Source organism: Rhinatrema bivittatum, chromosome 5 (genome assembly GCF_901001135.1).
Source record: "Rhinatrema bivittatum chromosome 5, aRhiBiv1.1, whole genome shotgun sequence".
NCBI classification, from domain to species: domain Eukaryota; kingdom Metazoa; phylum Chordata; class Amphibia; order Gymnophiona; family Rhinatrematidae; genus Rhinatrema; species Rhinatrema bivittatum.
In genome coordinates, this window is record NC_042619.1 from 244,218,853 (window position 1) to 244,290,941 (window position 72,089).

The 72,089-nt window shown below is 44.1% G+C and overlaps 1 protein-coding gene across 6 annotated transcripts; it reads right to left on the reverse strand.

The window, feature by feature from the left end:
* Positions 1–1,357: 1,357 nt before the first annotated feature.
* LOC115092612 (acetylserotonin O-methyltransferase-like) lies at positions 1,358–60,060 on the reverse strand. 6 transcript variants are annotated; one of them, XM_029603645.1, is made up of 8 exons: positions 59,640–60,060; positions 50,985–51,159; positions 48,868–48,997; positions 40,156–40,224; positions 36,329–36,447; positions 34,651–34,791; positions 18,490–18,612; positions 1,358–2,098 (listed from the first exon to the last, which is right to left on the reverse strand). In XM_029603645.1, the coding sequence occupies exons 1-8, from the start codon at positions 59,640–59,642 to the stop codon at positions 1,887–1,889; spliced, it is 972 nt and encodes a 323-aa protein (XP_029459505.1). In that variant the 5' UTR covers positions 59,643–60,060; the 3' UTR covers positions 1,358–1,886. The 6 variants fall into 6 exon arrangements, with proteins under 6 accessions (XP_029459505.1, XP_029459507.1, XP_029459504.1 ...); XM_029603647.1 differs by lacking the exon at positions 59,640–60,060 and adding an exon at positions 52,899–53,039; XM_029603644.1 differs by lacking the exon at positions 59,640–60,060 and adding an exon at positions 52,002–52,082.
* Positions 60,061–72,089: the final 12,029 nt, after the last annotated feature.

Genomic DNA, 72,089 nt, shown 5'->3' on the forward strand with positions numbered 1-72,089 from the left:
AACTTACTTGCATGAAGGACATTTCCAATTTTACCAATTTATTTATTTATTTATTTAAAAACTTTTCTATACCGTCGCTAAGTTATATACCATTGCAACGGTTTACAAATAGGCACATAGACTAAGGTAAGTAAATGTAGGATATCGTACATTCTAACAGGTGCCAATAAAGTTCGGTTACAATTTCATAAATAAAATCATTATTTGAGTAATGTTGGTCAAGTCCAGGTATATTATTGAGTTACTATCGCTTTGAAATATTACTTCTTAAATGTAGGATTGAGTAAATTCATTCTCATCTGCATTACCCTGTACTTTCATCCACCAGTTTGACCAGTCAATCTCGAGGTTATTCAGACCACTCTGGTTCTTCAGTCTGCATTCCCCCCTATTTGCCCAGAACCCTCACCCAATAGTTTTTGGCCTAAAAAGAGATTTATGCAGATTTCCACCTCATCAAGAGAAGAAATAAATACATGCGACTAACAGCGATTAGAGAAGGTTGGGAAGCACTGAACTACAGAACCTGAAAAAGCCGGCTTCACCTTTTCCTGCTATGTGATTGGGTCACTACACAACATATGACCTAAGTTCCTGCAGTTCTTGCAGAATATTATTTATTTATTTATTTATTTATTATTTTTATATACCGTTTTCGATTTTACATATCACATCGGTTTACATTTAAACAAAATTTGCAGGAACTCATGCGTTACCTTTGTCAAATACATTAAACATTTAAATATGAGGATTGTTAACAAGGGATATAAAAGAACATGGGGAATGGCTAACACTACGGGATGCACGAAGGGGTGCACAAAGGGGAGTGCCCCTTTGTCGCACCCCTTCCGCGCGTGACGCCTGGTGTTCTGGCACCATTTAATGCCCGACACAGTCCTCAGTGACATCAGAGGGGGTGGGTCTCCCAATCAAGGATCACACACCACCCCTCCCTCTCAGTTCCAGATGGATTCTTTCACCTTTTTTTTTCTTTCTTTCTGTCTTTCTCATCACTGTTAGTTATTTCAGGGAGCCCGGTGGTGATGGTGTGTGGCATCCCTGTGCGCAGGCACCCGGTGTTCTGGCACCGTTTAACGTTTATTATAAGAACAGAATGAAGACAGATAAAGAAAACTTCAGACTGCAGAAGAGTCACATACACACAGATGTAAACCAGTTGATAAAGGGAAGATGCATGCAGAAACAAGATGGTGCAGACTGATGCACTCCACATATAGGAACCTGGAGAAGAAGCTACCAGCAAAATACATAAATTATGACCAGCACAGAGGCTCCATAGATCATCACAGAAAGATCAGAGACCCCACAATACAGTAAAATGCAAACTATAAGTAAATTCAGACTTTAAAGTAATTTATTATTATGAAAAGACAACATTGTTTGCTCATTAGCATATTTTGCCTAAAAAATTCTCAAAGAGAAGTTACAGGTATTTCAGCAGTATTGGTATGCCTCTTAAAAAAACACTGTGATAGACAGAATTGGCAAATTGATTGTCATAGTAAATTGTTGATGGAATATTTGACCTGTAATCTTCTATAAATAAAATCTTGATTTAAAATAGACAAGCCTGTTCCTTTAACATCCTGATGCCATCTGGATAATAGAGACATGTATTATTTGATTTTAACAAGTTAACTCAAACCAAAAATAATAGTTAGATGATAACATTTTTATAATTCCTAAATACCTGCCTCTCTTGCAGCAAAATTAACAAATGCATTTCAATAATATATAATTTGTACAAACAGTGAATTTTCTGAATTGTTATTGACAAGTACAAAATGATGGGCATTATTTTGAATGACTTTGCTAGTTAATGTCCTCTTACAGATACAGCAGAAGAGTAAATGAATAACAGAGATCTATTTCCTTCCTAATATTGCATTAAAGATCTTCCCAGTTGTCCTGACCTGAATGTCCTTAAACCCCACTGCTGTAAGGAGTTTGTTGAACTCAGCTGGAGTCCATTCCTTCCCTTCTAAAAGTACCAGCATGTTCAGAGATTGTAGCTGGGAAGTCACAGGTCCACTTCTGTCTTCATTCAAAAGTTCTTCCACCAAAAGGACAGCACCACCTCATTTGATTAGGACACAGAAAGCATATTTACTTTAGATAACATGACTTTTTTCAATTATGTGTTTGATAACTTGCACATTTACAAAAACTGTGTTCTAGAACTATTGTACTTCTAACATTAATCAAATCATTAAGCTCAAGCTAATCATAACTAAGTACTGGGACCCGTGCTTTTCAATATATTTATAAATAATCTGGAAAGGAATATGACGAGTGAGGTTATCAAATTTGCAGAATGATACAAAATTATTCAGAGTAGTTAAATCACAAGCGGATTGTGATAAATTGCAGGAAGACCTTGTGAGACAGTAAAATTGGGCATCCAAATGGCAGATGAAATTTAATGTGGATAAGTGTTGCGGTCCCAGTCGCGGCAGCCACGACTAGGCCATTATCTCCTTGGTCCCGGCCCATCTCCGAGGGTCTGCGGCCTGTTTCGCGGCATCCTCGCGGGGGGGGGACACCGCCGAGAAGCCCTTCCTGGACGCCTTCTCCCTAGGCGTGCGCGCGCTCGCAATCCGCACTTACGAATGCCGTTTCCCGCCACTGGAAGCTCCACCCTATCCACGACGTCAGACACCGCGGCCTATGTAAGGCCGCCGCAGAGCCCAGGACCTTGCCTTGCAACAGGGTTCCTTGCGGTTCTCAGTTGCTCCGTGCCCGCAGTGTGCTATTGCGTTAGCAGCTCCGTTCCTGCCTGAGACTTGTTTCACTCCGTGCCCAAGTCGTGCTTCTGTCTGGCTTGCTTGCAATAACCTGTTCTGCTTCAGTTCCAGCTTGGTTCCAGCAGCCAGTCCTGCTTCAGCTCCTGTCTGGTTCCAGAAGCCACACCTGCTTCAGTTCCTGCTTGCTTCAGTCCAAGCCTGCTTCAGTTCCTGCCTGACTCCTGATCCCTGCCTGCCTGCTCCAGCTCCAGCCTCCGTGATCACCTAAGTCCCAGCGGCCGTGCTCCTACGGGCTCCTCCCGGGGGAGTACCGGCTTTCAGGGTTAAGCTCACGTCCGGCTCCTGCCTGGTATCTGCCTCCCGACCTGTCACTCACCAGAGACTATAGTACACTTCTCCCCAGTCTTTCACAGGTCGGCCCAAAGGTCCAATAAACAGTTCTCTCACAATAGATTGCAAGGCCATGGTCTCGGCCGAGGTACCAGGATCCCAGGACCTTCCTGGGTTGGCTCTGCAGCTACAACAACAACAACAATACCTGGATGTCCTGGCCGGATCTGTTGGGCAATTAGCTGCCCGAATGGATGCCCATGATACCCGTTCTTCGCCTGCTGTGGGTTCGAGCCCCGAGGATGCAGCCTCATCCGTGACTCAGCTGCCGCCACCTGCTCGCTACTAGGGATGTGAATCGTTTTAGGACGATTAAAATTATCGTCCGATAATTTTAATATCGTCTTAAACCGTTATGGAACACAATACAATACAGATTCTAACGATTTATCGTTATAAATCGTTAGAATCGTGAGCCGGCACACTAAAACCCCCTAAAACCCACCCCCGACCCTTTAAATTAAATCCCCCACCCTCCCGAACCCCCCCCAAATAACTTAAATAACCTGCGGGTCCAGCGGCGGTCCGGAACGGCAGCGGTCCGGAACGGGCTCCTGCTCCTGCATCTTGTCGTCTTCGGCCGGCGCCATTTTCCAAAATGGCGCCGAAAAATGGCGGCGGCCATAGACGAAAAAGATTGGACGGCAGGAGGTCCTTCCGGACCCCCGCTGGACTTTTGGCAAGTCTCGTGGGGGTCAGGAGGCCCCCCACAAGCTGGCCAAAAGTTCCTGGAGGTCCAGCGGGGGTCAGGGAGCGATTTCCCGCCGCGAATCGTTTTCGTACGGAAAATGGCGCCAGGCAGGAGATCGACTGCAGGAGGTCGTTCAGCGAGGGTTCCGGCGCCTCGCTGAACGACCTCCTGCAGTCGATCTCCTGCCGGCGCCATTTTCCGTACGAAAACGATTCGCGGCGGGAAATCGCTCCCTGACCCCCGCTGGACCTCCAGGAACTTTTGGCCAGCTTGTGGGGGGCCTCCTGACCCCCACGAGACTTGCCAAAAGTCCAGCGGGGGTCCGGAAGGACCTCCTGCCGTCCAATCTTTTTCGTCTATGGCCGCCGCCATTTTTCGGCGCCATTTTGGAAAATGGCGCCGGCCGAAGACGACAAGATGCAGGAGCAGGAGCCCGTTCCGGACCGCTGCCGTTCCGGACCGCCGCTGGACCCGCAGGTTATTTAAGTTATTTGGGGGGGGTTCGGGAGGGTGGGGGATTTAATTTAAAGGGTCGGGGGTGGGTTTTTAGGGGGTTTTAATGTGCCGGTTTTTCGATTTTTCGATTTTTTCCATTTTTTAACGATTTTTCACGATTTTTCACGATATTTTACCCCCCCAAACGGCAACAATACGATTCCCTCCCCCTCCCAGCCGAAATCGATCGTTAAGACGATCGAGGACACGATTCACATCCCTACTCGCTACGCTGGAGATGCTAGGATCTGCCGTGGGTTCTTGAACCCGTGTTTCGTGCGCTTCTCGCAATTGCCCCGGCAGTTTCCCACGGACTCCATTAAAGTAGAGTACATTCTCTCCCTGCTCGATGGAAAGGCACTGGTGTGGGCCTCCCCCCCTGTGGGAGTGTAACGACTCCTCCTTGGACGACTTGCAGCAGTTTTTCACCAACTTTCGCCAAGTCTTTGACGAGCCCGCCCGCCAGGCCTCAGCCACTTCAGATTTCCTACAGCTTTGCCAAGGATCCCGTTCCCTGGTGGATTATGCCATGGATTTCAGAACTCTCGCTCAGGAAGTAGGTTGGCAGGACGATAGCCTTAAAGCCATCTTCTTGGAAGGGTTGTCAGGGCGCATCAAGGACGAGATTGCCGCCCAGGATCTCCCGGAAGATCTTAATGCCCTCATTAACATGGCTGCCTGCATCTATCGCCGCCTGCAACAGCGAGCACGAGAGTTATGCACGACAAAGCACAGTCCTGCCCGCAGTTCCTCACGCCCACTGCCTTCACCCAGGCCTGCCCGTCCTCAGGTTTCTGCCTCTGAACCCATGCAGATGGGATGTGCCCCGCTCTCCCCTGAGGAGAGACAATGCCGCCGCTCGATGGGCTTGTGCCTGTACTGCAGTCAGAAAGGCCATTTCTTGGCACACTGCAGGAGCGTGCAGAAAACTCCAGAACCTAAGAAGTTGGGAGGAGCTCTTCCTAGGTTGTGCCACAGCTCCTCAGAGTATGATACCCATTACCTTGGAATTTCCTGGAGGGTCCTTGGAAACCCTTGCCTTCCTGGATTCTGGAGCCGGAGGTAATTTTATCCAGCAAGACTTGGTCTCTCAACTACAGATTCCTATGCAGAGATGAGAAGTTCCACCTCCATTCAGGGAACGCTCCCTCCAGGTCGCATATTGACCGCCACGACTCCCATCACAGTCCGCACCAGGGCGATCCACTCAGAGGAGATAGCCTTCCTGATTCTCGAAAAGGCTGTCCACCCCTTGGTGCTGGGGCTGCCATGGCTCCAAAAGCAATCGCCTGTGATCCAGTGATAGCCTGTGACTCCACTTAGTGATCTGCAAATCACTAAGTAGAGTCCCTATTGCATCTCCCATTGTATGAAGGTTCCCAAACCTCCAGCACTTCTGCTTTTGCACTCCACCCTCAGGCCTCCAGTGCCATACGAGGACTTTACGGATGTCTTCTCGAAGACTAAAGCAGAGATTCTTCTGCAGCATCACCCATATGACTGCGCCATTGACTTATTGCCTGGATCTATGCCACCTCGGGGTAGGGTGTACCCCTTGTCCCTGCCCGAGACATGGGCCATGTCTGAGTACATCACTGAGGATTTGGTGAAAGGATTCATTCGCCCGTCAAAGTCGCCCGCCGGGCCGAGATTCTTTTTTGTCAGCAAAAAGGATGGCTCCCTGAGGCTCTGTATCGACTACCGTGGGCTCAACACAATTACCAAACGGGACCGCTACCCTCTCCTGTTGATTCCAGAACTCCTGGATCAGCTCCAGGGCACCAGAGTCTTTACTAAGTTAGATCTACACGGGGTCTACAACTTAGAATCCATCCCGGGGACGAATGGAAGACCGCGTTCAATACACGGGATGGGCATTACGAATACCTCGTAATGCTCTTTGGCCTTTGTAACGCCCCAGCGGTCTTCCAAAACCTGATGAACGAGGTGCTATGGGATTTGCTCAACGTCTGTGTGATCGTCTACCTCGACGATGTCCTGATCTACTCTCGTGACCTGCCTACGCACCGCAAGCATGTACGCCAGGTGCTCCAAATTCTCAGGGAACACAGCTTATATGCTAAGCTTGAGAAATGCAGCTTTGAAAAGACTTCCTTGCAATTCCTGGGATGTATTGTTTCGGCTGACGGCTTCCAGATGGATCCGGAGAAAGTCGCTACAATTAGGAACTGGCCGCAGCCAAGGGGTCTCAAGGCGTTGCAACGTTTCCTCGGCTTTGCTAACTTTTATTGGCATTTTATTCCCAGCTATTCTCGCATAGTGGCTCCTCTGACTGCGCTCACCCGGAAGGGAGCCAATGCGGTGGACTGGCCTGCCCAAGCCAGCCAAGCCTTCGAAGAGTTAAAAAGAGCCTTCTTACAAGACACATGCCTCCGCCATCCTGATCCCAGTCGGCCATTCATGGTTGAGGTTGATGCCTCGAATGTAGCGGTTGGAGCGGTGCTGAGCCAGCACTCTGATACTGGACAGCTTCTCCCGTGTTCCTTTTACTCCTGGAGATTCTCCCCGGCTGAGAGTCGGCGTCAAAGAGTCGACAACAAAGAACTGCTCACCATGAAGCTCACCCTGGAAGAATGGAGGCAGTGGTTGGAGGGAGCCAATCACCCCTTCACCATTTACACGGATCATAAAAATCTCTCTTTCCTCCGCCAAGCCCAGCGCTTGAACCTGAGACAAGCCCTGTGGTCTTTGTTTTTTGACCGATTTGACTTCACTCTGCGATATCGCCCTGGCTCAAAAAATGTGCGAGCAGATGCCCTGTCACGGTCCACCGAGATTGAGGAAACCCCTGAGATGCCCCAGTATATTTTGGATCCCAGGAAAGTGTGTGTCGCCGCCACCTCCATGTCTTCCGAAGAAAAGACCGCAGTCCCACGCCACTCTCGAAGGGCCGTGCTGGCATGGGCCCACGAATCCCTCACTGAATGGCATGCGGGTCATACCGGTACGCTAGAGCTCCTCAACTGGTACTATTGGTGGCCAACAGTAAGACAAGATATTCATCTCTTCGTCGACTCCTGCCCCACCTGTGCACTGCAAAAACCGCTTGGTGGGAAACATAGAGGGTTGTTACACCCCTTGCCTATCCCGGTGGAGCCCTGGACGCACCTCTCCACTGACTTTGTGGTGGACCTCCCAGCATCAAATGGGAACACGGTCATCTGGGTTGTTGTGGACCAGTTCTCCAAAATGGCACATTTTGTTCCCCTGTCGAAATTGCCTTCAGCGCCCGACTTGGCTAATTTATTTGTTCACCATGTGTTCTGACTTCATGGTCTTCCCCAGGACATCATATCAGACCAAGGACCACAATTCACTGCCCGCTACTGGAGGGCATTATGTAAACGCTTCAAGGTCCAGTTGAGTCTCTCGTCAGCCTTTCACCCTCAGAGTAACGGGCAGACTGAACGTACAAACCGGAATCTGAAGAGCTTCCTGCGCTCCTTTGTAAATGAAAGACAAGAAGATTGGGCCAAACTTCTCCCATGGGCGGAATTTTCTTACAACAATCACACACACTCCGCTACAGGAAGTTCTCCCTTCTTAGCTGTTTATGGGAAGCAACTTTGGCCACCCTTGCCTTCGCCTGAACCCAGCGCACTGCCAGCAGTGCAACTCTCTGCCCGCCAGCTACTTGTCCTCTGGACGTCTATCCAAAAGAAGATGCAAAGAGCCACCCTTGCTGCCAAAAGATGGGCCGACAGCCACCGGCAGCCAGCACCAGTCTACCTCTCAGGGGATCGTGTTTGGCTGAGTACAAAGAATCTACCACTTCGGATTTCTCCCGCAAACTCGCCCCCAGATTCTGTGGACCATTCCGCATTGCTGAGCGCGTAGGAGTTGTCTCCTATCGCTTGCGCTTACCCTCCTCGATGCATGTGCACAATGTCTTCCATGTGTCGCTTTTGAAGCCTTTCATCCTCTCCAGGTACCATCCCCGAGCTCCCAAATCTGGAGATCCTTCCGTGCCAGGAGACACCACCTACCAAGTCCGGGAGGTTCGTGATGTCAGATTCCATCAACGTCGCTGGGAGTACCTCATCGCCTGGGAGGGTTGTGGATCTGAGGAAAACACATGGGAGCCAACCCGCAATATTCTTGATAAGGACTTATTAAAGCCTTTCATTAGGACCACCCAGGTAAACCCGGGCCTGCTAAGAGGGGGAGTAGGAGGAGGGGTACTGTTGCGGTCCCAGTCACAGTAGCCGCGACTAAGCCCTTACCTCCTTGGTCCTGGCCCATCTCCGAGGGTCTGCGGCCTGTTTCGCAGCATCCCTATGGGGGGGACGCCACCGAGAAGCCCTGCCTGGACGCCTTCTCCCTAGGCACGCGTCGCAATCCACACTTATGAAGGCTGTTTCCTGCCACTGGAAGCTCCGCCCTGTCCACGACATCAGACACCGCGGCCTATGCAAGGCCGCTGCGGAGCCCAGGACTTTGCCTTGCAACAGGGTTCCTTGCGGTTCTCAGTTGCTCCGTGCCCCGGAGTGTGCTATTGCGTTAGTAGCTCCGTTCCTGCCTGAGACTTGTTTCACTCCGTGCCCAAGTTGTGCTTCTGTCTGGCTTGGTTGCAATAACCTGTTCTGCTTCAGTTGGGATGGGAGAACGAGAGAGATGTGGATCAACAGTGGACCAATCTAAAAGGAGCAATCACCAAGGCAACTGCTCTATATGTTAGAAATGTAAAGAAAAGCAAAAGAAAATTGAAACCTATCTGGTTCTCAAAGGAGGTGGCTGACAAAATTAAAGCTAAAAGGATAGCATTCAAGAAATATAAAAGATCCCAAAGGAAGGAGCACAAAGAAGAATATTTGTATCAACTGAGGGAGACAAAGAAATTAATCAAGTTGGCAAAAAGTCAAGCAGAAGAGAGGATTGCCAAGGAGATAAAAAATGGTGACAAAACATTTTTCAGATACATCAGCGAAAAGAGAAAGGTCCAAAGTGGTATAGTGAAATTGAAAGGTGGTAATGATCAATGTGTGGAGAGAGACGAAGAAATGGCAGAAATATTAAACGAATACTTCAGCTCTGTGTTCACTAAAGAAGACCCTGGAGAAGGACCATCTCTACACAACAAGAAACTGGAGGGAAGTGGAATGGATGAAAATCCTTTTACAGTAGAAAATGTGTGGGAAGAGCTAAAGAACCTGAAAGTGGACAAAGCCATGGGGCCTGATGGGATTCACCCAAGGATATTGAGGGAGCTCAGAGATGTTCTGGCAGCTCCGCTGTGTGACCTGTTCAATAGATCCCTAGAAACGGGAGTGGTGCCGAGTGATTGGAGAAGAGCGGTGGTGGTCCCACTTCACAAGAGTGGGAACAGGGAGGAGGCTGGCAACTACAGACCGGTTAGCCTCACTTCGGTGGTGGGAAAAGTAATGGAGTCACTGCTGAAAGAGAGAATAGTGAACTATCTACAGTCCGGAGAATTGATGGACCAGAGGCAACATGGATTCACCAGGGGAAGATCCTGTCAGACAAATCTGATTAACTTTTTTGACTGGGTAACCAAGGAATTGGATCGAGGAAGAGCGCTTGATATCATATACTTGGATTTCAGCAAAGCTTTTGATACTGTTCCGCACAGGAGACTGGTGAATAAAACGAGAAGCTTAGGAGTGAGGGCCGAGGTGGTGACCTGGATTGCAAATTGGCTGAAGGACAGAAGACAATGTGTGATGGTAAATGGAACCTTCTCTGAAGAGAGAGCGGTTTTAAGTGGTGTACCGCAAGGATCGGTATTGGGACCAGTCCTGTTCAATATCTTTGTGAGCGACATTGCGGACGGGATAGAAGGTAAGGTTTGTCTTTTTGCGGATGACACGAAGATCAGCAACAGAGTGGACACGCCGGAAGGAGTGGAGAGAATGAGACGGGATCTAAAGAAACTGGAAGAGTGGTCGAAGATATGGCAGCTCAGATTCAATGCCAAGAAGTGCAAAGTCATGCATATGGGGAGTGGAAATCCGAATGAACTGTATTCGATGGGGGGGGGAAAGCTGATGTGCACGGAGCAGGAGAGGGACCTTGGGGTGATAGTGTCTAATGATATGAAGTCTGCGAATCAATGCGACAAGGCGATAGCAAAAGCCAGAAGAATGCTGGGCTGCATAGAGAGAGGAATATCGAGTAAGAAAAGGGAAGTAATTATTCCCTTGTACAGGTCCTTGGTGAGGCCTCACCTGGAGTACTGTGTTCAGTTCTGGAGACCGTATCTACAAAAAGACAAAGACAAGATGGAAGCGGTACAGAGAAGGGCGACCAGGAAGGTGGAGGATCTTCATCGCATGACATACGAGGAGAGATTGAAGAATCTAAATATGTACACCCTGGAGGAAAGGAGGAGCAGAGGTGATATGATACAGACTTTCAGATACTTGAAAGGTTTTAATGATCCAAAGACAACGACAAACCTGTTCCGTAGGAAAAAAATCAGCAGAACCAGGGGTCACGATTTGAAGCTCCAGGGAGGAAGATTCAGAACCAATGTCAGGAAGTATTTCTTCACGGAGAGGGTGGTGGACGCCTGGAATGCCCTTCCGGAGGATGTGGTGAAGACCAGAACTGTGAAGGACTTCAAAGGGGCGTGGGATAAACACTGTGGATCCATAAAGTCAAGAGGCCGCCAATGAAGAGTGGGTGACTCGCCAGAATGACGGCTACTGCCTGGAGACAATACCCTTATTCAATAAACATACACATGCTTACTGTGACTCCAACATCGCTCTAAGCTTCAACAGCAAGAGGAAATGTGGAAAAATGGATTTACACTCACAAAGAGGGGAGTAGCTGGCTTGTTACGGCGGTTACTACCCCAAACCAAATAAGCCTGATGCTTCACCTTCAATGCATATACAGCATAGTTCTCTGCTTCAACGGCAGGGGAGAAGAAAAAAGGGTTCACACTCACAAAGCGGGGAGTAGCTGGCTTGTTACGGCGGTTACTACCCCAAACCAAATGTGTCTGATACTTCACTTTCGATGCATATCCAGCATGGCTCTCTGCTTCAACGGCATGGGAGAAGACTGATACATCACGCATTTCCAGCATAGCTCCCTGCTTCAACAGCAGGGGAGAAGAAAAACAACCAATAAGGACTGTATAACATAGTCTGGGTAAAACAAATAAGCATGGGTGTAGCTTGCTTATTGCGGCGGTTACTACCCCTACTACCCCTAACTAATCAAGCTAGATATTTCAATGGTGGGGGTGGAAGGGAAATAGAACCAAGAGCTAAGAGAAACAGATAAGTATGAGAGAAAAAAATGTGTGAAGCTTGCTGGGCAGACTGGATGGGCCGTTTGGTCTTCTTTTGCCGTCATTTCTATGTTTCTATGTTTCTATGGTTCCAGCAGCCAGTCCTGCTTCAGCTCCTGTCTGGTTCCAGTAGCCAGTCCTACTTCAGCTCCTGTCTGGTTCCAGTAGCCAGTCCTGCTTCCAATCCTGTCTGGTTCCAATAGCCAGTCCTGCTTCCAATCCTGTCTGGTTCCAGCAGTCAGTCCTGCTTCAGTTCCTGCTTGCTTCAGTCCAAGCCTGCTTCATTTCCTGCCTGACTCCTGATCCCTGCCTGCCTGCTCCAGCTCCATCCTCCGTGATCACCTAAGTCCCAGCGGCCGTGCTCCTACAGGCTCCTCCCGGGGGAGTACCGGCTTCCAGGGTGAAGCTCATGTCTGGCTCCTGCCTGGTATCCGCCTCCTGACCTGTCACTCACCAGTGACTATAGTACACCCCTCCCCAGTCTCTCACAGGTTGGCCCAAGGGTCCACTAAACAGTTCTCTCACAACAGATAAGTGCAATGTTAGGTTCCATATTAGGAGCTACCATCCAAGAAAAAGATCTAGGCATCATAGTGGATATTCTGGATAATACTTTGAAATCGTCGGTTCAGTGTGCTGCAACAGTCAAAAAAGCAAACAGAATGTTGGGAATTATTAGAAAGGGAAATGTCATAATGCCTCTATATCGCTCCATGGTGAGACCGCACCTTGAATACTGTGTACTATTCTGGTAGCCGCATCTCAAAAAAGATATAGCTGTGATGGAAAAGATACAGAGAAGGGCGAACAAAATGATAAAGGGGATGGAACAGCTCCCCTATGAGGAAAGACTAAAGAGGTTAGGACTTTTCAGCTTGGAGAAGAGACGGCTGAGGAAGGATATGATAGAGGTCTTTAAAATCATGAGAGGTCTAGAATGGGTAAATGTGAATCAGTTATTTACTCTTTCAGATAACAGAGGACTAGGGGGCACTCCATGAAGTTAGCAAGTAGCACATTTAAGACTAATTGGAGAAAATTATTTTTCTCTCAATGCACAATTAAGCTCTGGAATTTGTTGCCAGAGGATGTGGTTAGTGCAGTTACGGGCTGATACAGTAAAAGTCGCGGGAGAGCGGGTGAACGCCCTCTCTCCTGGCGCGCACAGGCCACTCTCCTGTGCACGCGATTCTATATTCAAATGAGGGCCTGCGGCAAAAAGAGGCGCTAGGGACCGTAGCAGGTCCCTAGCGCCTCTTTTTGGACTGGAGCGGTGGCTGTCAGCGGCTTTGACAGCTGACGCTCAATTTTGCCAGCATCAGTTCTCAAACTCGCTGACAGCCACGGGTTTGGAAATCGGACGCCGGCAAAATTGAGCATCCGGTTTTCAACCCGCGAGCCGTGGGCCGATTTAAATTTTTTTTTAAACTTTTTTTAACTTTCAGGACCTCCAACTTAATATTGCCATGATATTAAGCCGGAGGGTGCACAGAAAAGCAGTTTTTACTGCTTTTCTGTGCACTTTCCTGGTGCCCGGAGAAATTAACGCCTACCTTTGGGTAGGCACTAATTTCTGAAAGTAAAATGTGTCGCTTGGCTGCACATTTTACTTTCTGAATTACATGGGAATATCTAATAGGGCCATCAACATGCATTTGCATGTTGTGGGTGCTATTAGGTTCGGGGTGGTCGGACGTGCATTTTCGACGTGCTATTACCCCTTACTGAACAAGGGGTAAAGCTAGCACGTCGAAAATGCGCGTCCAATCACGGGTTAACAGTGGGCTCCGCCAGAGCGCACTTTACTGTATAGGCCTGTTAGTGTAGCTGGGTTCAAAAAAGGTTTGGATAAGTTCTTGGAGGAGAAACCCATTAACTGCTATTAATAAAGTTGACTTAGGGAATGGCTGTTGTGCACCCCATCCACATCTGGCCCGCGCATGGGCCTGCTCACCTTTCTGGCTCCTCTGCAGGTTCTGGATCGGCCTCCCCAGTGGCAGCTGTGAGCTTCTCCAGGCCTCGGCATCCTGCGGTGGCGGTCGCCGGGCCTTCCACTGCACGCTAGGCTTCACGCTGGAGTTCGGCATTCCTCGTGGCATTGGCCACGCCCCTACGCATGCTCGCACGGACCGCCCGGCCTCTTGTAGGGCCAGGAGCGGGCCCTAGCTCATCGGCGCGTCCTGATTGAAGGAGATATTTAAGGAAGTTCCTGCCTGCACTTCCTTGCCTTGGCAATCGGGTCAGATTTGTTCTTGTGCTAGATTGTCACTGTGTGCTAAAGCTTTGTTCCAGTCTCGTTCCAGTCTTGTTCCAGCTTCGTTCCAGGATCCTACTGTTCCAGCTTTGTTCCTGCACCCTTCTGTTCCTGCATCCGTCTGTCCCAGTGTTAGTCTGTCCGTCTCCTCAGGTAGTACCTTCTCTGGTACTGACCTCAGCTTGTTCCTGACTACTCTGCCTCCTGCCTGCCTTCTGACCTTGGCTTGTTCATTGACTCCTGACCTCGGCTTGCCTGAGACCTCATCTGACTTCCGGTACCTGACCTCTGCCTGTTTGACCACTCCTCAGACTGACCTTTGGATTTGACCACTGCCTGATTGACTACGTCCTGATTCTGGTTCTGTCCCTTGCCTTGTCATCGCCTACTCTGTACTGTTCTTCTTTGTTCCATCTGACTTCCAGTCTCGAACCTGACCGCACTCCTTCATTGTCCGTGGGCACGCCAGTCTACCATCTCTCCCAGAGTCCCTGCGAGACCCACCTTAGTCCAAGTGGCCCAGGTCCCTACGGGCTCCACCCGGGGGGACCACGGGCTTCCAATTGTGAAGCTCATCCTAGCCTCTGTCCAGTGCTCCACCCCCTGGGGGCAGGTGCCTCCTGGTCCCTACCAGGAGCTTGTTCTCTCCTGCTCCAGGACAAGGGTCCACCCCCGAGGGCAACAACGGTCTCTGTTTTTACTGATGTATCAGAGGTGGCACCTGCTGCGAAGAGGAGACTGAGGGCAGCCCCAGCCTCAGGGGAGATCCCAGAGGGAGCGGCTCCATGCTGCGAATGGCAGCAGTGATGGCATCAGCCCAGGCTGCAAAGAAACAATGGCGGCCTCTGGACTGCACAGATGCACAGTGGCAAGGCCTGCCATGCAGGGGTGGTATCGCGGCCTTCAGGCCGAAGCAAACCCCCAATGAGGGCATCCCAGAGCCAGGGCAAGATGGCAGCCTCCTGTCCCAAGACGATATTTTAAATTGTCAAAAAACGATTCACATCCCTAAAGATTTAGAGGCAGATTTTCAGAGCCCTGCTCGCCTAAATCCACCTAAATCCGGGCGGATTTAGGCGAGCAGGGCCCTGCGCGCCGGTGCGCCTATGTTCAATAGGCCTACCGGCGCGCGCAGGCCCCGGGACTCGCGTAAGTCCTGGGGTTTGGTGAGGGGGGCGTGTCGGGGGCGGGCCCGGTCGGCGCGGCGTTTTGGGGGCGTGTCGGCAGCGTTTTGGGGGCGGGCCCGGGGCGTGGTTACAGCCCGGGGCGGTCCAGGGGCGTGGCCGCACCCTCCGTATCCGCTCCCAGGTCGCGTCCCGGCGCGCTAGCGGCCCGCTGGCGCGCGGGGATTTACTTCTCCCTCCAGGAGGCGTAAATCCCCCGACAAAGGTAAGTGGGGGGTTTAGACAGGGCTGGGCGGGTGGGTTAGGTAGGGGAAGGGAGGGGATGGTGAGGGGAGGGCAAAAGAAAGTTCCCTCCGCTCCGGAGCGGCTTCGGAGGGAACGGAGGTAGGCTGTGCGGCTTGGCGCGCGCCGGCTATACGGAATCGATAGCCTTCCATGCGCCGATCCCGGATTTTAGCGGCTACGCGCGTATCTACTAAAATCCAGCGTACTTTTGTTTGCGCCTGGAGCGCCAACAAAAGTACGCCAAATCGCGCTATTTGAAAATCTACCCCTTTGTGTTAGAGCTGTAAATTTACTTCTTGTCCCCCTTCCATTTATTAGTTTAGATTTATTCATGTTATGATCACTATTGCCAAGTTACCCCCCCTACCATTACCTCTCTCACCAAATCCTGCATTCCACTAAGAATTAAATCTAAAATAGCTCCCTCTCTTGTTGGTTCCTGAACCAATTGCTCCAGGAAGCAGTGATTTATTACATCCAGGAACTTTATGTCTCTAGCAAGTCCTGATGTTACATTTACCCAGTCAATACTGGGGTAATTGAAATCTCCCATTATTTATTTATTTAAAACTTTTATATACCGGCATTCGTAAGCATACATCATACCGGTTCACATTGTAACTAGAAGGCTGAAATTACAATCAACGGGGAGGGGAAACCGGGAGGAGTATACATAGAGCAGGAAGGTAGGAAATAAAGCAATTAACAAGAGGGGCAGTCTATTTACAGGTATATACAGGAGGCTTAAGCAGGTTACTTACAGGGGTCTATATACAAAGGTACAGGGTGGGTGAAGGATGGGAGGGGGGGTGGAGAAGATTAGTCTGGGTAGGCTTGTTGGAAGAGCCATGTCTTAAGTTTTTTTCTGAATTTGGAGTAGCAAGGCTCAAGCCTGAGCGAGGTGGGGAGGGCGTTCCAATGTTTGGGTCCTGCAATGGATAGTGCACGAACCCTTGTAGTGGAGAGGTGGGCTTTTTTTAATGGGGGAATAGATAGAGTACCTTTATTGATAGATCGAATGGGTCGATCAGAGCGTATGGGACAGAAGGGTTCGTCAAGCCAGTTAGAGTTGTGCGAGTGGATGGATTTGTGTACTATAGTAAGGATTTTAAAGAGGATGCGGGATGCGATAGGGAGCCAGTGGAGTTCTTTAAGTATAGGGGTGATGTGATCTGCTTTCCGTGAGTTGGTGATAACCCTGGCAATGGCATTTTGGAACATCTGTAAGGGTTTGATAGTGGATGAGGGTAGGCTGAGGAGGAGGGCGTTACAATAATCGAGCTTTGAGGAGAGGGTAGCTTGGACGACAGTGCGGAAATCGTGATAGTGGAGGAGGGGTCTGAGTTTCTTCAGGATACTGAGTTTGAAGAAACCTTCTTTGAGGATGGCGCTGATCTGTTTTTTTAGGTTAAGTTGCTGATCGAGAATTACCCCAAGGTCTCGTACAGTGGGTTGGGACATTGTGGAGTCGAATGCTGGGTCATTGGAGATAAGGGGTTTAGGAGGGAGGTGAGGAGAAATGAGGAGCAGCTCTGTTTTGGAGGAGTTTAGGGCGAGGTGGATGTTGGTGAGGAAGTCACTGCCAAATTGGTTTGCTTCCCCGATTTCTCTTAGCATTTCATCATCTGTCTGACCATTTTGTCCATGTGGACGGTAGTATACTCCTATCTATACTCTTACCCAACACACATGGGATTTCTACCCATATAGATTCTACTGAGCCTCTCTGTATTTAGGGGATAATTTTTAAAAGGAGTTTCACACCCAAATGTAAATACATTTGTAGCAGTTTTCAAAAGCCATTTATTTGAGTAATGTGCACTTACGTGAGCAAATCCTATGAACAATTCAATGAAATATTGTAGCAATTTTCAAAAGTCCACTTACTCAAGTAAAGTGCATATACTTAAGTAATACCCAGTTTTACTTGAGTAAATGCTTTTTAAAATTAGGCCCTTAAAGTTCTGGATTGTTGCACTCCAAATAGAAGACATCCTTTCAATAGCCCATGCAGGAAATTGACTCAAAACATTATCCACTTCCTATTGGAGTAGCCTAGTGGTTAGAGTAGAGGGGTACAAACCACTGTTGCTCCTTGTGTCCTTGGGCAAGTCACTTTACCCTCCATTGCCTCAGCTACAATCTTACAGCTAGATTCATCAAAAAGTGTTACTAACGCACTGATAACAAAAAGGGATGTTGCCTTAAACTTAGTAGAGAGAGAGAGAGAGAGAGAGAGAGAGAGAGAACTGACCTATAAGGCCCTCATAGTAGTTAAGTATTTATATTTCGATAGGAGGGCCCTCTAATAGGTCAAGGTGATATGAGGTGTTAGTGGTGGTTTAGGGTTTAGGGGCCAGTTTCTCATGTAGAGTGAGACGTATGAACAGCACAGTACACCTTGGTGAAGGTTTGGCATCATTTGGAGTGAGGAAAATCTGAAAAAGATAAAATTTCAACTATGTTCTCTCATCAACAAGCTAGGGTGAGAGAAAACAGTAGAAATGTCATCTGTTTGAGACTTTTCCTCACTCCAAATGATGTCAAATCTTCACCTAGGTGTACTGTGCTGTTCGTATGTCTCACTTTGTGAGAAATTGACCCCCTAAACCCTAAACCACCACTAACTCCTCACCTCACCTCAATCTATTAGTTGGCCCTCCTATAGAGATATAAAATAAATAGGTATTCACAGTGAGGCTCTCTCTCTCTTGCTCTCTCTCTCTCTCTCTCTCCAGAAATGGCCAAATGCAATTCCAAAAAGTTCTCATGAATTGCATTATGGCCATATCAAACAGCCTAACACCAGGAAAAAAGGTGTAGTTATTTCTGGTGTTAAAACCATGTGTTATGCTATCACATGGTGCAATAAAACCCTCATTTAACTAAATCCCACCCAAACTCCTCCCTATTCCTGCCTCTCCAAAACATCTGCATTCACACCTTGCATTATGGCATTAACGTGTTATTGTGTGAATTAAAGCCATAACACATTTTGATGAATGACTCAGTTAGATTGTAAGGCCCCTGGGGATAGGGAAATACCTACAGTACCTGAATACTTAGAAGTGCTGAAAAGTGGAATATAAAAATCTAAATAAATAAATATTGGTGAGGAAAAATTATTCATGAATCAGCATAAATTGCTCCACCTTTCAAAATTCACAGGGTACAGGAATTATTTTCAAGGGTCAAAGGCATACCTGGTTTACAAGCCTTGTAAACTTTTTCAAGGAGATGTAAGCCCTTTCTTTTTGTCCAGTTATTTATAATCCTAGACAAAATGTACAAGTCAGCTTCTGGAATTGAATCTTCAAAAAAGTCTCCTGCAACATAGAAGTAAATATGAATTGTGCAGGCCTTCAAGTTTTGTAAATGCTAGGTGGAACTAGATGGCCATTTTTGAAGGGAAAAGCTGGAAGTTAATAGGATATTTATTTATTTTAACAATTACCTGCTTTTTCATAAACAAGCCCAATGCTGGTGGGGGGACAAATAATAAAATGGAACATCCACAATCAAGAATATATTTTTTTATATAAAAATACACAAAAATGAAAAGACTAAAACTGACCGACATCAACATATGAAAAGTTCAAATAAAATAAACAATAACTCTATCACAGATAATACTATTACATTTATAATAATAAAACAACTAATAGCAAAAGCAACATCAGCAATATGAATAGTTAGAGCATAAAATACTAAATGTAAGGAGGATAATATTCAAAGGCATTTCCTCAGATAAAATTGTGCATTACCCAGGAAAACAGCCTTTTAGAAAATTGGCCACCTGATATGCAGGTAACCTTACTTGTGTATGTCTTGTATAATTGTAAGTTTACCTGGACCGAGCAGAGGCATTTCCGGGGGCAGAGATAGGAAGGAGTTTGGACCTATGTGCATATATTTACATTTTCAAAAGTATACATTGAAATTTCCCTCAAAGGTTTTCTGCATGCAGATTAGCCTGTGTAATTTTTGCGGGTAGCTGTAGTGAGATAATTTTCAAATTGAACATACAAGGTGCTTTAAGTTCACTTTGAAAATTGGTGTAACTTATGCATCTCTTTGCCAGCTTTCTTATGCAGGCTGTTACAAAATGACCTCCATTATGCTAAGATCATAAAATGCTAAACATATTAAAGTCCATATTCAGCAGGCTTACCCAGATAACCTTAGCCAAATATTCAGTGGAATGTATCTTCTGCTGAATATACTCAGCTAATGTTACCAGGATAGAGTTATCTGGATAACTTTGTCGCTCGCTGGCTTACTGAATATTTGAAAAAAAAAAACAACTTGCATGCCCTAATGGCCTGATCTCTCCCACATTTCCTAAAGTTGTAAACCAAACGCTGGGGCAGTAGAACCCAAGCCCCCTCCCAACCCCCTCAGAAGTTTCAAAAATAAAGGTGGCTGCGGAGGCCCAAGCCTTTCTTCCGCTTCTTAAAAACTTGTGGTATCTCCCAAATTATCCCTGTACCCCGGCAGGGTTCCCTTCCATGGGAAGAGTAAGTGCGGGAAGATACATAAACCCGCTTTGAAACTTCAGGCTACAAAGTACCTATAAGAACTGTTATAAACTTATCCTCAATGTACATAAAATAAGTCACTGAAGTGTGCACATTGAAAATTTATGCAGAAGCTGAAATGCTTCCGTTGAAAAAATGCTGAAATAAAGACGGCTTAGTCAGTTCTCTATTTGCTAATTAGCATCCCTATTCATGGTGGGGGGTAATTTTCAAAAGAATGTACACACTTAAAACTGGGTTTTACCTTTATAAATGCACTTTACCCTTGTAAGTGGCATTTGAAAATGGCTACAATATATGCCATTGAATTGTCCATAGGATATTCATGTGGAAGTGCCTTTATGGTCAGGGCCCGTGCTATCATGTGTAAGCAATTTGTAAGGTGTGTTGGGTGTGGGCCTGGCCCTCAAAAATCCATGAATAAACAGAATTACCATTACAATATAGTAAACCTCCCATACCAAAACAGCCCTAACAACCTTATCTATGAAAAGGCAACAAGAAATATATTACACCAGGCCCTAGAACACTAATAAAACTCTTATTAAGAAGCCAGGCTACTATAGATGCCTACACAGAAATTACATGCCAGAAAAATACCTCATCTCGGTCATACATGCAGAACACAGACAGACCCTCACCAAAAATGGAATAAAGAGATCAGAAATTATAAACAGAAACGAATTGAGAAGAACTGAACCGGGACTGGAATCCAAAACAAGCCAGCCTCTATATGCAGAGCAACAATGGAAAAACAGAAACATTACCATTCTTTATAAAACATTAAAAATAAAATCAAGAAATATAAAACATTAATCATAATAATAAAATCATATTCATAAAAGGAATATTTCAAACCAGTTAATGAATAGAATATCCAAAATTTCCCAAACATCAATAAAATATTTCAAAACAAGGGGAGGCAGATTTTATAAATTTGCGTGAGCACGTACTTTTGTTCGCGCACTAGGGGCCTGATTTTAAAAAGCATTTACTCGAGTAAAAACCAGGTTTACTGGAGTAAATTCACTTTACTTGAGTAAGTGGGTTTTTGAAAATTGCTACAATATATGCCATTGACTTGTCTATAGGATTTACTCACATAAGTGCACTTTACTTGAGTAAATGGCTTTTGAAAATTGCTACAATAGTAGCTACATTTATGCATGTAACTCCTTTTGAAAATTACCCCCTAGGCGCGAACAAAAGTACGCTGGATTTTATAAGATACGCGCGTAGCCGCACCTTCCCCTCCCTTCCCCTACCTAACCCACCCCCCTGGCCCTATCTAAACCCCCCCTACCTTTTGTTGGCAGATTTACGCCTGCTGAAAGCAGATGTAAATCTGCTCGCGCCAGTGGGCTGATGCAATAAAGTGCACCCAGGTTTACAAACGGTTGGGCGCACATTTTAGATGCGCTACACTAGCACCTGATGCAGTAAGGAGATTAGCGAGCACAAAACACACACCCTAACAAATACATAGCCAATAGCACCCATCGTATGTAAAGTCCATGTACATGAGGCTAATAGCGCCCAATGCACGCTTTTTAGCACGGCAAATTTAACTCCAGCCCTGGAGGTTGAGTAAAGTCAATTTGAGAGCCAAAGTCCTCTTTGTTACAATAAGTGTGTCCTCCTACTTAATATTGTTGTGACACTTTTATTTGCAGTGGAGAAAAATGTATATTTACTTGATAAAAAAAAAAATATGATGGCCACACAATTTAGACGCCTGTAACAAGGGGCACATTAATATATGACACTTCCGCAACTTGAGCAAAATAATAAAAAATCAGCCTGAAAAAGCGGGATAAAAACAGATGCTTGTATTAGAATGTATAGCAGTGAATGATAACATAGACTTAATTGGCATCTGAGAGACATGGTGGAAGGAGGACAACCAATGGAACAGTGCTATACTGGGATACAAATTATATCACAATGACAGAGAGGAGCACCAGGGGGGATGGCATAGAGTCCAACAGGATAAACATCCTGCATGAGACTAAATGCACAATTGAATCTTTATGGGTAGAAATCCCTTGTATGTCAGGGAAGACTATAGTGATAGTATACTACCGTCCACCTGGTCAAGATGGTGAGACTGACAGTGAAATGCTAAGAGAAATTAAGGAAGCTAACCAAATTGGTAGTGCGGTAATAATGGGAGACTTCAATTACCCCAATATTGACTGGGTAAATGTATCATCGGGACACCCTAGAGAGATAACAATCCTGGATGGAATAAATGATAGCTTTATGGAGCAATTGGTTCAGGAACTGATGAGAGAGGGAGCAATTTTAGATCTAATTCTCAGTGGAGCACAGGATTTGGTGAGAGAGGTAACGGTGGTGGGGCCGCTTAGCAATAGTGATCATAATATGATCAAATTTGAATTAATGGGCAGCTGATATTACCTGGTAGGATTTGCCTGCTCACAAAACTGGAACTTTTCATCTGATTTCCTTGCTACCCCGATGTCAGAGGGAGGAGCCGAATGAAGCGCCTATAAAATTGGCATCCTAGCAGCACACCGCAGCTGCTGGCATGCCACCAAAGCCGCGTGCGCCTAAGGGGCATGCGGCTTAGCTTGGCTTAGCTTGGATTTGATTGGATTTGAGAGGTTATTGATCATATTCTTGAATCAGCTGCCACGAGATTCTTGGAGGAGGATAAAAGGAACTACCGTGCCAAGTAAGCAAGGAGTCAACGGTAATATCTTTTCCTTTAAAAAAAAATTACTTTTAAAGTGTGGCTGAATTAGTTCTTCCTCTTTGTAATGCCGCACACAAAGAGGAAGGCAAAGTTGTGAGATTTGTCTTCAACACCGAATACAATAGTAAATCAGCCAACAATCGCTGACTGTTTTGCAAAAACCCCCATAATAACTCCAGGAAGTGAGGTCGCAGAGGGATCAGACCGGAAGCAGGGAATGGTTCCTCAGACCACTGAAACATCCTTAACCCCTGGAGCATCAGCAACACCTGAGCCACCTTCTGGAAAGAGAGAGGGGATATCTCTCTTAGAAGATCCCAAATTGAGAATAGACTTTTCCCCATTTTCTAACCAGAGAGGAGTTTCCTTCTCGGAGAGCCCCTGTCAGGGCTCCAGGGAACAAAATGGTGTGTTCTCTTCTCATTTTGATGTGTCCGGAAAAGCTCCAATGGAGGGAGGAAGTGGAGTTTATCAAGTGAAATCTTTAACAGACATGCCTCTAATAACACCTAAGACTTTTACTCTTGAAGAAATTGGGACTATGTTGGTTTTAATGCAGAAATCTCTTAATAATTTAGCTACAATGGTTCAGGATGCTTTAAACAAGAATGTAGTTCTACAGTCTAAAGTAGAAAAATTAGATGGTTCAGTAAATTTAGTTGAGAGTAAAATAAATGAACTAGAGAAGGTACAGGTTAATTTAATCAAATCAGTTAAAATCCATTTGGATAAGTTAGAAATATTAGAGAATCAAATTAGAAAGAGTAACTTAAGGATATTAAATTTTCCTAAAACTTCTCTGGCCTCTCCGCTAGAGTTATTTAAAAGTTACTTGATTAATATTCTGAAGTATACAAATGGTACAATACCAGCCATTTCTAGGATATATTATATACTTCAATATTTGGGATTAGAAAACCCGCAAAATCAAGGTCAGGATAATCAAATTGATAATCTGAATCTATCTGAATTTTTGGAAAAATCCTTTGAAACAAATATTACATCACGAGCCACTCTTATAGTGCAATTTCCTTTCATATCAGAAAGAGATTCTGTATTGAGAACATATTTTAGATATCAAAATGTAAAGTTTTATGGTCAAAATGTAAGGATATTTCCAGACATAGCCCGTGAAACACAAGTCAGGAGAAAGAAATTTATATTGATGAGAGGAGAAGTTTTACAAAGAGGGGCTAAATTTGTATTAAGATATCCGTGCTGGTGTATTATTGTTAATCAGGAAGCGAGATATGTTTTTAATCAACCAGAACATTTAAGATCATATCTTAACAACCAGTCCTAAAATCTTCATTGAGCTGGTAATGAAGTACTAGTTGATGGGACTTGACACAAATATGTATTTGATTTATGATGTGGTAAATTGCTCCTTCAGTTTATTTTCTCCTTCAATTATCTCATTTTTCTTTTGATTGTAATTTATTTATTTATTTATTTATTTATTTAACGCTTTTCTATACCGATCTTCATGGTTGGAAGACCATATCAGACCGGTTTACATCGAACATGATTTAAGATAACACAGCATGTTAGTTTTCATAGTTATTTTCTTTTTTTGTTTTGAATTTCTTCTAAACATCTGTGGAATGTATCTTATTGAAAAATTTATTGAAAAATTTAATAAAAATTTATTGAAAAATTTAATAAAAACAAAATTAAAAAAAATTGAATTAATGACTGGGACAGTAAGCAAATCCATGGCTCTTGTGCTAAACTTTCAAAAGGGAAACTTTGATAAAATGAGAAAAATAGTTAGAAAAAACTGTAAGGAGCAGCTACAAAAGTAAAAAGTGTGCAAGAGGCATGGTCATTGTTAAAAAATACCATCCTAGAAGCACAATCCAGATGTATTCCACAAATTAAGAAAGGTGGAAAGAAGGCAAAACGATTACCGGCATGGTTCAAAGGGGAGGTGAAAGAAGCTATTTTAGCCAAAAGATCTTCATTCAAAAATTGGAAGAAGGATCCAACAGAAGAAAATAGGATAATGCATAAACATTGGCAAGTTAAATGTAAGACATTGATTAGACAGGCTAAGAGAGAATTTGAAAAGAAGTTGGCTGTAGAGGCAAAAACTCACAGTAAAAAACTTTTAAAAATATATCTGAAGCAGAAAGCCTGTGAGGGAGTCAGTTGGACTGTTAGATGATCGAGGGGTTAAAGGGGCACTTAGAGAAAATAAGGCCATAGCGGAAAGATTAAATGATTTCTTTGCTTTGGTGTTTACTGAAGAGGATGTAGGGGAGGTACCCATACTGGAGAAGGTTTTCATGGGTAATGATGGACTGAACCAAATCACGGTGAGCCTAGAAGATGTGGTAGATGTGACTGAAAAACTGAAGAGTAGTAAATCACCTGGACCAGATGGTATACACCCCAGAGTTCTGATGGAACTAAAATATGAAATTTCAGACCTATTAGTAAAAATTTGTAACCTATCAATAAAATCATCCATTGCACCTGAAGACTGGAGGATAGCTAATATAACCACAATATTTAAAAAGGGCTCCAGGGGTGATCCGGGAAACTACAGACCAGTTAACCTGACTTCAGTGCCAGGAAAAATAGTGGAAAGTGTTCTAAATATCAAAATCACAGAACATATAAATAGACATGGTTTAATGCAGGGGTCCCCAAACCTGTCCTGGAGGGCCATCAGCCAGTCGGGTTTTTGGGATATCCTCAATGAATGTGCATGAGAGAAAATTTGCATGCACTGCCTCCATAACATGTAAATTTTCTATCATGCGTATTCATTGAGGATATCCCAAAAACCCGACTGGCTGGTGGCCCTCCAGGACAAGTTTGGGGACCACTGGTTTAATGGAACAAAGTCAGCCTTGCTTTACCCAAGGCAAGTCTTGCCTCACAAATCTGCTTTCAGTTTTTTGAAGGAGTTAATAAACAAGTGGATAAAGATGAAACAGTAGATGTAGTGTACTTGGATTTTTAGAAGGCATTTGACAAAGTTCCTCATGAGAAGCTTCTAGGAAAAGTAAAAAGTCATGGGATAGGTGGTGATGTCCTTTCGTGGATTACCAGCTGGCTAAAAGACAGGAAACAGAGAGTAGGATTAAATGGACAATTTTCTCAGTGGAAGGGAGTGGGCAGTAGAGTGCCTCAGTATTGGGATCCTTACTTTTCAATATATTTATAAATTATCTGGAAAGAAATACGAGTGAGGTAATCAAATTTGCAGATGATACAAAATTGTTCAGAGTAGTTAAATCATAAGCAGATTGTGAAAACTGCAGGAAGACCTTGTGAGACTGGAAAATTGGGCATCAAACTGGCAGATGAAATTTTATGTGGATAAGTGCAAGGTGATGCATATAGGGAAAAATAACCCATGCTATAGTTACACAATGTTAGATTCCATATTAGGTGCTACTACCCAGGAAAGAGATCTAGGCGTCATAGTGGTTAACACATTGAAATCATCAGTTCAGTGTGCTGCGGCAGTCAAAAAAGCAAACAGAATGTTGGGAATTATTAGAAAGGGAATGGTGAATAAAACAGAAAATGTCATTATGCCTCTGCATCGCTCCATGGTGAGACCACACCTTGAATACTGTGTACAATTCTGGTCGCCGCATCTCAAAAAAGATATAATTGCGATGGAGAAGGTATAGAGGAGGACTACCAAATTGATAAGGGGAATGAGGAAAGACTAAAGAGGTTAGGACTTTTCAGCTTGGAGAAGAGACAGCTGAGGGGGGATATGATAGAGGTGATTAAAATCATGAGAGGTCTAGAACAGGTGATGTGATTCGTTTATTTGCTCTTTCAGATAATAGAAATACTAGGGGGCAGTCCATGAATTTAGCATGTGGCACATTTAAAATTAATCAGTAGGGAGGTGAATCGTTTTTTGACGATTTAAAATATCATCCGATATATTTTAAATCGTCAAAAATCGTTAGAGGCGATATATAATAGGAATTCCCCCGATTTATCGCCGGCCGTATGGCCATATTGCCGTACTGCAAAATGGCGCCGGCCGTATGGCCGTATGTCCGGCACCATTTTTCATTACGGCAACACGATTCGAGTGCAGGAGGTCATTCCCAGACCCCCGCTGGACTTTTGGCAAGTCTTGTGGGGGTCAGGAGGCCCCCCCCAAGCTGGCCAAAAGTCCCTGGGGGTCCAGCGGGGGTCCAGGAGCGATCTCCTATGCTCGTGACGTCCGGGGACAGGAACCAAAATGGCGCCGGCGCTACCTTTGCCCTGTCATATGACAGGGCAAAGGTAGCGCCGGCGCCATTTCTATCAATGCACCCGTGGCCCGAGAGTGGAAGATCACACCGGGACCCCCCACTGGATCCCAGGTAATTTAAGACATTTTGGGGGGGGGTTCAGGAGGGTGGGGGATTTATTTTAAAGGGTCGGGGTGGGTTTTAAGGTTGTTTTAGTGTGCCGGTTTTCCCGCCCTCCCCCGATTTACGATTTACACGATATTTAAAAAAACAAAACCGCGACAATCCGATTCCCTCCCCCCCCCACCCAGCCAAAATCGATCGTTAAGACGATCGATCAAACGATTCACATCTCTATTAATCAGAGAAAGTTGTTTTTCACTTAACGCACAATTAAACTCTAGAATTTGTTGCCAGAGGATGTGGTTAGTGCAGTTAATATAGCTGTGTTTAAAAAAGGATTGGATAAGTTCTTGGAGGAGAAGTCCATTACTTGCTATTAATTAAGTTGACTTGGAAAATAACCACTGCTATTACTAGCAATGGTAACATGGAATAGACTTAGTTTTTGGCTAGTTGCCAGGTTCTTATGGCCTGAATTGGCCACTGTTGGAAACAGGATGCTGGGCTTGATGGACCCTTGGTCTGACCCAGTATGATATGTTCTTATGTTCAATTTTTAAAATCTGCTCGGTGTATGCCAGCCCAACTTGTGCACATATATTCTGGTTTTGGTGCATGCAGAGCTTTTCAAATTCACCTCTATATTACTTAGCCACATATGTAACATTTTTTGAGACTTATTCGGCTAAGTGACATCAAAGCTGCTATTTACTCAGAAAAGTCAAAATTTATCTGGATAAGTGGTGCAAATCTCCTATAGGTAAATATTTGTGCTCCTAATTTTAATCATTTACTTGTAGAGATTTAACTCGCATATTTTCCTTAGTACTTGTCATCATGCATAAAAGAAATTACCAGTTTTACCAATTAATTACCAATTAATCCACAAGTTTGCCCAGTTTATCTCCAGCCCATCTCTCCAGCTTACCCTGACCCCTCACCCAGTCAGTATTTGTCTATAATTTTATTTTCATTTATACCTGATAATTAGCAGGTGAAATATACTCAGGTAACATATGTACACGTGTTGCGTTCGCAGATTATAAAATAGCACCTAAGGGGTAGATTTTAAAACACCTACATGCATAAATCCTCTGGATTTACGTGTGCCAGGCCTATTTTAAAAAGGCCCGGCAATGCGCATAAAGCCCCTGGTCGCGCGTATCTCCCTGGCTTCGAAAAAGGAACGGGGGTGGTGTTGGGCAGTCCAGGGGGCGGAGTGGGGCAGAGCTAGAGGTCCCCGGCACAGCGGCCATTTGCCGCTGTGCCAGGGGATTGCGTGCCGGCAGAGTGCCGATGTGTGCAACCTGCGCCTGCCGCAAGGCAGGCGCAAACCATAAGTTAAAGGAATGCGAGGGGGTTAGAATAGGGCTAGAGGGCAGGAAGGTTAGGGGAAGGGGTAGGAAGAATAGAATAGGGGGAAGGGAAGTTCCCTCACATGCTGTTCCTAAATTGGAGCAGCCTGGGAGGGAGTGGGTGAAGGCTGCTCCAATTTAACATGCGCATGTAAGACAGCTGTTTAAGTCTAAAAAAGTGCTACTTATCCTGATAAATTCAAATTTGTCTAAGTAGTAAGGCGCTACTTAGCCGAATTAGTCAGAATTTAGTCAGATGAGTGTGTGTAAATGATACAACCAGACCTTTGAGAAAAGCTTACCTTGGTACCCTCTTCGTCCCTCAAGCTAAAACATCTCTAAGAAAAAGGGCCTTTTCTACCGCTGGTCCCTCTAACTGGAACACTCTCCCTCCTGACCTCCGACAAGAGATTTGCCCTATCTCCTTTAAGAAAAAACTTAAAACTTGGTTATTCAAGCTTGCCTTTCCAGAACCATCTTGTTAGCTTAAAGCCTTCTCTACATCTCTTACTACACTTTTCTGTTTATTTCTCTCCCTTATATGGTTTGATCTGTTATTAATCTTAGTCTTTTTCATTTATTCTGGTTCCCTCTGAAGAGACCCTTAGTCACTCTTTTGACTTTCCCTTTTATTTTATTTTTTGATTTTTTTTAAATTTATTTATTTATTTTATTTTTATTTTATTTTATTTTATTTTATTTTATGTTATTATTTTTATTCTATTTCATTCCATTTATGTCTTCCGCTTTTCCCCACTCCTTTTTATACATACCTGCTCCCTAACTAAGCCTAGTACAAGAACAACAAATTTTTGAATTATACATTTACTGGACTTTTATCACTTATGACCTTCATTACTATGTAATCCAATCCAATTCTTATCTACCTTGATTACTATGTAATTTAAATTGTATATTTAGTTTTTCTTCTCATTGACTATTACTTAAAGTTGCTTAAATGTTCATTGTTCCATGTAAGGCCGTCTGGCAAGTTTTTGTTCTTTGTAAACCGGTTTGATTTGCATCTAATGTAGGAAGATTGGTATAAAAAAACAAAAAATAAATAAAAAATAAATAACCATGTATTTGTACTTCAAATTTTAAATGGACACTTGAGTAGATTTTACTCGCCTTATTTAGATGCATTTATCCCCCTGTAAACTGGCTTTTACATGTGTTTGTTGGGAATTTTCTAACTTGCGTGTGGTAAGGAAATGTCCAGCTTTACCAATTAGTCTACCAGTTCACTCAGTCCATCTGCAGCTAATCGAGAATCTCCTGGTTCTTCAGCCTGAACTCTTCTCGCACAAATTACCAGGTCCACATTTAACAATAAAGACTTTTATTGTCACTGACACCAGATAATTAGAAGGTATAAATATACATAAGTAACTTAGGCATGTTGTTTTCACAGGATCTAAAATAGTAACTTATACGTGTAACTGTTGGCCCCGCCCAGGAACATCCCTGGAACGCACCATTTTTTACACGTGCAAGTTTGCTCGCACATGCTTGCTTACATATGCATTTTGGATGGGTTTTAAATACCATACATGCGAGGACATGCTATTTTACATACAGAACTGCTAATTTTTAAGTGCACAAGTTTTGACAATTCATTTTTTTATTTTTATTTAATTTATTTATTAACTTTTATTTACCGACATTCGTGCAGCACATCATGCCGGTTTACAAAGAACTCAGGTGGGTGATACAATAAAACAAAACAATGTACAAAGAATAAAATAAAAGTAAAACCATAACAATGTAACCTTAGAACAAAATACTATTTCTTACAAAAGGACACATTAACCGATCATGATCAAAAAATAAATTAAGCCGTAGGGGGGGATGTTGTTTCTTCTAGGGTATCCATGGGAGGTGCGGGGGGAAGTGGGGGAAACATAGGATGGGGTGGGGGAAATTCGAACAGAGGGGGCTGGGGAGAAATTAAATTTGGTTTGTGTCGGGATAGGCCTGTCGGAATAGCCATGTTTTGACTCCTTTCTTGAAAATTTGCAGGGATGTCTCTTGGCGTAGGAGGGTGGGGAGGGAGTTCCAGAGGGTGGGGGCAGCGACGGAGAAGGCTCTCTCTCTGGTGTGAGTAGAATGTGCTGCCTTTAGGGATGGGGTGTGTAGAGTACCTGCATGGGTTGTTCTTGTGGGTCGGTCGGATGAACGGTAACGAGGTATTTCGTCGAGCCAGGTGTGATTATGTTTGTGTAGGGAATTGTGAAGGATGGTGAGGGTTTTGTATTGTGAGCGGAAGGAGATGGGTAACCAATGTAGGTCTTTTAGTATGGGGGTGATGTGTTCCCTTTTTTGTGTGCCTGTTATGATTCTAGCCATGGAGTTTTGTAGAATTTGGAGGGGTTTGATGGTGGTGGCGGGGAGTCCTAGTAATAGGGAATTGCAATAGTCTACTTTTGTGAGCATTGTGGTCTGTACGACTGTGCGGAAATCGTGGGTGTGGAGGAGGGGTTTGAGTTTTTTTATGATGTTAAGTTTATAGAAACCCCCCTTTAGTAGCTTTTTGATGTGGGGTTTGAAACTTAGGTGTTGGTCTATGTAGACGCCCAGATCTCTTACAAACTGGGTTTGAGGGGTGGCTGTGGTTGTATTTTGAGGGGTGTTCTGTCGCATGGGGAGAGTGAAACGTTTAGGCTGCTTAGAGATGACGAGTAATTCTGTTTTTGACAAGTTTAGAGCTAGATGGAGTTCGGATAGTGAGGCGCTTATGGTGGCGAGGCAAGATTCCCAGCGTTGCAGAGGTTCTTTTATGGATCCCTGAAACGGGATGAGAATCTGCACGTCATCTGCATACAGGAAGAATTTCAGGCCTAGTTTGGAGAGGAGGTGGCATAGGGGTATGAGATAAATATTAAACAGGGTGGAGGATAAGGATGATCCCTGGGGTACGCCCTGCGTGATAGGTATGTGTGAGGATTCGTGCTTGTCGATTTTTACTAGATACTCTCTGTGTGTGAGGTAGGAGGAGAGCCATGAGAGGGCTGTGTCGGCGATACCTATTTCTGTTAGGCGGGTCATTAGTATCTGATGGTTGACAGTATCGTAGGCAGCTGAGATGTCTAGTAGGGCGAGTAGGTACGAGTTTCCGTGGTCCATACCTTTAAGTATGGTGTCTGTCATGGCTAGTAGTAAGGTTTCGGTGCTTCGGTCTTTACGGAAACCGAACTGTTGAGTGTGGAGGACATTGTGGTCTTCTAAAAACTCCGTTAGTTGTTTGTTAATAACCCTCTCTAGTACTTTGGATAAGAATGGGAGATTGGAAATTGGACGGTAATTGGCCGGGTCTGTGGGGTCGAGGGTGGGTTTCTTTAGGAGGGGCTTGACTATGGCCAGTTTGAGTGGGTCTGGGACACTGCCTGCAGTAATAGAGCAGTTGATAAAGTCCTTAATATGTTTGGTGATGGCGGGGGTGATGGAGAGGAGGGTTTTTGAAGGAATCGTGTCTGAAGAGTGTGTGGATGGTTTCATCTTTTTTAGTATAGCTTCTACTTCTATGTTGGTGGTGAGGTCAAATGTTTTAAGGGTGATCTTTTTGTCATTGGGAATGGGGGGAGGGGGGTAGTGTTGTCTGGGAAGCGGAGTAGAATATTGTCGATTTTATTCTTGAAGTATAGGGCTAGTTCTTCGCATTTTTTGTTGGAGATAGTATCGTTGAGAGTTGGTGCATTGGGGTTGGTGAGTTCTGAGACATATGTGAATAAGGCGTTTGCATTAAATTGGTAGTCGTGGATCTTTGCCGCGTGGAAATCACGCTTGGCTTGGGTAATTGCATGACGGTATGCGTGTAAAGTGTTGTTATAGGTGGCTTTAAGTGAAGCCGATGGTTGTTTGCGCCAGGCGCGTTCTTTGGCTCTTAGTTCTTGTTTCTAAGTTTTTGTTTTTAAGCGTTAATGCATGAGAACAAATGATTTTAGTGAATAGGCACCTTGAAAATAATGGTGTTTGCAGTAAAATAATGAGGTAGATTTTAAAAGCCTTGCAAAAGTGGCCACATACGTGCATAACGTTCCTCAGCCGGCGCATGTATGTTAAAGTTCCTTGCAGAGAGAGATTCTTCATAAGGCCCAGCCTGATACTCTGTGTATGGACCATTGTAAAGGGGCACTTTGATTCGGGGTGAGTTTTTGGGAGGTGGGTTGAGGTTATTGGGGGGCGTTGTTACAGAAACATTCAGAGGTATTCCTTGTAAAATTGATATCATTAAAGAATTCTAGACCTTATAAGTGATAAAAATTCAAAGAATAGAAGTTGATTTGCAGACTGCAGTCTCTGCTAGCTGCATTGTACAAATCAATAGCTTTTCATCACTTTTCAAATCTACCTGATTATGCATTTTTTCACATTAATGCTTAAGGCAACTTTGAAAATAGGGGTATGTGTTCCCTAACTGGCACTGTACCAGCTCATTGAAACAAGTGGGCCAGATAGGGCAAAGGGTTTTTCTCCATTTGTGTCCATAGGGGAAAAAATTAGCACATTTAGTTCTATATTTCATAAATAATCCATAATGAGTGCTTAGATTACATGAAATACCTTAGAGAAAAGATCAAGATAATATTCATACATTTCATATATTTTTAAAAACCTTCCATTTTTACATTATATGATAGTGCAGGGTTCTAGTGACCCTTTTGGTCCTGCAGATTGAAAAGGAGATTTATTATTTATTTATTTTATTTATTTATTTAATACATTTCTATACCGTTTTTTCAGTAATACTACTGTTCAAAGCGGTTCAAAATGGTCTTATAAAAATAGAAGTATAGTTAATATTTAAACAAAAAACCAAAAAAAGCATATAAGTAAATAAATAAAGCAAAAATGACCGTAATAGGATAAAGTAAGAATAAAAATACAAAGGGGAGTAGTATCAATAATATAAATTATAATGATAGAAAAAAAACAAATTGGCGGTTATTTTATAAAAACTCAAAGAACGAAATCACTTGAAAATAATTGGCTTAAATAAAACAAAACATCCCAATAATTGACGACTAATATATAGACTAAACTGATATTAGTTTTCCAAACTAGGAATAGCCATATCTTTAAATGCTATTTGGAATAATTGGGTTTTTAAAGCTTTCTTAAACTCCTTTGCGTTGGGTATTTGCCTTAATGAATTCAGCAGCGCATTCCAAAGCGTAGGCCCCACTACCGAAAAGGCTCGGTTTCTAGTAATGTTTAATATAGCGTTTTTTATTGATGGCACTTCCAGTAGGTTTTGACTCGCTGACCTAAGTTCTCTCTGCGGTTTATATACTCTAAGTGAAGAGCATAACCAAGTGGAATCTGCGTTATTTAACAAAGAGTGTACAAGTGAAAGAATTTTATACTGAATTCGGTATTTAATTGGTAACCAATGTAAGTTACACAAGACTGGGGTAATATGTTGTGTTCTAGTTGTACCAGTGAGGAGTCTCGCTGCAGAATTTAGGACTAATTGTAGTGGTTTAGTCGTGTTCTCAGGCAAACCGATATATAAACCATTACAATAGTCCAAACCCGTCAAAATTAAAGCTTGCAAAATGGATCGGTAGTCACGGTAGAATAAGAGTGGGCGTAGATGTTTTAACACATGAAGTTTGAAAAAAGAGTTTCTCACTGTTTTTGAAATGTGCTGGGACAAAGATAAATTAGTGTCCAACCAGACACCTAAGTTACGTGCAAGTCTTGTGATCTGTATATCATCATTGCCCAATTTAATACTAGTAGGGGGGGGCATTTGTAGAATTAGATATAATTAGTTAAGATACATCTTATTAAGTTATTAGTTAAGATACATCTTATTGGATTAACATAAGAACCATTCAAAGATGAACTTTCAAGGCTCTCTTCAAATCCAGTCACACACAGGTACACTGTGTGTAGGTCCTGAGAAAGTAATTGGGCTCCCTGCTTTGTTCCCTACCAGTTGTATGCCTCATCTCCCTGATTGGCTTGCAGGTGTGGCTGTGCATCTATGAGTCATTTAGAGCAGTGTTTCTCAAACTGATACAGGAGTAACCCCCTTAGCCGGTTTGACTTTCAGGACACCCACAACAATAAGAGATTTGCATGCAATGAAAGCAGTGCAGTCAAATCTATCTCAGGCATATTCATTGTGGATAGCCTGCAAACCAGACTGGCTAATGGGTACTCTAGGACCAGCTTGAGAAACACTGGCTTAGAACAAGGAAAAAGCATACATATGGCATATAAGCTTCCAGCAATTGGCCAAAATGTTAGTTAATAGTGTAATATCCACTCTAGAAAAAGTGTATCGGCAGATCTTGGTTCTTGGATCATTTCAATATTCATGCTTGTTGCTGTCATGTTTTATTTCATGTACTTGACACATAAATTGTAAAGAGAACAAAAACTGAATAATGTGACTCAAACCCACCTTCCTGGAAACTGATCCGATGTTCATCTGGGGATATAAAGTGCTTCTTTGCAATTTGCAAAACTTTAGGCAGGTCATAGATTGTCACCGTAGACGCTGGGTACAGAGAAATGCACTCCTTTGCCAGAGCCCCCGAGCATCCTTGCATAAAATGCAAACAAAATACTGCATGAATACGAGAGTATAAAACAAAAACCCAAACTACTACACTGCATGTAACGATTATGGTACCAGATGTAGAGCTTCTGGATTACTAATGGTCCTTGGCAGGGCTTAATTTGTAGACAAAAAAGGAAATGGAATTGTGGAGGAGGGTGAGATGGACAGGACTAGACCCAGATGTGGCTTGTGCAAAGGGACAGGACTAGGGCTGGGTGTGGACTCTCTCTCACACACACATACCCAAATACAGTAATCATCACACATTTAACATGGCACTATTGCTCATAAGCTTCAAACTAGTATAATTCAACCCCTTTTTGTGTGCGTTTTTGCTCTGCAGTATCTGCTTCAATATTATTCCTTCCCCTTCTGGTCCTTGCAATACTGGAGATGTGGGGCTGGTGGAAACAAGAGGGAGGGGCTGGATTAGGGAGTGAAGTAAATGTTCTTGCTGAACTTGGCCGGCCATGGAATGGGCTCGCCACTGGCTGTGCTTCCCTGAGATGCTAAACTGCCAGAAAGACCACCGGCACCATGAGGGTACCCTGACCACACGTGCTGCAGGCCACTATGCTGATGGGCAGCACCACGCAGGAAACGCCACTCTGCCGGGCGAGCATCCCTATGCGTATGACTCCGGCCAATTTAAAGGGCCTGCGATGGTGAAAGTTCCTGTGGCGTCCCCTGATGATGCCATCATGGCCTTCCTACATAAGGCTGGGTCAGACTAGCTATCAGTGCCTGAGCAATGGGTCAAGCTTCTAGAGAGTAGCTGGTTGCCTGACTCCATGTTTCTGACTCCATGTTCCTGACTCTGTGCTCCTGACCCTCGTCCTGTCTTCCCCTGGATTGATACTTTGCACTTGACCTCAGACCTCCTCTGGACTTTGTTTGCTTGCTACCCATCTTGTCTCTTGGTACATCTTCTAGACTTTGCTGTTGGCTGCCTGCCCAACCATTGGAACGTCTTGACTCTGTTTCTGCCAGCTACCCATTATGAGATTCCTCATCATCGGAGACCTGTGCCTAAGTCCAGACAGCCCCGGCACCCAAGGGCTCAACCTGCAGGTAATGAGGGCTGGTTTGGTGAAGGTCCTGTTGGGTTTCCACACCGCCCAGTTCCTCCTGCTGACGATGAGGACCTGCAAGGCTCCTCTCTGCAAGTAGTGTCAATCTCGTCTTGGTCCAAGGGTCCACACCAGTAACAGTTCTCTTCTCTGTGTGCTCCAGGCTCACCCCCTCTCCTTCTCTTTCCTGCAGGCTGCCTGGAGGGTAGGAACTGGAGAATATCCTCTTAAGCCTCAAAAGAAGTACCAGAACTACATTCCTGGCCTTTCCCCCACAAATTAAGCCCTGGTCCTTGGTGTTTTTATAGCTAAAAGGTTCCTGTCCAATTAGTTTTCTGATGTCATAGGGAAATGATATATAGCACATCCATATAGCTTTTCTCTTTCTCTATATCTGACTCAATCTCAATACAGGTTTGTAAAACACTGTGTGCTCTGCGGTCACTTACCTCCCAGGTCACACACATTGGGGAAAAGGGAGAGGTCAAAGAGTGTCAGCACATCCTTTTTGCATAAATGCCACAAAGAATTCATACAGTGCATGAATGTTATCATTTCTTCCTCGGATCTAGTGATTGAAAAGAAAGCCAGGTTGAAGGTTACATTTACATGCAGCACATGATGAGATTACTGCATTACTCTACAGCTGGGGATATGTGCCACCAAAGAACTCCCGGCTGGCACGCTGCTCCCTTCCTATGCTTCAAGCCATTTCAAGACTTCTAGGCCAGTTGTATTAATCTTGTGATGCCCAAGGGAAGGCTCTTGCATGCGAGACAGCATGACTAGTTCTTGTCAGGGAGACTCTTTACGAACCTCCTCCATGGCACGCTGCCCAAAGAGGTTGCTAACCTGTGCTCTACATATCAAACCCTTCATCCCCTTGGCCCCTCCCTCCACCCACCCGACAAGATCAAGCCACTCCAACCTCTCCCTCCAATGCTCCTGCATTTCAACCAAAAACTCCATCTCATAAATTAACTTACACCGTCTCAATGTAGATCTACAAGACGTAGCCACCCCATCCCATCGACCTAAGCATTTCAACCAAAAGCTCCACTGTCACACTGTAGATCTTTAACTAATTAACTATGCCACAATCTACGTTCCTTTGGCAGACTTAAGTTCCAAATTGTTTTCTAAGTTTTTTGATACAATGCAATTACTACTATGTTACGATGCCACAATGTACGTTCCTTTGTCAGACCTGTTTCAAATTGTTCTCTAAGTTTTTTTGATACAATGTAACTATCACATTCCTTAGTCAGACTTAAGTTCCAAATTGTTTCCTAAGTTTTTTTGATACAATGCAATTATTACTATGTTACAATGCCACAATGTATATTCTTTTCTCAGACTTAAGCTCCAATCTGTTCTCTAAGGGGCGGATTTTAAAAGGATTACGCGCGTAACCTTTAAAAAAAAACCCTGCGCGCATGCCGAGCCTATTTTGCATGCCAGAGGCAGGCGTAACTCAACAAAATAAGGTGGGGGTGGGGGGATTTAGATAGGGCTGGGGGTGGGTTACATAGGGGAAGGGAGGGAAAGGTGGCGGGGGGACGACCAAAAAAAGAGTTCCCTCCAAGGCCACTCCGATTTTGGAGCGGCCTTGGAGGGAACAGGGAAAGCCATCGGGCCTTCCCTAGGGCTCAGCGTGCTCAAGGTGCACAAGAGTGCACCCCCTTGCACGCGCCGACCCCGGATTTTATAACATGCGTGCGGCAGCACGTGCATGTTATAAAATTGGGTGTACATTTGTGCACACTGGGTGGCACGCAGAAATGTACCCCATGCACACATCTTTTAAAATTGGCCCCATATTCTTGTAAAAGGGGATAGATTATATTCTGAGAGGATATAAAAGAATAAGTATGAAATATCCCTCAATAAATATGTAATAGGCATATATTATAAAAAGGTTATTATTATTTATTAGATTTAATATACTGCTTGTAAAGATCATATCCAAGCAGCTTATAATCAAAATATATATAAAATGAAATCAAAGTATAAACAAAGGTATGCAATAAAACAGAATTCATAACTAAGGCCCGGAAATAAATTAGCTGCTCTGCATTTGACAATCAGCAGTCAAAAGCCTGGCTGAAAAGCCTTGTTTTTGTTGGCTTCCCAAATTTCATATGATTTGATTCCATACAGATGTCTAAAGTTAACTGCAATTCCTTGTATTAAGGGAATGTAGTGAATAGAACTAGATACAATAAGGTCAGTATTCAATGCCACTTAGCTGAATAAATGCAGACATATTCATTTGAATATTCAGCAGCATTCAGTTGCCACTACTTAGCCAGATAACTATTTATCCAACTAAATAATTATCCATCTAACAAGGTCATTCATCAAAATGCATTAGGGCATAATGCCCTCGATAACATGTTAATGCCATAATGCATGTAATAATAATGCTACTGCATGGCGCAAATGCAAAATTTGTGAAGGGGCGGGATTAGGGAGGAGTTTGGGTGGGATTTATGAAAATGAAGGGCAGTATTGCACCGTGCAATAGCATAACACATGCTATCAGTGGTTTTAATGTTGGAAATAACTACACCTTTTTTCCTGGCATTAAGCTGTGCGATATGAACAAAATAGCCGTAATGCAATAAATTGAGAATTACATTTCAGGATTTGAGAGTGGAGTGGGGGGGTGGGGGGGGGGGGGGGGGGGAGAGCCTTTGAGGAGGCCTTCACAGTATTCAACTATTTATATGCCTATTTGAGGGGCATCAAATAGCTTGAGGTGAGGTGTTGGTGGTGGTTTAGGGTTTAGCGGCCAGTTTATCATGCAGAGTGAGACATACGAACAGCACAGTACACCTCAGTGAAAATTTGACTTCATTTGGAGTGAGGAAAGTCTCACAAAGATGAAATTTTGTACTATGTTGTCTTGCCCTAGGTTGATAATACCCTGTTATAGAGTATTGCCCCTCATTTTCATAAATCCCACCCAAACTGTCTGTATTTATGAATGTACTTATATTATTTTTATTTTTTTATTTTTTTTTATTTAAGACTTTTTTATACCGATATTAGTAGTGACATCATATCGGTTTACAGCAGAACTACAGGTTGGAAATTACAATAAACAGGTATCGGAAAGGGATTACATAGGAACAGAGCTGCAGGAAGGAATTGGAGATACAAGCTCAACAGGCGGCTTGGAGGAATACGTAATACAAGAAAACAGTGAAACATTGTAACATAACTTTATACATTATCTTGTAAGACTGCACCGATGTTGTACACATTTTATACAGCAACCTCATTACATAGCAGCCCATTGGCTGAGATTATTTATAGATGGGGAGAGGGCAGGAGACATAAGTCAAGATTTAATAGTTCTTCAGATGGTCAGCAATAGTGGAGAGAAAATAGCCTTTGCTGGCTTTTGAGATGGTCAACGTCCTGACTTCAGTTGCATATTCAATTGAATGGGTCTTGATATAAAAACAGTGGGAGCTGTAAGAACAGTTGCTATCTGGTCTTTGTCTTCAGCCATTATTAGTAGAGATGTGAATCAGAACCGGAATCAGTTTGGATTCCTGTTCCAATTCACATCATGGTTTTTTTTTTCGTCTGGCCCGATCGCGGTTTTGTTTATCGGCTGCGCCCAAACTGATAAACAAAAAACCCACCCTGACCCTTTAAAACTAATCTCTTAGCTTCCCCCACCCTCCCTACCCCCCCAAAACATTTTACAGGTACCTGGTGATCCAGTGGGGGTCCCGGGAATGATCTCCCACTCTCGGGCCGTCGGCTGCTACTAATAAAAATGGCGCCGATGGCCTTTGCCCTTACCATGTGACAGGGTATCCGTGACATTGGCCGGCCCTTGTCACATTTCAGATGCAGTTCACAATTCAGCACATCACTCTCCTTATAAGGTCATTTTTCAAAGGGTATAGGCCCTTAACTTTGTTCCTTTGAAAATTGACTAGAGCTGAGCACCTAAATTTAGGTACCTAAAAGGTAGGCAGTGCCAGGAGTGGGGAAAGTAAGTTAGGTGCTCAAAGCTGATTTCCAGTGCTCGGTGCCTAACTTAAAAACTATATTTAGAGAAGTGAATAGCAGTCCTACAATTAAGTGCCTCAGTTTTAGGAACCTAGTTATGTGAATTTTCAGCTTAAAATTTAGTTACCCATTCCAACTGAAATTTCGTTGAACTTTAGCTACCTAAAACAAAAATACCTAGGTTAGGCACTCAGCATCCTTTGAAAATCAACCTGCATGTTCCCAGAAAAACTACAGTAATTACCTGTAGATAGCGTTATAACATTTTTTAAAGGGTACTCCAAAAGCTCTTTCAGTCTGGTTTCCACCATCTCTAGAAAACAAAATAATTTGCATGAAGCTTTTAGCTTATTTTGCTGGAGATAGACGCTAATTTGTGATTAAGAAAAACATGTTATTGTAGAAGGCAGGCAGGGGCCATGTTTCAGGATGCCCTTGATAGTGTGGTTACCAGGCTTGGCCTTCCCCTGTGTGGAGTGGTTCAGTGATTCGGGAGTTAGTTAGAGCAGTTGGGCTGGGCTCTTGTTGCACTGGAGATTCAAACTATACAGTGAATGTTTTGGTGCCCTGATTGGTTGTGCCCCAGTGCATCAAGAGAAAAAATGTGGTCGCTAGAGGCTGGTTTAAGGGGTGGGGTATAGAAGCACTTTTTTTGCCTTCCAACGTTGGTTCTACACATCTCCTGGCTTACCTTTGGCATGCCTTCTAGAGAGAAGCATAGAGCAGGGGTAGCCATGCAGGCCCTTTTGAATAACGACCAGGTGAACAGGTGATAAATGTGCCGGTCTGGGCTCCTTTGGATGAGCTGGAGGCGGTTGGTGTGTCTGTCAGGTTGGGTTGTGCTGCAAAGTCATGTGGGTCATACCGAGCTGTCAAGTGAGCATCGGGCAGAGTCTTCTCATGTGTCAACTGGGCAGGAGTTGAGTGCTCCTGACTGCAGTGAGCCGCTGTCAGGAATCAGAGATAGGCCATGGTCGAAGCGTGTGATTTGGGCGCATATCGGGAGCTGTGGCAAATGTCTCGACCTATGGTGGGGAGTCGGCAGCAGGTGAGGATCCATTTGGAGAGTTGGTTCACGTGCCTCATGTTGCTAATAAGACTGCAAGGATTCATGCTGGTGAGTGTGCTAGAGGATGCAGTTTGACAGTGAGCGGCAGTACGCCAGAGATGTTTCACCATCTCCTTTGCAACCTAATCAGCTGGCTATTCCTCAGCCTATTTCAGGTGGGTCCAAGTTGCCTGAGGATAGACTGCCCCAGTGTCTGACCCGGGTGGTACTGGTGGGACTTTTTGTGAACCAATATTAAACACTGGTGCAGCAGGGGCCTATCCAGGTTTTAATATGCCTGGGCTTGGAGCTAGGAATGTGGGATCAGGTTAATTCCACCTGGTGCAGGGGATTGGGGGGGGGGGTTACTGGTGTGACTCCAGTCTCCCAAATTGGGATTTTGACTTGGGTCTGTTGGATATGCAAGGAGCATGGGGGGCAATGGTTGAACAGCCTCATGGCACTGGTTTAAGTCATTGGCAGGGGGCCTGTCCTAGTTGAGGTGCTCCTGGAAGTTTTTTGGGGGTATCTTGAAGTTCTTTTGGGACTGATGCTTGGTTCTCTATGGGGCAGACCGGCAGTTATATATTGCCTCATGGCATGGGATTTAATTCTATGGGTTTTCCAGTAGAACGTCAGAGGTGCTCTGGGAATATAGGGGGGCGCACAGGGTAGTGGATCTCGTGGGGGGGGGGGGCTCTGATTTGTTGTTTCAGGTAGATGATCTATGTCATGTGGGGGATGAGTTAGTGGATCGCCCTAGATCTTCATATCAAGAGAGCTGGAGGACTGCAAGAGTCTGCTGAGACAAGCTGAGTTTTTGGTGGATTCCAGGGTAGAGATTACTAGACAACCAGGCTCAGCTCTGGAGAGAAAATCTGCTGGTCAGCAAACAGGGAGGTCTCATGATGAGCAGGCAACTTCAGTATCAGGTGAGTGTGTGAATGTCAGTGGAGACAGGACAAGGGGTGAGGGTGAATTTAACATGGTTTCTGAAGGGCCTGGAGGTAATTTGATTGACTAGAATGGTCACTCAGCTGGTAGTCAGGGTGTGTTTGTAGATCCTTCTCTACAGCAGGCCCAGCTATCTGGAGCAACATCCCATCCGACCTTAGAATGGAACCCTGCCTCTTAACATTTTAGAAAAAACTTAAGACCTGGCTTTTCCGCCAAGCCTTCTCAGATCCCCCTGATACACACTAGACGACAGAACATCCTTCATGAACAATAGATCTCCGTACTACCCCTAAGTTCAGAATAAGAGCCCCCCCCTGACTCAGCAATTGTTTATACTATTTATTTACTACGTTCTTAAGCCTTTCTTTCCAGCAGTCTATGCTTCCAAGTTTACTTTCCTTGTTGAATGTAACTTTGTTCTTCCTGTTCAAACTATTGTTTTGGCTTCAGTTCCCCAATTCGATGTAAACCGACCTGATATGGTCCTTCAACCATGAAGGTCGGTATAGAAAAGTGTTAAATAAATAAATTAAATAAATACTGGTAGAACAGATACAAGTCAACTGCAAGTGGGTAATCTATGCCAGCAGAGCAGGGATGGAGCAAGGATATAGCTCGTAGCCGTGCTATGTTGGAGTCTCTGAATAAAGAGGTTGAAGTGGCAGGAAGTAGCACAGCTGTGCGGGTAAGACTGGTGCAGGATAAGAATAATAATCCTGCTTCTAGTACGAGTGCTGTATCGGGGCAAGTGGAGCAAGGGTAGGTCAAAGATGGTCAGGAAGCCTCGTGGGGAGTCACAGGAATTCTAGTCATTTTGATTCCACTCTACTTCTTCTAGCTCTTCTTCCAGATCTCCTGTAAATTTAGCTTTGGCTGTTGGCAGTCAAGCTATGCGGGGAGGAAAGGGGGACGCCTGCTTTGGTCACTCTCATGGAGTTATGGGACAATGTATCACATTCTTATAGGGAAAAAATTAAGAAGCAGACATATATTGATATTTTTCGCTTGCTTAAGGGTGGCAGGAGGAAGGAGAAGAGAGAAAGGGTAAGAAAGAAGGTTACCAGGGTGCTGAGAGGAGGGTGCCAAGATATTTTCTTAGGTTGGCCAGTGTGGCCAGTATGGTTGTTTTGACACTTCACAGTACGGTTGCTTGCTTGTTTGTGCTGATATGATTTTAGGGGCTCATAAAGGCTCAGGTAACGAGTTCCACAGTTTCTGTGCAGAAGGGGAGGGTGGGTCAGGCAGTTTCAGCACAGGAGGGGCGGTCTTTTCATGGGCAAGGAGCGAGTGTCACCCAGGGGAAAAATATTGCAGGCTTTCCAGATGTCTGTTGGCATTTTACTCGATCAGGGTGTAACTTCCAGGATTGCAAGTTCAAGCACCTCTGTTCAGTGTGTGCACCAATCACCCGGCCATTAAGTGTTCCCAAAAAGGGGAAGGTGGCCCCGCAGCAGGCAGTTCAAAGTAATTTGAGTTTTGAAATGACCTCTACACCAATTGAAGTTTCAGGTATGTGTAGTTGGCTTAGGTGTTATCCAAAGCATGAGGCAGCTATGTTTTTAGAGGAAGGTTTTACTGTTGGATTTTGGATTCCTTCTCGTGGTAATTTGGAATAGGGGGTTCAAACTCTAGTTCGGTGCTTAGGTTGGAAGCGGCAGTATACCAGAAGCTATTGGAGGAGCTATCGTTGGGTAGAATTGCTGGTCCATTTTCAGAGTCTCTGTTTCCAAGAATGATTGTATCTTTGTGGTAGTAATTATTAAAAAGGATCCTGATAACTGTAGGCCTATTTATAATTTGTCTTTTCCTGTGGATTTCTCGGTTAATGATTTTATCCCTAGAGAAGTTTATGTGGTGCATTATACTTCCTTTGATTCTGCGGTTCAATTGGCCTGTAGGTGGGGCAGGGCTGCATTGATTGCAAAAGTGGATATTGAGTCTGCTTTCCATCTGTTCCCAGTTCACTCGGACATTTTCCATTATTGGATTTTCAATTTCATGGGAGTTATTATTAGGGATGTGAATCGTTTTTGAACGATTAAAATTATCGTCCGATAATTTTAAAATCGTTCTAAACCGTTAGAGTACACGATACAATACAAATGGCCACGATTTATCATCAGGAGCATTTATATTGTATCGTTAAATAGGGCACGGGAATTATTTGGGGGACGGCAGGAAAACCGGCACACCAAAACAGCCCCTAAACCCACCCCGACCTTTTAAAAGAAATTCCTTACCCTCCCGAACCTCCCCCCCCCCAAAATGTTGTTACCCGGTGGTCCAGTGGGGGGGGGGGGGTTTCCCCGGCACGATCTCCCGCTCTCGGGAATTATTTGGGGGAGGGCAGGAAAACCGGCACACCAAAACAACCCCTAAACCCACCCCGACCTTTTAAAAGAAATTCCTTACCCTCCCGAACCCCCCCAAAATGTTAAGTTACCCAGTGGTCCAGTGGGGGGGGGGGTTCCCCAGCGCGATCTCCCGCTCTCGTCCTGCCCTTAACTTGTCACAAGGAGCGACCGTCGCTCCCTGTGACAAGTTAAGGGCAAAGGCGATCGACTGCCAGTATGGCGCCGATCGTCTTTGCCCTTAACTTGTCACAGGGAGTGACCTGCACTCGAATCGTGTTGCCATACGGCCGGCGCCATTTTGAAAATGGCGCCGGCCATATTGCCGTACGGCAACACGATTCGAGTGCAGGAGGTTGTTCCCGGACCCCCGCTGGACTTTTGGCAAGTCTTGTGGGGGTCAGGAGGCCCCCCCAACCTGGCCAAAAGTCCCTGGGGGTCCAGCGGGGGTCCGGGAGTGATCTCCTACCCTCACGATGTCTGGGGACAGGAACCAAAATGGCGCCGGCGCTACCTTTGACCTGTCATATGACAGGGCAAAGGTAGCGCCGGTGCCATTTCTATCAAATGCACCCGTGGCCCGAGAGTGGAACATCACACCGGGACCCACCCACTGGACCCCAGGTAATTTAAGACATTTTGGGGGGGTTCGGGAGGGTGGGGGATTTATTTTAAAGGATCGGGGTGGGTTTTAGGGTTGTTTTAGTGTGCCGGTTTTCCCGCCCTTCCCCGATTTACGATTTACACGATATTTAAAAAAACAAAACTGCGACGATCCGATTCCCTCCCCCCCCAGCCGAAATCGATCGTTAAGACGATCAATCACACGATTCACATCTCTAGTTATTATTTTGACAAATGCATGCCTATGAGCTGTTCCATCTCTTGTGCTTACTTTGAGATGTTCAACAACTTTGTACATTGGGTCACTGATCACGTGGCTGGTTCCAGCAGTATAGTGCATTATTTGGATGATTTTTTATTTGTGAGGCCAACAGCGTCAGATGTCTGCACTAGTATTGTCGAGTTTCTACTATGTCTCATCTTTTTGGTATCCCTATTGCGCAGGGCAAAACTGAGGCACCTGTAACCTGTCTTGCTTTTCTGGGTATCGAGTTAGACTCTGTGGCAATGGTGTCTCGCTTGCCAGTGGGTAAAGTTTCAAAGCTGAAAGTTCTTATTGCGTGTGTTTTGAAAGTCAAAAAGATTACCCATCATCAGATGCAATTTTTGGTTGGCTGTCTTAATTTTGCATGTAGGATGGTGCCCATAGGACATGTTTTCTACATCACTTGTCAGCAGCAATGTCAGGTGTGCAGAAGAGGCATCATCATTTTCGCATTGTTTGCCATAACAGGGAGGATTTGGGATACTTTTTTGGTGTGTCAGTTTGGCAGAGTGAGTCACTTTTCAGTCGTGATTTCGAACTGCTTTTCGATGCCGCAGGGGAATTGGTTTTGGAGTCTGTTGTTTGCCTTTCGAATGGGTATCAGCTCGGTCTACCAGGAATATTACCTTTTTGGAGTAATTTCCTAATGTAGTGGCTATAGTGATTTGAGGTGACAGATTGAGGAACAAAAAGGTGGTATTTTAGTGAAAAATTTTGGACATTGTGCAGGTTATTAATAAATTATCAGCCAAGTATTTGTTGGTGGCTGATTTTAGAAGGGAATTTGTGTTGCGTTGTTTGCAGTTTAATTTGACAGCTTCAGCATAGCATGTTCCAGGAGTTGATAATAGAATTGATGATTCTCTTTCTAAGTGGGATCTGTTCCAGACGTTGGTGCCAGATGCAGATTTGATCACAGCGATGATCCCCAATTTCCTCTGGTGTTACAGAATCCCGAGGCATGGACGTTATTGAGGGCATCTGTGGTGGCTTCAAGGTGGGCCTCTTACAGCAGTGGTTGTAATAAGGTGTTACAATTCTTGTTTGCAAATGGTTGGTCTTGGAGTCCTGTACCTGAAGAGTTGCTGTCAGATTATATCACATATGCTAAGGGGAGTGGTTTATCCAGGTCTTCTGTGGCAGCTCACATTTCAGGTTTGTCATTTTTTATTAAAGCACATGGCTTGGGAAATCCATCAGATAGTCGTTTTGTTAAACATCTGCTGGCTGGTTGTTTGAGGGGTATGGCCTCTGTAACAAATGGTAGATTGCCAATTACTCACAATTTGTTGTCACAAATTTGGGATTGGCTACCAAAAAGGTGTTTTTCATTTTACGAGACTTGTTTATTTAGTGCTGCCTTTGTCTTGGCCTTTTTGGGGTCATTTAGGGTTGGTGAATTGGTGGACAGGGAGGGGGTAGCATAGATCACTCAGGATAAATGGCTGAGGAAGTAATCTTGGAAAGGGACAGAGTGTGATTAAAAATTCATCGCTCTAAGAAGTACCACACTGGAAAAGGTACCTGGCTTGTCTTGATGGCAGTGCCAGGGTTGTTGACCTATCCAGTTGACAATGTACATTCACATTTGAACATGCACCTGCCTGGTGGAATTCTTTTCTCATTACATGCTGATTGCCAACCTCTTAGCAGGTATCAGTTTGCTACGGTTTTGTAGAAAGTATTAGGGGACTTGGGTTTCGGGGTGGGAGGTATGGTATGCATTCATTTCACATTTGGGCAGAAACCTTTTATAGGTCATTGGAAATTTGGGGGCTTTTGCATCCTATGTATGGAAGGATAAGCAATGAGTGATGGGAGGTTGTGCGTTGTTTGATTCTTCCCTGTAGGGAATGATAAGCTATTACTTGGGGATGCTATGTTAATATTCTTGTGATTTTCAGGTAATTGCTACAGAGACAGAAATGTGTGGATTGCTGCACATTCATATATGTTGTATAGGCATATCAGCATGCGCTGCAATGTCCTTATGGTCCACCCCTGGGTCTGTCCTTACATGGCATGAGTTTGCTGGTTTGGATGGTGTGGGAAGAGCTGGAATCAGCTTTTGTTGTGCATCCAGTTTTTATTGTTGAAGTGAGCCTCTCCTGAGGTGTTATTCATTTACCTTGGGGAATAGTCCTATTGGCAATTATTGGATGCAGTTAGAGTAGATCTGTCTACCATGATGCTGTGGTTGCCTAATATGGTCATTTATTGGTCAGACATCATCCCAAAGCTGGCTTGCATGGAGCAGCGAATTTGGGTCATAGTCAGGCAAAATGAATCCCGGTCCTCTCATTGGCTGCGGTGGGATGGGATCTGCTGCAGCCAGACCACATCGGTCTTTGGCTACAGTGGCATAGGATTCACCACAGTCAAGTGGTTCCTCTCTTTGGCCAAGATGGAGGGATCCAGCATGGCTGCATTGGCCTATCATCAGCCGCAGCAGGTTAGGATCACCACAAACACATGGTTTCTCTCTTCGGCTGTGGTGGGATCTTCTGCAGCCATGCCTGACTGTCTTCAGGCATGATGGGATGGGGCCCACTATGCCTATGTGATTCCTCTTTGTCCATGGCAGGATGAGATCTGCTGTGGCCACACAGGCCTCTTTTCCATCGCTGTGGTGTTCAGGGAACCCCTCAACTGACAATGCCCTGGACAATCACCCAGCTTGCCCACCTCATATACTGACCCTGCTTGCATTCCAAAACATCATCAAAACCTGTGAGATGTTTATAGCTTTGGAGAACTTTCTTGGGGTCCTAGGTCAAAGTTTTGAAACTTCCATCTTGGTAAATGTCAGACTCAATTTAAATCACTCTGAACTTTATGATTTGCATTTGGATCTGAAAGGTTTGGTGAATTGGATAGATGTTTGATCAAAGATGAGCCAGGCCCATTCCCTGGAACCACAGCGCTGTACATTCTGAGGCAGATAGCAGGCCCATCTATGCCTGCTACTTGAGCTTTGACCTCCTTTATCCTGTCACTAAGGTCTCTTTATATCTATCTCACCTATTTTTTATTGTGTTCCTACCACATCCATTGGAAGAATCATTGAATCCACTGCCAATTGATTTTTTGCCATTACCTTTATGTAAATTTTTTTCATATGAAATGAGAATTATATTATTTTCTAGGCAGTTTTCTGAAATTCATTGACTTAAAAAAGGGTTATGTTAGCACAAGTTTGAAACTTATAAGCCCTAGCACTAATTGTACTACTCACTATCCACTCATCCTTCTAAAAAATACATCTTTCATTCACTCATCTCATCCCTGAGCAGCTAAAAAGAGGTTGAGGAATGCGGGCACTGAGTTTTTAAGAGCTACCCTAGGAAATGTAAATAGCATTAAGCAAGTGGAATTTGCAGGGGAATGGGATACTGTAGGGGAGAGAGATGAGGATTTGGGGGAGTGGGGATGGAGGATTACATTTTGAGTAGCTATGAAGTTGAATTGGGGAGAGGTGCTGTAAAATCTCCTTTCCTATATCAGAATGCACATTAGTTTCTTTTTAATGATAAGCAGAGAACTATTTCTTCTTATACTGTCTTTTATTTCCTACTAACCTGTAAATCAATCTGTTTCTCATTACTTTTTCCTAATTACAATTTCTTTTTTTAAAGAAACAAAAAGCAGAAGAGATTAACCATATTCTAAGTAAATACAACAACTCTAGGTTGCCATGTTAATGGTTCTTACCTCACAGCATCTGTTAGGTAATGCCAGCACAAATACATGGACTGAGAGTAGAACATCATCATATGATACAAGGATTTGGGACTAGATCTTGTGAGATACAAACTGGAAAGCTCTGTATTCCTGTAAAATGCTGAAAAGAGATAATTGGCATGATGATCACACTGTGAAAAATGACCCTGAGTATTTATTTATTTATTTAGGCATTTTATTTGCCGTCGTTACAGAACAAGATCATAATGGCTTACAAAATCATTGTTCATAATCTTTTTTAACAATCACATTCTGAGTCAATATTCATAATCAAGGTCAATACCAAAGCAGATGTGTGTTCTTATTCCTGTTCATACGTATTCTTGGTACTATTTAGACAGCATTACACTAAGAGCCAACACTAGTGATAAGTGTTATTGACTCACAATGTAATAAGAGGTGATGACATCTAGACTAACCACACAGACACATTCTCTTACATGCATACCTCCAGGGCCTTGAGGAAACAGGCATACATCTGAGCTTGCTGGCATCCAGAATATGTTTCATTGATGAATGATAAAATGTAATTATATTCAAGACAATCCAGGAGAAGGAAAATAAATCTCCCAATCAATTATTTACTCAAATTAAAAAGTTTTTCACAGTAAGCAGAGACGGTATCATAAAATAAAAGTACCTCTGATTTAATCCACTGTCTCTCCCTCGCAATGGGCCCCAGGCAGTATCAGCCTTTATGGCACTATGAATTGTAATCATGTACCATCTCACTTATTCCATGTTAATTTATAATTTGTATTTTATTTATTTTATTTCATTTTACCTTTGTCCCTAGAAAAACTCTAATTTATTTTTATTTTTATAAAAGGGTAATATTTTATTTTATAAACCACTCATGATTACAATTCATAGAGCCATAAAGGCTGATACTGCCTGGGGCCCATTGCGGGTGAGAGACAGTGGATTAAATCGGAGGCACTTTTATTTTATGATACCATCTCTGCTTACTGTGAAAAACTTTTTAATTTGAGTAATAATTGATTGGGAGATTTATTTTCCCTCTCCTGGTAGGTCTTGAATATAAATATTTGGAGAGGAGTTGGCTTCTGTGTTTGTGATTTATGTATCATGATAAAATGTAATTACATAAAGAATTTTGAAAATTGGTTATAGCCAAGAAAAAATAAATTATGCTTCCTGTTCTTCCATTCAATTTACAATCTCTATCTTCATAAAATCACACAAAGCTACAAAGTAACCTATAAGACAGATTCATCCAGATCTATATTTTTTGAAATAATACTAATCTCTTGCAAACACACAATACATATAAAGTGCTTAATAGTACTAACAGTAAGGCCAGCCTACTAGCTAATTGGCATCTAGGAATAACCATGAGGCACCACTTCTCAGACATCACCTACTACAGTACTCTATTTGGCACATTAAAAAGGACTTGAGCAGACTACCTGAAATATGTACCTTGTATTCTCAGACAATAATTGTCTGGTTGTTATATTTTGTGCATCTATAAATCAATAATTACCTCACACATTAGTTTAAATCTATTTTTGTCTGCTAACTAATACTACAGCTCACAAGTTCATAGTTCTTTTTTTTTTTTTTTTGCTATTATTTTTTTCAGGCATGCTAACAGCTGATAATTTCTTCACATCAATCAGGAGTAGGCTTTGTTTGTTGAACTGAACTTTAACAATGCAGTTTTATTATTTCTTCACATCAATCAGGAGTAGGCTTTGTTTGTTGAACTGTTTTATTATTTCTTCTTATTTTATTATTTCTTCTTATTTTATTATTTCAGTTTTATTATTTCTTCACATCAATCAGGAGTAGGCTTTGTTTGTTGAACTGAACTTTAACAATGCAGTTTTATTATTGTTCATTGTACACCCCTGTTATATGTAAACCGGCATGATGTGTTTGCAACATGAATGCCGGTATATAAAAATTTTAAATAAATAAATAAATAAATTATTATTTTTAACATGAAAATATGGTTTGAAAATAAAAAGAGAGGCAGTGAGGCCATTAAACCCACATTCAGAGAAAACAAATTAATACACTAGGAACCTTCATAAAGAGTGACCTAGATACTTATGCATTACCTTCTTCATTTTTCAAGTCGACCTCCAGTAATTTCAGGCCCACACAGGCACTAAGTAATCTCTCCATTCCATCAGCGCTGCTGCCCAAATGCTGAGCAATGACAGCTGAAGAAAGAGGCACCTCCGACTCCAGTAACAGATCAAACACTCCCAGCTCACAGGCGGTAAACATAGTCTAAAAGAGGAAACCATGCAAGGTTAATGATAGCATATGAACACTTTCCACAGTATCCAGGAAGTGTTTGCTCACTGTGATTGTTTCAGTTTCCTCTCTTGCTCATGTACTTTTAATAATTTTTCCTTTTCAGCCTGGGGCAAACAGCTAACCCTAAAAATCTGCCCAAAATCATGTAGCCCTTGCCAGAGTAACATTCTTTAGCTCTTGATTGTCCAGATCTATCCTTCTCTTTTATACAGTGGAGGTCATTTTCAAAGGAGTTACATGCATAAATATAACATACTATCGTAGCAAATTTCAAAAGCCATTTACTCGAGCAAAGTGCATTTGCACATGTAAAACCCAGTTTTAAGTCTGTAAATGCTTTTGAAAATCAGATCCAGTATATACAAATAAGGTATAACAGAGCCTCTAACACCCACTCTTCAAGACTTCATAATTCCTGAGCTGTGTAATGGCCAAATATCTGCTTAAATTTGTAGCTAGTGCTCTATTATTATGATACTCTTAGCCCACCGAGTTTTTCATTCCTGAACCATTAACATTGCATTAAATTTCTAAGACTTATAAAAAATATTTAGGTAACTCCTTCTATTTTTTAGTTCTTTCTTCAATCTTATGTAATATTTAGTTATTTTAATAATTGCTGAGTTACTTTCTATCACTGTATTCTAGCTGCAGCCAGACACTCACTTCGCTTTCCACTGCATCTCCTCATCTATCTGCACCAGTAACAAGCGTTGCAGAAGAATTACTATGATAAATCTTCATTTGTCTTGTTCAAAATAATATCACTAAAATAATCACAGATGCGTGCATCACATTTTTGCTATTCTTACTTTAGAAACTAGAAAACCATCCCTGTACTCAATTAGTTTCTTGGGAAAGTCAAGATCTTCTGAGGAGCCCATGTCTTTGTGACAGTCTGCAATAAATCTGATTTCATTACCCATATAAGCTGTTTTTGTACATGGAAGCTGATTACTCTGGGATAACAATTAACTCTGCAACTACAACATAAACCAAAATGTTTACAAGTTATCTAACTCAAACATTTATCTATAGTTCCATGATATCCAAGTTATCCATCTCATTCCAAGTTATCCATTAATGCTGGGATGTTTTTGTCCTGGTACTGAAGATAACCTGGATTAAAAAACTAAATGATGAAATTAGTGGAACAGTTTTGCACAAGAGAAGGAATGTGTATTTGTTTTTAACGGGCTTTGCATGAGAGACGCAAGCAGTTTGTGTGGAGCCAGCTCAAGGCCTAGCGTACCAAGATAATGGTATTTTTACATCATTAGTTTAGGTAAAAGGTTTAGTCCAAATAAGGAAGTCATCCCAAAACAAAAAACAGACACTGTTAGCAAAATCTGTATATAAGAATGTAATGTGTAACTTGGAAACTGAGAAGGCTTTGATGCGTCACTGTTAAGATGCTACAAGTCACTCCCAGGAAACACTGTATCTTACCTATATTCTTCTTCTGGTTTTCCTTTGCTTACTATAATAAAGAGTATTATTGAGAAATATAAAAACTGTGAGTGTTTTCTATAACAAACCAGCCTGCGCAGCGAAACCTCTGAGTGCCATAAGCCTCAGTTAGTAAATTGGGAACTTCTTGTGAGGTAAGTAAAGGTAACAACTAGTAAAGTCCCTGCCCTGCTGGTAAGGCAGGTAATAACTAAATAATCCCTGAGACAGCCGCCCTCGGGACTATAAACAGTACTAACCTTTAAAAGCTTGCAAAATCAGTGAACATGATCATAGCGGACAAAACAAGGACAAGACTCATGAACAAGGAACACTGAACATAGAGGCCCGAAGGCTAACCAGGCAAGGCAAATAAGTAAGAGACCCCGAAGGGCAAAATCTGAAAAGGTCTATATAGGCTACAGAGCAAGTGAAAGGCTTAGGGAGGCCACAGAGCAAGGCAAAGGTCAGAAGGCCAAAGGCCACAAGGCAAGGTGATGGTCAGAAGGCCCGGAGACCAAGAGGCAAAGCAAAGCTAGGCAAAGGTAAGAAGACTCAGGCCATGAGGCAACAGGACAAGGAGCCAAGGTAGACTCAATGTAAAGGCATCAAAGCAGGGAACAGAAAGCCTTCTTGCACAGCTGTAAGAATTCAGACATGTTAAATATATTCCTCTAATTGCAAGCCTCTGTGTTGTTCAATCACTGATTTCTGGCCTACCTCTTGTAGCTAACACTGCATCAAGCTGAAAGCATAGCTTGGCTAATCACGACAATTTCTCCCTTGTGTTAGATCTCAGAAGTGGGTCAAGACCTTCCATAGCAAGTTCATCTAATTTTTCTAATTCATCTAATTCTTCTATCTGAGGAATAAAGGTGGCAGGTGGTGCTGTGGGCAACTCAAAAAACTTTAGAGCCATAATAGTAGATGCAGTGGACAGATTTCTTCTTGTGAGGTAAAAAATAAATTGTTCACACATGCCAAAAAGTAATATGTCCACTCAAAAGACTATTATTACTAACATCCAACCTACCACTTGCTTGCCTACCATAATCTTATTCCCAAGACATCCCAGTTCCATTTTTCTATTTCATTTTGTAAACCATTGGTTTGGTGAGACAAATCATTCAATTTTCCCTGATTGATCAACATATGCACGACAAGAAACATGTATTACAAAACACATCCCTCCCTTTTCTGCTAACAAAATTTCCAATGCTTTGTGATTATTCACTTCAACTCCAGCCAAAGAAGATATCTCCCCTAGTACTTCTGATAAGGCTGCACTACTTTCATGGGCCACCTTTTCCACTATAGAGGACAAATTCATAAAGACAGTTTTGGAGATCATACACACCTACTCCTGGAAAAAGAACTTCCATAAAAGTCTTTAAAGCGTATTGTACCTGTCTATAGGGCTGGATATTTGGGTGGTAATTCTTAGAAATCTGTCTGCTCAAATTAGGAAAACAATGAACAGAGAAATTGGGAATTGTATACCCAGGAATATTCTCTCACTATTATTGCCATATTACATTTTAATAGCTCTTTTCCCATTCATATAAAATATTCCTGGAGCAGTAATCCCAGCCAGCATGGCTCTTTGTGTTGCTTGGACAAGTAGGAGGATACACAGTCCATTCATACTTATGTGTAGGGAATGTAAATTTGTTATAGCATTTTAGGCAAATAAGGAGGTGCATAAGTTGTGAAAGGGGCTTTAGATACAAATGTTCAGCAGGGGTAAAATTACTAGGGATGTGAATCGGGCTTCGGACGATATTTTCAAAATCCGGGGCTCCCCCAAAACGATAGGAAAACTCCACGATATTATCATTTTGGGGGAGGGCGGTAAAAACGGCACACAAAAATAACCCCTAAACCCATCCTGACCCTTTAAAACTAATCCCTTAGCTTCCCCCACCCTCCCGACCCCCCAAAAAACTTTTTACAGGTACCTGGTGGTCCAGTGGGGGTCCCGGGAGCGATCTCCAAATCAAAACGGCGCCGATGGCCCTTTGCTCTTACCATGTGATAGGGTATCCGTGCCATTGGCCGGCCCCTGTCACATGGTAGGCGCACTGGATGGCCCACTCCATTATTGGTGAATCCATGCCTCTGGTCCAGCAATTCTCGCGACTGTAGATAGTTCACTATTCTTTCTTTCAACAGTGATTCCATTACTTTTCCCACCACCGACGTGAGTCTAACCAGCCTGTAGTTATCAGTAGGGATGTGAATCGTTTTTTGACGATTTAAAACAATTGTCAGATATATTTTAAATCGTCAAAAATCGTTAGAGCCGCGATACAATAACAATTCCCCCGATTTATCGTCAAAAAATCGTAAATCGGGGGAGGGGGAGGGCGGAAAAACCGGCACACCAAAACAACCCTAAAACCCACCCCGACCCTTTAAAACAAATCCCCCACCCTCCCGAACCCCCCCAAAATGTTTTAAATTACCTGGGGTCCAGTGGGGGGGTCCCGGCACGATCTCCCGCGATTTCCCGCTCTCGAGCCACAGCTGCATTAATAGAAATGGCGCCGGTGGCCCTTTGCCCTTACCATATGACAGGGCAAAGGTAGCGCCGGCGCCATTTTGGTTCCTGACACCCGCCGTCACGAATGCAGGAGATCGCTCCCGGACCCCCGCTGGACCCCAGGGACTTTTGGCCAGCTTGGGGGGGCCTCCTGACCCCCACAAGACTTGCCAAAAGTCCAGCAGGGGTCCGGGAGCGACCTCCTGCACTTGCCCCGTATTGCCAATATTCAAAATGGCGCCGGCGCTACTTTTGCCCTCACTATGTATACAGGTCGTATGACATAGTGCAAAGGTAGCGCCGGCGCCATTTTGAATATTGGCAATACGGGGTGAGTGCAGGAGGTCGCTCCCAGACCCCCGCTGGACTTTTGGCAAGTCTTGTGGGGGTCAGGAGGCCCCCCCAAGCTGGCCAAAAGTCCCTGGGGGTCCAGCGGGGGTCCGAGAGCGATCTACTGCACTCGTGACGTCGGGTGTCAGGAACCAAAATGGCGCCGGCGCTACCTTTGCCCTGTCATATGGTAAGGGCAAAGGGCCACCGGCGCCATTTCTATTAACGCAGCCATGGCCCGAGAGCGGGAGATCACGCCGGGACCCCCCCCCCCACTGGACCCCAGGTAATTTAAAACATTTTGGGGGGGTTCGGGAGGGTGGGGGATTTGTTTTAAAGGGTCGGGGTGGGTTTTAGAGTTGTTTTGGTGTGCCGGTTTTCCCGCCCTCCCCCGATTTACGATTTTTAACGATTTTTAAAAAAAACCAAACATGACGATCAGATTTCCCTCCCCCCCCAGCCAAAATCAATCGTTAAGACGATCGATCACACGATTCACATCTCTAGTGCCCTATCCCTGATACCAGGGGTGTTGTGATCTTCCTGTACTCAGTGCTAGAGATGTGAATCGTGTGCCAGATCGTCTTAACGATCAGGTTCGGCTGGGGGGGTGTGTGGAAATCTGATCGTTAAGATATGTGAATTGGAATCCTTTCCGATTCCAATTCACATCGCTAATTTTTATTTTAGAGAGGCCCGCGCCGCTAAAAAAAACCCACCTGACCCTTTAAATCGACCCCCCTTAGCCTCCCCCACTCTCCCGACCCCTCCCCAAAACCTTTTAACATTACCTGGTGGTCCAGGGGGGCCTCGGGGCCTCGGGGGACAATTTCCCATTCCCAGGCATCAGCTGCGCTAAAAAAAAATGGCGCCAATGCACCTTTGCCCTTCCCATGTGCGCCGGCCATCTTTACTCATCAGCCCCTATTATACTATACCCTATAATAGGGGCTGAGGAGTAAAGATGGCGCCGGCCATCCAGTGCTCCTACCATGTGACAGGGGCCGGCCAATGGCACGGATACCCTGTCACATGGTAAGTGCAAAGGGGCATCGGCGCCATTTTATTTTAGTGCAGCTGATGCCTGGGAACGGGAAATCATCCCCCGAGGCCCCCCTGGACCACCAGGTAATGTTAAAAGGTTTTGGGGGGGGTCGGGAGGGTGGGGGAGGCTAAGGGGGGTCGATTTAAAGGGTCGGGTGGGTTGTTTTTTTTATCGGGCCATCGGCGCCATTTTAATTAGTGGCAGCCAAAATGGCGCCGATGGCCCGAGAGCGGGAGATCACACCGGGACCCCCCACCATTGGACCACCAGGTAATTTAACATATGGGGGGGGGGTTTCTGGAGGGTGGGGGAGGGTAAGGAATTGGTTTTAAAGGGTCGGTGTTGTGATCTTCCTGCATGCAGTGCCCTATCCCTAATACCAGGAGTGTTGTGATCTTCCTGCACACAGTGCCCTATCCCTGATACCGGGAGTGTTGTGATCTTCCTGCACGCAGTGCCCTAACCCTGATACCGGGAGTGTTGTGATCTTCCTGCACACAGTGCCCTATCCCTGATACCGGGAGTGTTGTGATCTTCCTGCACTCAGTGCCATATCCCTGATACCGGGAGTGTTGTGATCTTCCTGCACACAGTGCCCTAACCCTGATACTGGGAGTGTTGTGATCTTCCTGCATGCAGTGCCGTATCCCTGATACCGGGAGTGTTGTGATCTTCCTGCACACAGTGCCCTAACCCTGATACCGGGAGTGTTGTGATCTTTCTGCATGCAGTGCCCTATCCCTGATACCGGGAGTGTTGTGATCTTCCTGCACGCAGTGCCGTATCCCTGATACTGGGAGTGTTGTGATCTTCCTGCACGCAGTGCCCTATCCCTGATACCAGGAGTGTTGTGATCTTCCTGCACACAGTGCCCTATCCCTGATACCGGGAGTGCTGTGATCTTCCTGCACGCAGTGCCCTATCCCTGATACCAGGGGTGTTGTGATCTTCCTGCATGCAGTGCCCTATCCCTGATACCGATACCGGGAGTGCTGTGATCTTCCTGCACACAGTGCCCTATCCCTGATACCGGGAGTGTTGTGATCTTCCTGCACACAGTGCCCTAACCCTGATACCGGGAGTGTAACGATCAGATTCCCCCCCCCCCCCCCCCAGTCGTTAAAATGATCGGGCACACGATTCACATCCGTAACAGATACTAACCCTCTTTGGAAAGTAAAAATGAAAAGGCTTAATTATAGGCACTTAGGCAAATAAATATAGTGATTTTTTTTTCTTGTTTGTGCCTCAGTTTTCACAATATTTCTTAAAGCTTAAGAAATATCTTTTAAAATAAATATAGAATCCTCAGACTCCTAAATGATTCCTTTACTTTCAGACAATTACAGTAACTTATCAGAGGTCCTGCTTTCCTAGCAGCCAGGTTTAAGCTCAACCTGCTTCAGAGAGGAAATTAATTAGCCCACTGTCAGTTCAAAACCAACAAACTTCTTACAAAAGTTTCTTAGGGCTAAAGAAATTCCTTTTAAATCAATATAGGATCCTTAGATTCCTAAATGATTCCTTTTCAGTTCAGACAGTAACAACAGCTTAACAGTGGTCTGGCTTCCTAGCAGCCAGGGTTCAGTTCAACCAGTTCAGATAGGAGGTTTGTTACAATAACTGGCCACTGTCAGCTTAAAACTAACAAAACTTCAAGAAAATTATTTTCCTTTCCTTTTCTTTTAAGAGTCCCTATCACAATCACAAGCTAGAGCCAAACTCCCGCGGGGCTCTCTAAGTTAACTAAGACTCTCATTCATACCCTCACCCCCTTACACTCTCAGACTGTCATAAAAAACTAAAAAAAAAAAATGCCTTTGAGAGAGAGGATCTTCTTATACACAACCTTCCTCTCTCAAGGCTGCCCACCCACTCCCTGTTTCACTGTCACACTTGGAATGCTGACAGCAGCCGTCCCAAGCTCAGTGACCCTGTGACAGCCACATGCATACAGAACCTCCATTCAGACACACCTAAACTTGCCCTCTTTATTCCCCCTTTCCTCCTTTTAGAACTTTTTCTTTTTTTATTTCTTTTCCCTCCTTTGCTTTTCCCCTTACACCAGTTTCCCAGCCTGAGATCCAGGGAATTACATTTTTTTTATTTTAACCCTTATGGGTTACATTGTTGCTGCTGCTGACTGTCTCCTGGCTTTGACCTCTGCCTCGTCTGACCACACTACTGATTGCCTCCTGGCTTTGACCACTGCTTCATCTGACTATGATCCTGCCCATCTCCTGGTTTGACCTTTGCCTTGGCTGAGCATTCGCTAGCTGACTTCTGGTATTGACCTACACTCGTCTTGCCACTCTTCCTTGCCTGCCACCTGCCTTGACTTCAGCCTGCTCTACGATGCTCCTCTTGTCTTCACTCTGGACTTGGCCTCTCAGGCTTTGACCTGTTCTTGCTCAGGCTCTCTGTGTCTGCCTCCTGTTCTCATTGGCGCCCTTGTCTCTGGGACTCTGCCTCGTCCAGATCAGACCAACTACTCCTTCTACCGATGCTGGTCCCTGGCTGACCTCCTCGTCATCCCTGAGAAAACCTAGGAGGAGGCCCACCTAAGTCCGGTCGGCCCTGGTACCCAAGGGCTCAACCTGAAGGGAACAAGGGCTTGTAATGGCGAATTTCCAGCCGGCCTCCGTCAGTCAGCCTGCTCTGCCTGCTGACGGTGGGGACCCGTAGGGCTTGCTCTGCGGGTAGCATCAACCCCACTTCGGCTCAAGGGTCCACCTCCTGCGCAACAGATCCTCAAAAATATAGACCATGACGTGCTTATTTCAAAATTAGCTTGTATGTCACAAATCCAAACTCTATCCTACTGGGGCCCTTATTTTTTGTGCGCATTAAAGTATTTGCAGAATCGGGTTACTAACATAGTTTTAAGCACAGAAAGACAAAATTATAATGATCCAAGTGCAGGAATAAATGCATATTTTATGTGCATAAAATGGATGTGTGAATTCTCACAATGATGAAGTTGGTTAGAAGGTCTCCTCTTATAGAAATGCCACATGCTAACGTTTGAATTGCTCTACTGTTTATTTAGAAACTAGAAGTTTAAAACAAGAATCCAGGCCTTACCATATATCAGCTGTTCCTGCTCCTGGCCGTGACTCTTTGATCAGGCACTGTGCTGGGCACTATGGGACCTTGATCCCCACTGAGGCTGCGATGCTAACAAAAGCAGGCACCCTTCCGGAGAACATTGGGGCTTTCCATCTATCAGCTGTTCCTGCTGCTGGCTGTGACTCCTCGATCAAGCATTGTGCCGGACACTTCGGGGCCTTGATCCCAGCTGAGGCTGCAATGGCAATAAAAGTGCAGTGAAGCCACACACCTAAGGGTCGCGCCTCTTGAGGAAATTTTGTAAGTTTTTGCTTCAATGGGGAGAAAATGAAAAAGGAAGATCTTGGTTTTCCTCACAGCCTCAACTCCTTTTAGGGGACTGATGGATGGATGTATTATTCACCTGCTGATCAACTTGCTAAAGATTCACAGGAAACAGCAGGTGAGGTCTCCTTAAGTTCTGGAGCTTGTACTCCTCCTCCTCCTTCTTCTTCTATGAATATGGGTGCCGGAAACATCTTTCTAGGAAATATGGCACTATCACACTCACTTGAGTCTGTTATCTTCTCAGGTGATGTAGGAAGAACTGAGACTGGCCAGGTGTCTCAAAATATTGCTTCCCCTGTCTATCTGGATGAAAAGGGTGATGGGCCCAGCACAGTTTAAATGATGTTTCCTTCCTTATTAGGACCTAATGCAGGGAGAAGGATTCCTATCCTAACTGCAGTCTGTTTTCCTTCAGATTTATTTTTATCTGCATCACAAGACGTTCTGGCCAAGCCAGATGTGGTGACATTTAAAGATATCTGGAGGACTGTTACTCAAACAGAGACCTCAATTGCTCTGACTGTTACACAATTGTGTAAGTTCATCGCCAGAACTGCTTTTAAGCTTTTGGACTTTGAGACAAGATTGGAGACAATTGAGAAACAGGTTGTTCCTTCTCTTAATGTTGTAGCTAATGTTCAATCCTCTATGCATAATAAGAATTAACTTTGTGAAAATACTATTAGATCTAAAAATCTCCACATATTCCTGTCAAGAGTTATTTAAAAATTATATATAATACTAGACAGGGATGTTCTTTATTGCCACTCCTTTTCATCCTTACTCTGGAACCACAGCAAGATAGAAATATCAAAGGTGTATATATAGGAAATCAGGAAATTAAAATTATGCTGTTTGCAGATGACATCTTGATGACACTTACTAATGCTCGTAGTACTCTTCCATTGGTATTGGTTAGAATAAAAGAGTATGGTAGCTTTTCTGGGCTGAAATTAAACCTGACCAAATCTGAGGCTATGAATATAGCAGGACACTTAAGGGAGTCATGGCCTGATTTTCTTCTGCTTTGGGCCAATACCAATATCAAATATTTGAGTATTCGCATACACTGTGGGCCACAAATGTGGTATCAATATAATATTCTGCTGATCATACAAGAAATCTGGAAGAAATTGGATAGCTGGAACCATTTTCCCCTTTATTGAGGCGTCTAGCTTTAGTAAAAATGATTTTCTCTCCCAAAGTATTATGGGGCGGATTTTAAAAGGCCTGTGCGCACCCGCGCGCCTATTTTGCATAGGCCGCGGGTGCGCGTAAAGCCCCGGGACGTGCGTAAGTCCCGGGGCTTTCGAAAAGGGGCAGGAGGGGGCATGTCTGGGGGCGTTCCCGAAACGCCTCGTCGTTTTGGGGGCGGGCCGCGGCATTTCGGGGGTGGGCCCGGGGGCGTGGCGCCAGCCCGGGGGCGTGGTCGAGGCCTCCGGACCAGCCCCCGGGACCGGAGGATGGAGCGGGGCTGCCGGCCAGCACATGCAAAGTTACGCCTGCTTTCAGCAGGCGTAACTTTGCTGACAAAGGTAGGGGGGGGTTAGATAGGGCCGGGGGGTTGGGTTAGGTAGGGGAAGGGAGGGGAAGGTGGGGGGAGGGCGAAGGAAAGTTCCAATTTCGGAGTGGCCTCGGAGGGAATACAGAAATTGAGAGAGCATCGGGTAATATAATTAATTATTTGTGTATGTTTTTCATGAAGAGAATAGATGGTGAAGATTGGTGTGTTCATTGATAAGTGCAGTTGGAGATTCCCTATATATGTGAGAAAAAAGGATGATACAAATGTTTTGAACCCCTGACGAAACCTTCAGATGAAACAAGAGCTTCTTGTCGGGAGTATAGGAAGGAGTACAAGAGTACATGGGATCAACAATATTGGGAGTATAAAATAAAGTATAGGAGTTTTTTTTAATTAATAAAACATTGTATTCGGGAGTTTTTGGAATGAATATAAGGGAAAGTTCTACCAACAATTAATAAATATTAAGGAATAAAGAGTAATATATAAATTGATCTCTTTAATATATAGTTGGTAATTTAAGTACAATATTGATAAATATAACAAAGAATGTTTTTGTATTTTAATTGATGTACAATATTTGTTGTTATATGTATTAACATTGTTGGTATGAATGTGGAGGATGAATGTGAGATATGTAATATGGTGTAATGTATGTTAAACAATATTAATGTTTTTAAATTTTGTTACAAATAAAATTTGAAGATATAATACAGGTATGTTTTTTTATATTATCTGTGTAGTGATAGCAAATACTAACTCCTCAATGTTTGGGCCCCCCCCCCCCACAAAAAAAAAACAAAAACCAACAACTATCTGGGTTCCTAGTTTAAAAAATACAACTTCAGATGATGCATTTCCACTCAATGGCCTATTGCCTAAAAGTTGACTTCCTACAAATTAAAAGTTTTAAATAAGAATGGCTAACTCCAGTATGATTGGGTGAACAGTGGTGGTTTAATTGGTGGGATACTAACTATATGCATCTTTTCTGCAACTTGCTTGTACTTTAGACTAATCAAGGAATGGTTATTGGATAGCTCAAGTGCCCAGACAGTAAACCTCAAGGAAATGTTTGTGGCACCTTACAGCTTATCATACTTGCTGCATGCCAGTAAAGAGTCACTACCATCTTATACAGCCCAATCTATGATGATTAGCACATTAAAAAGAGATGGTGCTTTCTTAGAAATTTATAGGGACTTGACTGGGAAATGTCCTATTGTTTACCCCTGGTTGGCAACACACAATTTCCCCCAGGAAATATGTATAATTTTGACAATTTAAAAGAGCTGGATATTGTCAGTGTTCAACCTTTTATTAATTTACTAACAGGAGAGGTGCAATCTTTCTCCCCCACGTGTAGTAGCAAGCCGCCGGCCGTGCAGCCTATTTGAGACTTTGTGCCTGCCCCCGTCCTGGTCCCCGCTGCCTTGTGAGTGCTGCCTGCTGACAACGGAATGTGAGGAAAAAAAAATATTCAGGCTGGGGGTCGGGGCCAGTCTCTTCCTCTCCTCCTGCCCCATGCTTCCAGGTCCCATTTGCCTAGTTGGTTTAGGTTTAGGAACTAGGGATGTGAATCGTTTTAGGATGATTAAAATTATCGTCCGATAATTTTAATATCGTCTTAAACCGTTATGGAACACAATACAATACAGATTCTAACGATTTATCGTTATAAATCGTTAGAATCGTGAGCCGGCACACTAAAACCCCCTAAAACCCACCCCCGACCCTTTAAATTAAATCCCCCACCCTCCCGAACCCCCCAAATAACTTAAATAACCTGCAGGTCCAACGGCAGTCCGGAACGGCAGCGGTCCGGAACGGGCTCCTGCTCCTGCATCTTGTCGTCTTCGGCCGGCGCCATTTTCCAAAATGGCGCCGAAAAATGGCGGCGGCCATAGACGAAAAAGATTGGACGGCAGGAGGTCCTTCCGGACCCCCGCTGGACTTTTGGCAAGTCTCGTGGGGGTCAGGAGGCCCCCCACAAGCTGGCCAAAAGTTCCTGGAGGTCCAGCGGGGGTCAGGGAGCGATTTCCCGCCGCGAATCGTTTTCGTACGGAAAATGGCGCCGGCCATACGCGTATGGCCGGCGCCATTTTCCGTACGGAAAATGGCGCCGGCAGGAGATCGACTGCAGGAGGTCGTTCAGCGAGGGTTCCGGCGCCTCGCTAAACGACCTCCTGCAGTCGATCTCCTGCCGGTCCATACCGCTGCCGTTCCGGACCGCCGCTGGACCCGCAGGTTATTTAAGTTATTTGGGGGGGGTTCGGGAGGGTGGGGGATTTAATTTAAAGGGTCGGGGGTGGGTTTTAGGGGGTTTTAATGTGCCGGTTTTTCGATTTTTCGATTTTTCGATTTTTTAACGATTTTTCACGATTTTTCACGATATTTTACCCCCCCAAACGGCAACAATACGATTCCCTCCCCCTCCCAGCCGAAATCGATCGTTAAGACGATCGAGGACACGATTCACATCCCTATTAGGAACTATGCTCCTTACCCGAGAATTGCCAGGGCTCATGGGAGGGGGCTGTTCCCATGATGAGGGGAGACAGCCACCAGGTTCAAGCAGCATATAAAACTGGAGCTGGGGGAAGGGGAGGCAGGGGGTCCTAAGAAACAGGGGAGAAAAAGCAGCATTTTAGTGCTTGTACTAGGTCAAGGATGGGGAGTACTGCAGGGTCAAAAGCTCATGCTTCTGACCCTGGCTCCTCCCCAGTGCAGCCTGGCTAAGAGGCACTCTGAGGCAAGGGAAAACTGGAAAGCAGGGAACTGTGAATCAATTTTCCAATCTGAAATGAACATTGGTGAAGGTTGGGGATGGAGGAGGGGGGGGGGATATGATGACAGGTGTGTGTGAGATAGACAATGGTTGGAGGTGACTAGTGTGTAAAAGAGAGATTGGTTGGGGGAGGTGATTAGTGTGTGAAAGAGAGAGACTGATCAGGATGACTGGTGGGAGAGAAAGAGAGAGGTGGTTGGGGGGGATGACTGGTGTGTGTGTGTGAAAAAGACACTGGTCATGTATTTTCTTGGCTTTTAGTTTCCAGACGGGGGGTGCTTACCTCTCCAAGGTTGAGGAAAGTCGCCTGATTTAGGCCCTAAGGCTAAGGATCCTGAGGATCAAGCTTCAACAGCTACAACGAAAAGGAGTAGGAGACTGGCTGGAGAGGGTAAGTAAAGGTGGATTTCTTAAAGTTATTTTTCTTGATTGACTGCTGTTTTAATTATTGAGTATTATGTGATGTGTCTGCTTTTTTGAAATAATTTATTGGTATTGAAGAATTTTTAATTTTTTATATGAGTGGCTTTCTTAAAATGTGTTTTTCTTGATTGACTGCTGTTTTAATTATTGAGTATTATGTGATGTGTCTGCTGTTTTGAGATAATTTATTTGTATTTGGAAAAATTTTAAATGAGTTTTTAATTACTGGATATTCTATTCATCAGCTGTTTTGAAACATGTATTGTTTTGTTTTACACTTCTTGATTTTGTTTGTATGAGGAATGAATAATCAGAAGTGTGCAGATAAAAACTGAACTGGAAACAGCAAGAAGCTAGACTGCATGCAGTGCAACAAAAAAATTAACTTTATAGTTAATTTAATTCATATCTGGTGAGGCTCTATGTGTTCTGCCTGAGGAAGAGGCTGAACACAGCATGGAACTTAACTCAGATCAACGTTTCTGTAGTAGTAGATGCTTGTGAACTGCATGCTTTGCTTCTGAGTGAATATTTCATTTCCTCCTTCATTTCTGTTACTATTATTAGTTTTTTTACATTCTTATAGATTTTACAACAGCCATGGATACATTTGTAATAATAAAAAAAGCCAGACTCGAACAACCAAGCTCGAGTAGTGCAGTTTCACTGGATGAGAGCAGCAGTGCAGACGTGAATGTCTCTATTAGTGATGCCACAGATATCAAATCAAAAACTGGCAAAGCACATTGTTGTAAATACAGTGAGGGGTATTTAAAATTTGGCTTTACATGGACCGGAAAAGAAGACAGTCCCAAACCACAGTTTCTTGTATGTGGCATGACTCTGTCAAACCAATCAATGGTACCCAACAAACTTAAGAGGCATTTAGAGCAGAACCATAAACATGTTGCCCATAAGTCAGTAGCTTACTTTCGTCGCCTCCTTTTCTCATTAAAAAAATCCTCGATTATGATGAAAAAACGTTTGAAGATATCCGAGAAAGCTCTCTTGGCTTCGTTCAAAGTTGCAAAATTAATAGCAGAAAAAAAGAAAGCACATAATATTGGGGAGGAACTGATTTTACCAGCATGCAAAGAAATTGTTCAAATAATGCTTGGTTCTGCAGCAGTGGAAGAAATTTCAAAGGTGCCCTTGTCAAATGACACAATTCATCGACGAATCATTGACATGTCTGAGGATATTGAAAGTAATGTAAATCTAAAATTGCAGACAAGTAAAAAGTTTGCCTTGCAATTAGATGAAAGCACTGATATCAGCGGCAAAGCTCAGTTAATCTCCTTTGTAAGATTTGTGGAAGGATCAGAAATTATGGAACAATTTCTGTTTTGTCGAGAGCTAAAGGGAAGAACAACTGGTGCTGATATTTTTAATGCAGTAAATACCTACTTTCGAGAAAACAATCTGCTTTGGCATTACTGTGTTTCTATTTGCTCTGATGGTGCAGCAGCTATGACAGGGCAAATCAAAGGATTCCTCAGCCTTGCAAAAAAAGAAAACCCCACTTTGATTACAACACACTGTTTTTTACATCGAGAAGCGCTTATGGTGAAAAGCACAGATGGAGGCAAATTGGGAGAGGTTCTTAAAATTGTCATCAACATGATCAACTATATAAAAACTCGCCCAGTGAAATGCAGATTATTTGAAAAACTGTGCAAAGAAATGGGTGCAGAACACACAGCTTTGTTGCTACATACTGAAATCCGGTGGCTTTCAAGAGGCAAAATACTGAATCGTGTCTTGGAACTTCAAACCGAACTACTCCTATATTTTCAGACAGAGAAACCTGAGTTTTCTGAGAAATTTAAAGACAGGCTGTGGTGTGCCGAGTTGGCTTATCTTGCTGATGTTTTCCACAAACTTAATTCTTTGAATGCTAGTATGCAGGGCCGAAAAGAGAATGTCATCTCAGCAAGTGATAAAATGAATAGTTTCTCAAAAAAAATCACGATGTGGATATCAGCAGTTAAACATGGTGATCTGTCCAGTTTTCCATCTGCAATGAATGTTGATGCTCAGTTGGAAACAGGACAAAAAAGTTCAGTTTAAAAATTTGATCTCTGTTCACTTGTCATCTCTTCAAGCAGGGTTGAAAAAATATTTCCCATCTATCTCAACCACTGGAATAGAGTGGGTGATTTCACCATTTGGAACATCTGGTGAACACAATGGGGCGGATTTTAAAAGGCGCGCGAATAGCCTACTTTTGTTTGCGCTCCAGGCGCAAACAAAAGTACGCTGGATTTTAGTAGATACGCGCGGAGCCGCGCGTATCCACTAAAATCCTGGATCGGCGCGCGCAAGGCTATCGATTTTGTATAGCCGGCGCGCGCCGAGCCGCGCTGCGTCCCCCCGTTCCCTCCGAGGCCGCTCCGAAATCGGAGCGGCCTCGGAGGGAACTTTCCTTTGCCCTCCCCTCACCTTACCCTCCCTTCCCCTACCTAACCCACCCACCCGGCCCTGTCTACCCCCCCCCTTACCTTTGTCGGGGGATTTACGCCTCCCGGAGGGAGACGTAAATCCCCGCGCGCCAGCGGGCCTGCTGCGCGCCGGGCCGCGACCTGGGGGCGGGTACGGAGGGCGCGGCCACGCCCCCGGACCGCCCCGGGCCGTAGCCACGCCCCCGTCCCCGCCCCCAAAACGCTGCCGACACGCCCCCGAAACGCCGCGACGACCGGGCCCGCCCCCCGACACGCCCCCGGCACGCCCCCCTCCGAAAACCCCGGGACGTACGCGAGTCCCGGGGTCTGCGCGCGCCGGTAGGCCTATGTAAAATAGGCTTACCGGCGCGCAGGGCCCTGCTCGCGTAAATCCGCCCGGTTTTGGGCGGATTTACGCGAGCAGGGCTCTGAAAATCCGCCCCAATATCAACACAGCATCAAACTTAACTTCTATAGAAAAAGAAGAGTTAATTGATATATCTTCAGATACCAAGTTAAAATCAATTTTCCTCGACTGCTCTGTTGATTCATTCTGGATTTCTCTGAAAGATGAATATTCAGCAATCTCAAATAAGGCTTTGGATATTCTAATTCCATTTTCAACATCATACCTATGTGAGGCTGCATTTTCAACTCTTAAAACAATGAAGACAATGAATAGGTCAACACTTCTTGACATAGATAGTGAGATGCGTGTAAGTTTGTCTACTATTCAACCCCGTATTGAAAAACTGTGTGCAGTACATCAATCCCAGATTTCTCACTGAAGCAGTATGCAAAGACTTTTTTTAAAATTGTTTTTAATAACTAATTTCAATAACAGTGTGTTCAGACAAGGTTCACTTATTTTGTTGGGAGATTCCCATTCCAATTAAGAAGAAGCTGTATGCAAGAATGCTTGACACTGTGCTAAAGGAGAAAGAAACAGTGGCATTACTAATAGGAGCATCAATACCTGTGTCACTCATGGAGAGAGCTCATTAATTACCAAGAGGTACAGTCAGAGACCCCAAAAAAGGTTGTAGAAAGCTACAGAAGTAATCTAATTATACTGGTCACTACTCTCCTGATTTAAAAAGAGCATTTGATAAAAGCTTGATGCAATTAAACTGGACATTGTAGTAAAGGAGAAAAGACAAGCATGGCATTGCTGACAGGAGCATCAGTACCAAGCAAGTAATGTGCTACATATGGAAAGAGCTCATCAGTTACCAAGAGGTACAGTCAGAGACACACAAAAAAAAAAAGGTTGTACAAAGCTACAGAAGTAGTCTACTTATACTGGACTCTCCCATCCATCCTGATTTAAAAAGAACATCTAAGTGTACCTCTGAGAATTGTAGAGACTGAAGAAGTTGTGATCACCTGGGACATTCACATTCCAACTGAAAAAAACTTGATGCAAGCAAAATGGATTTTGTAGTAAAGGAGAAAAATACAAGAATGGTACTTAGACTCCTGTTAGCAATGCCAAGCACCTACTGTGTTACGTATGGAAAGAGATCATCAAGTACCAAAACATGAATCAGAGACAAAAAAAGGTTGCAGAAAGATATAGCATTAATTACAATTATATATCACAACCAACTTGATTATAAAGAATCTCTAAGAACACTTGGATATGTTGCCTGTACATATTATATGAAGTCCAGGAGGCAGGTCACTTGGCACAATGCAAGTGTTAAGAAAAGAACAAGCAGCAAATCTGAGAGATTGAAAGCATATCCAGCATACCCTGAGATGTATGAGTGAAGTTCACTCCTGCCAATAACAGGTATGGATAAGTTTCTTTTAAAAGTGATGCTGCTGATGCTCTCCTCACCATGTGGGAGTACAGGAAAGGAGGCTGGGGATGCTGGGCAGGGAGAATTGAGAAGGGTAGAGAGTGAGCACAGGAGAGGATGTGGGGAGGTGAGGGAATGTTGGGCAGGTATGTGAACGTGAGGGAGTAATTATTGAAAGGGAATAATTAATTTGGAGAAGTGAAGGATGATGGGGGCATGCTGGAGTGATGGAGTGCAAAATCCATAATATGTCAGTTTTGGGAATGTGCATTTCTATCTTTGTACTTTGCTTAGGGGTAGATTTTCAAAAACGGCACGTTGGCGTACTTTTGTTGGTGCTCCAGGCGCAAACAAAAGTATGCGGGATTTTAGTAGATACGCGCGTAGCCGCGCGTATCCGCTAAAATCCTGGATCGGCGCGCACAAGGCTACCGATTTCGTGTAGCCGGCGCGCGCCGAGCCGCGCAGCCTACCTCCGTTCCCTCCAAGGCCGCTCCGAAATCGAAGCGGCCTCGGAGGGAATTCGCTATCGCCCTCCCCTCACCTTCCCCTCCCTTCCTCTACCTAACCCACCCCCCCGGCCCTGTCTAAACCCCCCCCCCTACCTTTGTTGGGGGATTTACGCCTCCCGGAGGGAGAAGTAAATCCCCGCGCACCAGCGGGCCGCTGGCGTGCCTAGACGCGACCCGGGGGCGGTTCCGGAGGGCGCGGCCACGCCCCCGGACCACCCCTGGCCGAAACCACGCCCCCGGCCCGCCCCCAAAACGCTGCGTCCCGCCCCGAAAACGCCGCGCCGATCGGCTGTACATATTTACGCGAGTCCCGGGGCTCTGCGCGCGCCGGTAGGCCTATTGAACATAGGCGCACCGGCGCGCAGGGCCCTGCTCGCGTAAATCCGGGCGGATTTACGCGAGCAGGGCTCTTAAAATCCGCCCCTTAGTGCAGGAGAAAATATATTTCTGTTTCCATTTTTCCAGTTTTGCAGCACTGCATGTAGAATGGCTTTTTGAGGTTTCCATTTCAGCTTTTGCCTCCACATTAGTGAAGGTCAGTTGTGTGTGTATGTGACAAAGGTGAGTTATTTTACTAGCGCGTAGAGATGTGTATCACTTATTTGCGGTGTTTTCTCGAGAGGACATGCATTAGTGGTGAACAGATGCCTTTTCATAATTAGAGCTATTGTGCCTGGTAGTAGAGGGTGTTTGTGTTGCTGTTACTGAGATGATACAAGAACCAGAATATCTTTTGTTTGTATGATGAGCGGTACAGGGAATGTCTTAGTTCTGCTCTGCACCCATTGTTGGGGGGGGTTCCTGTGGATGCAGAGTGTATGTTTACATTTCGCTCAGTGATGGTCATGTGTTCAGTGTGTCACGCCTGTGAGCATCATCTGTCAGGTGTGTCCCGACAGAAAAAAGGTTGAGAACCACTGATCTAAAGAATGATAAAACTAATCATCACTCAATTGTCGATAAACCTCTTCAACTGGCAGATAAGGGGGGGGGGGGGCAACGGTTGTTTTGGATAGGTTTTCAAAAGATTTAAAAGAAAATGCATAAATAAATTATTGGTTACATGCATACATTTACCTGCGTAATTTGTGACCACTCACCTGTGCAAGTACACACACATTACACGCTTGTGCGTGTAAGTATACACACACTACATGCCTTTGCGTGGATAAAAGGAGGGAGAAAGGTATTTGTTTTTCCATCGCCACCATGTCTCAGGACTGTGCAGACCATATGAGGAAACCCAAGGGAGATTGATCTTCTTGTGAAGGAAGTTATGAGAGTTCATAGCATTCTGCAGAGTCTAAACGCAAGGGCTCATACAAAAAAGGACAAATATGGGAGCACATTCCTACAAGATTAATGCTATATTCAAGAATGGCAGACCTGTGGCAGAAGTGACGTGATCTGTACCGGGTGGTCAAATGCAGGAAGGCCTAAATGCGTGCGGAGGGGCAGACACATGATTCACTTTGATGGCGGAGGAGCGGCTGGTGTTGACCACCATTTCAGAGTCAGCTGTGACCGGGGTGGTGGAGCTGGACACATCCCGACCAGACTAGCAGCAAGGTGAGCATTGTTTTTAAAAGTGGTTCTCAACCTTTTTTCGGCCGGGACACACCTGATAGATGGTTCTCACATGAGTGACACACTAAACATATGACCATCATGGGCTAAATGTAAACATACACTCTACATCTGTGGGAAACCCCTCGACCCCCAACAATGGATCAGAACAGAACTAGGTCATTACCCATACAATTCACCATACAAAAAGATATTCTGGTTCTGGTGACATCTCAGTAAAAGCAAAACAAACTCCCTTTACTACCAGGTACAACAGCCTTCCTTATGAAAAGACAGTAATTTACCACTAATGCATATCCTGTTGAGAAAACACAACAAATAAGATTGATACAAATGACAAACACAAAGTCGACCTTCACCAAGGACAGAAAGACCACAAATTATAAATATGGAGACAAAAATTGGAATGGAAAACAAAAAAAAAAAAGCCACTCTGCATGCAGTGTGAACTTGGAGAAATGGAAACAAATATAGCACCTAACACAGTCCCAGGATCTGCAATAATGCACACAAACTAATATGCACAAAATTACACCTGCATTATGGCATACACTCCAACGTAACAATCCTATCTATGAAAAAATAACACTACAAATATTAAACCAGGCCCTAAACACCAATATACTTCCTATTAGGAAAACAGAATAAGCCAAGCTGCTATAGAACCCCACGCAGAAATAATTGTTAAACTATACTAATAAATGTTTCAAAACAGCTGATGAACAGAATATCATTGAACAATTAAAAATTCATAAAAATTATTTAAAAATTGTCCACATTCCAATTAAATCTTTCAAAACAGACACATCACATAATACCTAATAATTAAAATGGCAGTCAATCAAGGAAAATAAACTTAAAAAGCTGCCTTTACTTACCCTCTCCAGCAATTTTACTCCTTTCTCTTGCAGGCCAAAAGCACACACCAGAAGCAGCAGCAGCTGCTGAAGCTCTGTCCTCATGATCCTCTTCTTAGGGCCCACAACCAGTCACTCACTCACACACACATACCCCAAATTAGACCCCATGACCAGTCTTGGTCTCCCACACCCACACC

Bases quoted from the DNA above. Each gene is read 5' to 3' on its own strand.
- LOC115092612 (XM_029603644.1), bottom strand. From the start codon at position 52,073: ATGGGCTCCTCAGAAGATCTTGACTTTCCCAAGAAACTAATTGAGTAC. The intron at 40,225-48,867 runs GTAAGAACCATT...TTTGTTTTCTAG, and splicing joins TACCTAACAGATGCTGTGAG to AGATGGTGGAAACCAGACTG. The intron at 36,448-40,155 runs GTAATTACTGTA...TTCAATCACTAG, and splicing joins TGTTATAACGCTATCTACAG to ATCCGAGGAAGAAATGATAA.